Source organism: Alosa pseudoharengus, unplaced genomic scaffold (genome assembly GCF_046254945.1).
Source record: "Alosa pseudoharengus isolate Yale_2024_CS ecotype anadromous, Long Island Sound unplaced genomic scaffold, YU_APseudo_1.1 YU_APseudo_1.1_scf_2, whole genome shotgun sequence".
Lineage (NCBI taxonomy): Eukaryota > Metazoa > Chordata > Actinopteri > Clupeiformes > Clupeidae > Alosa > Alosa pseudoharengus.
Genome location: NW_027468663.1, coordinates 18,095,753 through 18,149,633, shown reverse-complemented (window position 1 = coordinate 18,149,633; position 53,881 = coordinate 18,095,753). Strand labels below are relative to the sequence as shown.

Here is a 53,881-nt window from a genome sequence, read left to right as displayed (position 1 = left end):
CCTAACACACAAAAATCTAACAGGAAGTAACTTGATTTCGTTCTTCAAACACAACCCATCAAAATGCCACACTAAATCACCAGTGCTTCACTCTTTCTCTTCACATGTGCAAACACTCTTTATTTTACTGAACACCATCCAATCATTGCCTTAGTATAGGTCTATGAATAGATATACTCTCTATATAGGTATAGACCCTTTCAATCTGCTCCTAGAGGATTTCCGGTTGAAATATTCAGAACCAATGCAGATACTTTGAAAATTACAGTAATCGGACTTTAGCTTACAGTAATGTTCTACAAAAAGTTGACTTTATGTAAAATTTGTCTTTTTACTCTATTTCTGTTTGTCCCAATGTTACAGTACCATTAGCTCAATACATTTTTCTGTGCCTCCAGAAATGCCTTAGGAACGCTTACTGTAGAATTGTTTGTTTCTGCAGTTGAAAGGGTCTATAGGCCTATGAATACATACTGTACACGACCCCCCCCCCCCCCCCCCCCCCCAACACACACACACACACACACACACTTGTCTTTAGAAAAAAACAAAATCAGTGTTTTCAAAACTCCATGTACATCTGGTGGTCACTGTATTCTTCTTTGCTTTTTTTCTTGTTTGCTGTAAAATACTGTATTCACAACAGCAAATTATTTGGGAAAAATCACTATTTTTGGTTTCAATATTGCTTGCATTTTTACTGTGTATTTCAACTTCTCTTTGTTGATACCGTAACTTTCACTCTTGTATGGAAATACATATAGAAAGCCTAAGACAGAAGAGCTTTAGGTTTTGAGCAACAGTGTGTACATGATGTATCCAAAATGTCATATTATGACAAAAGTGTTTGTAATGTGAGGCGAATGTTTGCTTTAAACATGTGTTTTTGACATTTTGAATGTTGTGTGTCATTTTGCTGGAGATTTGGGGCATTTTGCATTTTGTGTGAGCAGTTGTGGGTTTTGTGTGTGGAGTTTTGAAAAATAGACACAGAGTTTTGAAAACATGTGTAAACAATTGTAAAAAACTGTAAAAAGGAAAGAAGAAGAAGAAGAAGTTTGTTAAGCAGTCACATGAAATAAGGAGACTACAGACAATTCGGGTTTTCAATTCAACTGTTAAACTAATAAAGGTAATTTTCAAGGAATGTGACTGCTATGTGAAATTTCAAATGCCTCGCCTAAGCATTACATTAAGTCTGAGCACCACGAGAAAACACTAACATGCAGTAAGCTAATGTTTAAATAAGTTAACGTGTGCTTCTAACTTAGCCACAAAAGGCTGATAGGCTACATTGTGCACATAAATCATGACGGGGAAAGAAAAAACATTTTAATATGATAAATAAATGGTTTGGTTTGTTTTGACAAGCAGCGTGTCAGGTTGAGTGTCGTGGCTGAGTTGAGAGGTGGGGCTATGTCGTCATAAAATTGCCGGCTTCACACCTACAGGCGTCTACACGGCGAAAGTTAGCCGGCGGTTTCAAAAATTCCCACTTCGGAAGCCGGTTTCAAAAACTATCAGTTTCAGTCTCCTAAACTGCCGGCGTCGTGTACACGCAAGGCGTAACCGTTAACAAAGCCTCACCGGTTTCACAAAAAACGGCGTCGTGTAAACGGCCCCTCAGTCTAGTTGTCGTCAAGTAATTCACAAATAGTAGGCTGTAAGCATCATGCCAGTTTGATTTGTTGGAGTGGGCAATGTTGTGATTACTTGTGGGGGGGGAAAAAACAAATTCATCCTCTAACAAAACCTGGCAGCGTTGATTGGGCTAGCCTTGTGTAGGCTACAATAATATATGGGAGGCAGAAAAAAATGTGGTATAACAATTAAAATTCTTTTTCCAATGGCCCGTGGTTACCAAGAGAGAGGAAGAAACAGAAAAGTCCCTAGATAACTTATTTTATGTGGGACGAGATGGGATGGAGGGGGTGCCGTCATTAGGGGGGGAATGAGAAGCAGATCGAGGGCCAGGAAAAGGCAGCAGCAACAGCAGCTGAGAGTGGCACACACAGCTCACAGCTCACAACTCACAGCTTCCTCAGCCATTGGCCCTTACCTCTCTTAACTCTCTAAGCTCCCTCAACCTCTGGGTGCTTCACTGAGGTCCTACCCTCAGGCACGGAGATGCTGTCCAGATATGATGCCATTTTCTCACACACACACACACACACACACACACACTTTTCCCCATAAATAACACTGTGGTTCTGAGGAGAATGGGCTTCGGCATGAATACAAACTGCCTTGACTTGGTCACTTAACATCTTAAGGAAAAAGTCCAGATGCATGGGCTGGAAACTACATCTTACCAGAAAACAGGGTAGAGATGTGATGATGTCTATGTCCTATGACCTCATTGATGTGTGGCTTTGTATGATTGGGATTTAAATTAGTAAATGCAAAAGATATCAAACTGATTACAGTATTATGCCTTGTAAAATCCTCAGCATATGAACGTATTCCAAAAACGATCTACAAAATCAATCTAAGCTAAAGATGATGCTAGAGTGAATTTCTTGAATTTCCCCTTGGGGATCAATAACGTATCTATCTATCTATCTATCTATCTATCTATCTATCTATCTATCTACTGTATCTATCGAGTGATGTAAATCAACAGTTGACAACTTCAGCATGTCTCTACATCATGGGGAACTGCCACATCCACTCCTTCATGTCCTGATCGTCATGTACGAGGCCTACACACTGCACTGAGGGCTAATGCTACTCTGCAGCTAAGAACCTTCCCCTGATATTCCAGGATCTGTTTACCATACAGAGCCCATGTCACCCGGCTAATGTGCGCCGGCGGTGGTGCTGTGGTACCGCAGCAGATGCCCTCCCCGACCCCCACAGGCTCAGCCGCACCGCCATACACTTCTGCTGTTCATATGGCGCGGGAGGCTCAGCCGCCAGCCAGCAAAACAGCACGCCACGGAGAACTGGCGGAGTGAACAAACAGGCAAATATTACCCCTCATTTGCCCCAGCAGGGACCAAACCAGAGGAGGGGGATAAGGAGAGGGTGGGGGGGTTGCTTGGGAGGAAGATACACACAGAGAGAATGCATATAAAAGATTAAAGGCAGCAGCTCTTGTTTTACTATATGTATTTATGCCGTTTGGTAGGACTTCAGATGCCATATTGCCATAAAGCCAGTGTCCTGGTGCTTTCTGTCCAATTTGCTATATTGAAACTCACTGGGCCTCTGGGCAGGGAACATTTGTCATGCAATCTTTCCCTTAAAAGCCATCTGTGTAGTGGCTAATTCATTTCCTCTCTCTCTCTCTTCTCTTCTCTCTCTCTCTCTCTCTCTCTCTCTCTCGCTCTCTCTTTCTCTGGCTCACAAACCAAGCCATTGGCCTGTAAATGAGACTCATCAGAAATAAAGCCACCATAAAAGTCTTGAAGACTCCTTCCCACTGGCTTGACTGACTGCTGTGACCCACACTGAACCACTCTGCACCAGAACCTTGAATGCATGCGGTTTGGAGGAATGGAACCATCCTGTCTCCAGAGTCTCAGAGCTCCTATAGCGTCTGTCAGTCTCTAATAGCAGGCAATGCATGTGAGAGTGGGCGTGTCAGAGAGAGAGAGAGGTGGGGTGGGGGTGTTTTTAATGTAGCACCAACACACAACCTTTTTCTCTCTTTTTTTTGGGGGGGGGGGTCTCACAAAGATCCTCACACCCTCTCACTCCCTCTCTCTCTCACTTCCTCTCTCTCCCTCTATCTCTTTCTCTCTCCCTCTCTCACTCCCTCTCTCTCCCTCTATCTCTTTCTCTCTCCCTCTCTCACTCCCTCTCTCTGGCGTTCTTGTCGCTTCTCGTGTTGGATGACCTCCTGAGGACAGTGAGTGTGAGCAGTAAATCAATGCTGGGTCGGCTGTGGTTTTGGCCTCCCATAGCCATCTCTCATCCCCTCGTCCACACAACAGATGAGCCATGTCCTGCTGACTGGAAGTGAAGTTGCAAAATGTGCAACATGAGATCTGGCAGCTGAAGAAAGACCAGGCTTGGGGAAGAAAGGAAAAAAAGAAAATTTCTCTTGCTAGGACGAGACACTCTTGGGTCTCCCTCAGCCAAGAATGAGGGGAGCGCATGGGTATTCAAACACATATGTACACACACAAACGCATCGGGAATAGTGTGTGCCATGAGAATTATTGCCTGCAGTCCGACAACCCGCAACTGCTCATGCAAAACCCAATCTGATACTGCAACCAAACTTGGTTTCACGCTGACACAGACCATTACATACATAATCAGAAAATGTTCTGATAGCATTCGAACGCCCATGCCAGCAGTTCTACTTTGATGCAAAAGAGGAAAGCTAAACTCCTAAAGGAGGATCACTTATCAGTAGCCACAGGACAAGATCATTTGTCTGGAGGATAAAGAGGGACACTCCTTTCATGGGCCGGCCACGGTCCCATTATGGATGGGTTTTAGTCGCGGGCAGAGGAGAAAAGTTCACCGAGAGGAAGACTTAAGAGAGACAGAAAGAGAGAGAGAGAGGGAGGGAGGGAGAGAGGGAGGGAGGGGTGGAAAGAGAGAGATTGAGAGAGTGGGACAGCGAAAGGCAGGAGTATTCTCCCACTGACGGCATCCAGTGGTGATGGACAGTGTTGTTTACTGCTGGGAGCGACTATCAGCCCGTGCCAGAATCCAGTGCACTCATTTATCTGTGCAAGTTTCTCAAAATGGCCTCCTGGACTTCAATGCAAATGTAAACACTTAGACTGGGGGGGTTCAGAGGGGAGAGCACGATAATTGGCAGTGGACATCCTCAGTCTTCACAATCAGAGATAACAGGCTCCGAATTGCAAGAGAGAGGATGGGAAGATAGAGAGAGAAACAGTGTGTGTGTGTGTGTGTGTATGTGTATTTGTGTGTGTGTGTGTGTGTGTGTGTGTGTGTGTGTGTGTGTGTGTGTGTGTGTGTGTGTGTGAGAGAGAGAGTGAGAGAGAGATTTAAAAGAGGCTTTTTAACATGACCATGACATTAATTCATGTGCATCCTTCTACAGAGGAATGGCTACTTCAAAACAACAACAGATTGTACTATATAAGCTTGTTGGCAGAAAATAGGTAATATGTCTGGGGGATGAAATAGCAAACACATGTTAAGTGTCGAACTCCTGAAAAATCTGATTAGCCACAAAGAGAACCACATCCATTAAAAGAATCAAATGTTGCATATATCACAGAGACATCTATAGTTAAAACCTTTTATGGTTATCACCGCTCCAATAATATGTCCCACTTTTACTATTATAGTCTCTCTGTGACTTTGTCTTAACAAGCAGCTTCCTGGTGCCATTAATTAACGCATAACAACCAATGAATTATCCAACAAGAGCTGATCCATGCAGAGGACAGACGAGAATAACCAATTATCTGGTTCTGTATTTTAAAAAGACACTCTCCCAAATTGATTTAGCTGATTTAACTCTTAGAATTTCAGATCTTTGGATATGTGAGGCAGTTGATTACACACAAGCTCAGGATGTAAAATACAACATGTCATATGCAAACGTCAGCACAGAGGGGTCCTCGCCTTAATAAAACTTTACAGCATTCTTAAAGGGCAAGTCACGTTCTATGATTCTTTGAATGAGAGCGGGTCTTAAACTCCAGATGAGTGGAGGGGAATAAAAACAAAATTGTATTTGAGCACAAACACCTGACTATCTGGCCACAACATATGTCATCAATAAGTAGCCCCATGACTTGTGCGTTGGCTGCAATGGATTAATGAAGCAAAAATAAAGGCTGTGGATAAGGCTACCCACAGTTCACAAGGCTCATTGGCACCAGGAAAAGCACGAGAGTTGCTCTACCTGATAAACAACATGTGTTTCAATCCAACAGTGTGTAAATAGAAGAAAAGACGGGTTGCTTGGCTCCTCTCAGGGTCATCTTGGGCTAATGTGCCATGAATATGATTGGGTTTGCTCAACAAAACAAGACAATATTTGCAAGATGACTAAGCACCTAGTCTTGTTCATGTAAGCAATGAGGTGATGTGTGATATGTGTGATGTAACGGATCACTTTAAATTCTTCACAGAGTTCAGAGATGGCATGCTGAACCTCTATCTGCAGGCCATTGACACTGCTCTGCAGCTACAATAAGTGTGTTTTAATACACACCACACAAGGCCATCTAACACGTTGCTGTGTTTAAGCATTTGTGGAGAACTTGAAGGACTGTAATTGGCATGGGAGAATATATCAAAGGCTTGTTATTAAGCAAAGAAAATAGACATTAAAAGAAATCTTATGAGAAAATGTTTGGGTTCACAATAGGTTATAAATGAGGCTGTTAATTACTTTGGGGCACAATTAGAAACACTTAAAATGTTTATAAGAGATTGAGGCTCCTGTAATCCCATTCTATCCTATGTTTGGGTAATTGTGGCTCCCAATCATCACTTTCAGAGCTCCACGTCACTTTTGTTCAATTTCCTTAAGCCTTTCTCATCTGTAAACCCTGGATCTGTTCTCGTTTAATAGGACAATAAAAACATTCCATTTCAACTTCTTTCATTTTAAGTTTGTGTAAACCACTCATACAACCGTATGGAAATGGCTATGTCAGAGATCGAGTTTATTTTATTTAGAGTTTATTGAGAAGGGCGCGCGGCACAGTTCTTGATGCAGTGGTGACAACGCTAAAATAAACGGAGTCTGGAGCTTGTCTCAACAGTTCAACATCCTCTGGCCTTTAGTACTTTTAAGATGAGGAACAAAAACAAAAAATATATCTTTCCCCTCTACTACTGAAGCCCGAGCCGTTTAGACGTGGGGCTGGAGCGAATCCTGGAAAAAGAGGCTTGGATGTAAACACTTCAAGTGTGTAGGCCTTAAAGACATTCACGGGACGATTTGAAAGATAAGTGGGAATCATAAAAAAAGAAACATCAAAAGGGGTATTGTTATGGTTGCATGTTGCATGTGCCATTATTTTTTGCCATAACTCAGAGTAGGCCTTAGTGAGACATTGCAAACAAAGGCATTCTCGCCTGGTCACATATGGGTATGTCTGTCTAGACTATTTAAGAGGCGCTGGGCTATGCATTTGTATAATCATTACTAAGAAGAAATTGTGTGTACTATCTGAACTTCATATTGGAAAAGTAAAGTACAGCATGAACACGTACACACACACACACACACACACACACAAACACACACACACGCGCCATGATTTTCCTACCCCCTCCCTCTCTCTCTCTTTCTCTCTCTCTCTCTCCATAACACACACACACACACACACACACACACACACACACACACACACTTAAGAATAACATTTAACTTATAGCATGCCTTTTCTAGTCCTTACACCTTAAAGAAACAAATTCAATCATATGACAAACTTGGAGTTTAAACTCGAGAAGTTACAAATAGACAAATTATTCTCAAATAATGGCACTGCATAAGGCTCAGGTATACTTTACTGCCTGTTCTTGCCAAAACTACAGACACATCTAACATTCTTGCCTTTTGAAGGTCACACATAAACATAGACCTGCTCGGAAACACACACAGACATACAGCTGCACGAGCCGAGCTCCTGGATCACTCAGACACTTAAAGGAGCTCTATGTTATTCGTGAACTTCTTAGAGATTAATGATGTGTGTCTTTGTAACTCCCCATTTTTTGTATGCAATCTGACGTGGAAATGTTTTCCTTTTTATTGTCTGTTGTTGTCATTGTGATGACAGTCAATGTTCTTGTGTTCCTGTTTTATCTGTTTGTCACCAAAACTTTCAAGAAAATGTTAGATAGATAGATAGATAGATAGATAGATAGATAGATAGATAGATAGATAGATACTTTATTGATCCCCAGGGGAAATTCAAGACAAATTACAAAAAAATGACAAAGTTAATGACAAAAAATGACAAAATTAATGACAAAAAGGAGCAATGTGGATTTCTGTGTTATTCATGTTGTGTTGTATGTGTAAACTTGAAGTTTATTTGCCTTCAAACATAGGTAATCGAGCACTGTAATGGTTATGTCAATTTATCACCCGGAGAGAAGAAATACTCTTTTCTGATTGGCTGGCGGGGTGGCTTTTATTTCTGAATAACGAGATACCTATGAAGTAGATCTGGTAAAAAAAGTTGAATCGCCGTTCCATATCCATGCTTATGAATGGTAACTATAACAACCATAGTAGGATGACGGTTGAGCCTGGAAGCAGCCTTCGCAACAATGGAATCAACTGTAAACAAGCTAACTGTCCATGCTATCGCTGTTATAGGGCCAACGAAAGTTGTAGCCTACAATAAGCTGAACTAGTGGGTTTCTTTTTAAACGGAACCGCGTGTTTCCTTTGCGTGCTATGAAGGCATGGCTTTACAGTGGCAGCCGGGTGATAAGTGGCCCCTCGCCCCTCATCCATTAATTCCGTATAACAGAACACCTCGGCGGCCGTTATCCCTTACATAATGACTAGCGGTATGTAACTACATAGAAACGGTCCAAATAATGCCTAAGCTTGCATGTTACTGAAAGCTAGCTCATGCTGAAGTATCGTGGGAATTCAGTTGTTGCAGGAAAAGGCAAATAGAGTAGTGTGCAGATGTGACAGTAGAAACTGAATTTAGGCGGTTTCTTCACAGCTAATGAGTAGAAAATGCATCGTTTTGTCACATAAGGACTCTGTTCATATTGTACAGCCCTTTTAATGACATTTTAAGTCCGTTAAGAGGCAAAAAAGGACCGTTTAGATGATGCCCCCAGCATTGTAGCTCAATGAAAGTACTGGCCATTAGCTACAGCTACTCCAGTTCGGTAGCACCGATTTTGGTTGTTATTTTTCATATCAACAGTGGTGACGTGTAGCAATAAAGATCCATGTAAAAATCAGCCGGATTTCTCCTTTAACTTGAATTGAAATACAGCATCACATATGGTCAATGTGATATGACAAGAGAGCAGAGCCAACGATAGCTGGTTTGCATTTTAACGTTAGTTGATATCTGGGCAACACAGAGCATAGGTGTTTTTGACATTATGTCAAAACAATTGTTCCTTCACATTGTGTTTATATTTCTAGGTCATTTTTGAATGACAACAAAAAAAAACTCCACACAGCACTTTTAAGGGACTTGCTGTCCGTCTGACAGCCTCAGGCATCTCTGTCAACCTGCATTTGACAAGGGGTCCTGCTACAGGCAAATGCTGGTCCTGCCTGGTTGCTCTACCCTGTGTAGAGCAGTTAGCGTTCCCCATATGCTATATGTTCTGTCCACTCAGACATGGGGCTGCTCATTAAAGTGTTCAACGTCTCAACTCACACTTGGAACTCACAACTGTGGAAAGAGGAGGTACATTTTTCACAGGCTTTGAAAAAAATAAGTGCAGAAAAATCCAGGCGCAGCACTAAATGTAGCAATTTCATATGAAATAACCTTCCTTTGTTCAATGATGACTTGACACTTGTTTTGAATGTATTGTATTGTATGAACTTGTATTTATATTCAGTGGTTAGCAGTATACTGTCAAGTATAACAGAGGCAGATACAGTATGACACGCAGGTTTTGTGCTGACCTGCCAATGACCTCTGGAATCTCTGTATTACTCTCAGAAGCTTAATGATATTTTTTCCAGCTTGGCCATTCTGGTCAAGGGTCGTGCGGTACATCACTCTGTATGTGATTGAGTCATACCATTAAGCCTCAGGCCCGATGAGTCACCGCCACCGAAAGCAAAGCAAAGGACGTTCCTTCGCATAAACTCACACATCAAACGCTCCCTCTCTCTAAACTACCCCGCGCCGTGTAGCGCAGTAGTCGCCTGCGCTGCAGCTTGGCAGTCAGAGTGGCCTGAAGCGGAGAGTGAGCGTGAGCGTGGGTCGAGGCGGCCAGGCACTAGCTGCCTGAGCAGGCTGCTGCTTTTCCCACAGCCATTACTCGGCCCTTATCAGCCCGATGCAGAGCCTCTCCCTCTTCCATCCTGACACGTTAGCGCTGGGATCGGCGCATGATCTCACTGCTGCTCTCTGCTCGTTAAAGGCCGGCTTTTAGGGCCCATCTTCTGGGCTACGAGTTCAAAGGGCTGAAAAAGAATGTCTAACATGCCCCCCCGAGAGAGTAGCGTTTTTTTTTGTTTTTTTTAGGTGGACGGTCCAGGCTGGGCCCCCTCTTCTTTCTGATCTATGTGTTCCTGTTACTGGCCCCACGGTTCCGCGTCCTGAGAAAATATGATTTTGGTGGAACCCGGGGCGGATTATTTTCGGCCGGCGTATCTTGAGGGGATGTCAGCATAAATACACACGCTTCCCCACTGCCAGCGATTTTAGCACTTTGGTGTAAATTATGACCAAGCCTGGGCTACAGAGGAGTCATTTTGCGCTCTTGCAGCGCATGGGTTCCGCGCCATAAATTACTTAATCCTGATTATTTAAACAAATTAAGACACTCTTGGTTGTACGGGTGAGGAAAGAAGCATGGTTCCTCTATGTCATGCAGGGGTGCGTAGTGGAAAGTTGTCCAAAGCCATCCATTGCAAAGGCTGATGGTTCTGTAAGCCCTTGTTCCAGGCATTGGTTTTATGGATGTGTTTCAAGAACATTCCCTGAGTTCATTTGTCCAGCCTTTTTTTTCTCAGTTTCTCTTTAGGTATTCTTTGCCAAATTACCACAAGGCTGGTGTCATTATTTCAGCATTTTCAGTCTAATTTCAGTGCCATTGCATTAAAAGAGGAAAGAAACAGGGCGAATAGTTGTATTGTCTGCCGTGACAGTTGGGGTAGAAAGGTGGTTTGAGGTCGTCTCCAAAAGAACCCAGGAGCAGAGCTTAGTGTCTTTGGGACAACCTGGAGGGTTGCCATGACTCCCATTACCGAAGCTTCCGGGGAGCCACTTTTGAGCCAGTGCACTTGTCGTGTTTCTGGCAGTTTCGAGCCAATTAAAACACAGCGAATAAATGGCAGCGTGTCATTTATTTCTTCATATGGGATGCCAATAGGAGTTATGGCAAATTTATAGTGAGAACACTAAAACTGCCACAGGTCCTTAAACAAATGAAGACCATTCATCACAGGAGAGCTGAGGAAGGGCTCGTGGGCACCTAGCGCCAGCACCTCAGGCTTAAGCCCCTGGCCAAATATAGGAAAGCCACTCATTCCCACCAGACTTCAAATGGAAAGGACATCTCAGTTCACATTAAATATTGCCCTGAAAAATGGCCTGGCAGCCGTCCAGCGTTAAGAAGTGTTAGCGTTGGCACTTCCACTGTGTACATTTCCAGTAAATTGTTTTAGTGTTTATTTGACGGGATATGTGCCGCGGATTGATGGATGAGCAATCGGACTTCTCCCATATTCATCCCTCTCATCAGCGCACCCCCCCTCACCCCCTGCCCCCCCCCCTTCATTTTACCTTTTTCAGTCATATTGTGTATGAGTGTGTGAAGGCCTGTGAGATGAGGTGAGTGAGACACGTTGTTCTGTAGACACACCGCACTCTCGCACCGAGGTGCTCGTCCTCTTTGCCAAGTCCAGCTAAGGATACGACTGTGTGAAAACACGTCGAGTAGCAGCTGCTAATTGTGCGCCAGTCTCCAAATGGCATGTCCACTCTCCACTGGCCGATGCGTATCACTGTGAACGGTGCATGGCTGCGGCGGATCATTTTGTCACTATTCTCAGTTTATTTTCGGTAACCAATCTGACAACACCTCGCAAGTTTAAATAAGCATAGGCTGACAAACACTTAAGCCGTTATGAGGGACATTACACATCCCGAAATTCCCCTCTCGCTCCCAGTGGCGTGGCCACCAGGTGGTTAGCAATTCCCCAGTTTCAACACAGCAGATAACAAGCACTGGGGTAAATATGAGACATTGGCTCATCGGTGCAGATAGATAGAGCAGGCCCCATGAGAGTATGACTAAAAACAGTAACCCCCACACACATATACACACACACAGACACACACACAGACTCACACACACAACTAGCCTGATTCACTGCTCCGAGCCATTATGACCTGCCCTGACCTTTTGGCTTGACAAATGCCCCTGTTTGCTCCTGTGTTTTCACCTTGTGTCTCTCCAGTTATTTACTGATCTTAACTAATGGAAAATACCTCCTTTCAGAACGGCAAACAATCCAGGAAATACTGCCCTGCCCTGCCAGCCAAACACACCGCAGGCGGCACATGGCACGCTGGTCTGGGAGCAGCCGTGGAAGAGTTTGGACAAAAACAGACTGGTTTATTTAGATTTTTTTTTTTAAAAGGCAAACAAAGACAGGAGAAATCAAGCAAGGCACAATAGCAGCTTTGTTTAGTTCATGAGGTCATGAGGGTCGGGTCTTGGGGTTTGGGGAGGTATGAGTATGTTATACCAAGCCCAAGAATGCTTGGTGTGCCTGACAATTAACACCTATTAAGCTTGGTAAAGACCAAAACAAATTGTAGCTAATAGCTTTTCTTAATTCTTACAAATGTATTGTTCTAGTGTAACGTGTCAAACATTACAACAGCCTAAGCTTATGTTGCTGTCCTAATAGGTGTAGATCTGCTACAATACAGACCCCAGACCCCAAATTCTGCCTCCTTTAGCAATGGTTCTGTAATAGAAAGGGAAGATCGCCCCAAACAGCCCCCAGCCTCTACGTTCTGCCTCCTTCAGCAGTTGTTATAGGGTAGATTGCCCAAAACAGCCCTGAAATGCATCTTTGCCACTCAAGTGCTTTTGCATCCCCCTGCACAGGAACCATGTGACTGTACTCTCACCGACCCAGGTGTGTGTGTGTGTGTGTGTGTGTGTGTGTGTGTGTGTGTGTGTGAGGTGCTCCTCAGGGCTTTTCCTCCTATGCTGACCACATGATGGAGACGGCCCCTCCGTGTCATCGTCAGGATGTGGAGCCGTCTCGCCGCTCACAAGCCCAAATTTACGGCTTGTTATCCTTTCCCTAAATCTCCCTAACACCATTACATAACATGCCGAGGGTAATGTACACACTAATGGCAAGCGGGGTGTAAATCCATCAGGGAGCCGTAAATTAGTGCCCGGCACTTTTGTGTGCGCGGATTACATTGTTTGAGGGATAATGGCCGTCTGGGAGTGAGAATGCACGTGTGATATACAGTGTTTTGGTCTCGCGAGCTCTCACCAATAAATCGGCATTGACCACGGCTTTGGGGCTAAGGAGGAAAGGCAATGCCTAAACACTTTGAGCCAAGATGGCTCTGGGATGCTTGAGGTTTGAACAGTACGGGGGTGGAACTCGCGCTCTAGAACTAGTTCATATTCACACACGGAAAATACTCCATCCAGTTATTCACTCTTGATGCAGGAAATAACTCACACACACACACACACACACACACACACACACACACACACACACACACACACACACTTAGAATAGCAACTAATATGACTGTTGCACGTGAAAGGCCCTACTATGTTGTGATGTCTGTACTCTGCAATGAGCCAAAGACAGCCCCATGAGCCACGCAGTCTCCCCATTAGTGTCAGGGCCCCTGTGGGACGGAGATGGATTCTGGATGACCAGAGAGCAACTCTCCATCACAGGCCCAAAGACAGGGACTCCCAGCACTGGACTCCTAATGGCCTCTGTGTATGGTGCATGGCTTTGAGGCTGTCCACTCGGGTTAAGGTGATGAAGCACATTGTGAGTGACTCCACTCCGCCGCGTAATGGCTGTGCTCAGCAGGGACGATCCCGGCGATCCACCGCACACCTCGGTGAATCAGCGCGGTGCATGGGCAAGTCACAGCTGTAATATTGCATTAGAGTCATTTAAAACATGTGTCTATCAATGAGCTGTGAAAGTACATAATAACGAGCTAATGCCTGTTTGTTTTCAGCAGGGCCTCTCCAGAGATGCAGAAAAGAGAGAGCAAGAGGAGGAAGGGCGGAAAAGGAAGGAGGGAACGAACGAGGGGTGCACATTCACTGGCAGGGATACCACGCTGGCTCGACTTTCCAGCGCGGGAGAGAGGCTCGAAAAGTGGTCCGCTCCGAAGTGTGTTTTTAAAGAAGGAGGCTCAGACAGAAGGGGAATCTTGCACATCCAGAAAGAAAACAATAACTTATTAGTGCTGACCCCACATGTGCTGCTAGCCTCCGCCTCAGTCTGGATTCTCTCTGTAATATGTTCCATGCTTAAATAGGTTGCCTCCATTTTTTTCCCTTCTCTTTCTCCCCTATTTGAAATAACATAAGCACTGCCAGATGGGGCTCCATCCGACGGCACTGGAAATCCCAATAATCCTACGCAGGGTCGCACACCCGGATAAGCGCTCACTCGGTCGCTCGCCCAGCCAGACCCAAACCCAAGAGGAGCAGGGAAAACAAAAGAGAGGTGACATAACAAAAAAAGGAAAAACAACAGCGCAGACTCCAGTCTGTAGTGACCTCACTCCACCCTCCTCCCAGCCAATTCATATACCCCACAGCCTCGGGTGGCTGGATCTACAGGTGCGTGCGGGCGGCGGTGTCCAGTCGCAGGCACGAGGGAAAACACACAGAGGAGAGCTCCAGCCCGTCCTTGGCATTGTCAGCCGGTGGGTTTTGAGTGGGAAATTAGCTGGAGAGAGGTCACACTTCTGCACACTGCTTGCCATCAATCATCCGCCGGGCCGCTGGACTGAGTGGAGCTGTGCTGTTGGTTCTTGTGGGTCTGGCACGGGGCCGGAGGCGCTGCAGCAGGCAAAATGCAGCATTACGGCATGCGGCTTTAATGGCTGTGTGCATCCGTTTCAAAGGAATTATTTTAATGACAGTACATCACAGCTTTGGGCCATTTTTGCTCCATTTAGCATTGCGAAATAATACAAGCCCTGACTGATTTCATCACGTTATTATTGCAGGCTTGAGAACGTTTGCTGATATCATGAATATGTGTGCCAAGAATTAAAATGCATATAAATCACGAAAAGAGCTTTTCGTCTTTTTTTTTGTACTTTTAAACTGCTAAATCATCAGGAAAAAAAGACTGACCTGGTCATGTAGAGATATTCTCACACTCTAGAATGATAGCATAACTGACAAAAACAAAAAGAAAGAGAAGAGAATCTTCAAGTGAAGGCTCCATTCTTCTGATAAGAGAATGCTTTATTCTTCTGATTAGAGAATGAGACAAAAGTTCGGTAGGACAAAAAATAAAGTTCTACAAAAGCATAGGAAAGGGTCTTTAATTTTTTGCTCAGTACCTTTAATTAGCTATTATGAAATCACAGTACAAATCAAACAGTTACCAGAGCAAAGGTAAGTGGTGGGATGGTTCCCCAAAAACAAAACAAAAAGTTCTGACATCACTTGAGAGCACAACAATCACTCTGTTATTATGTGCTCCAAAAACCCAGAGATGTGGTGCCACAAGCCACTACCCCTGCCCCAGGTCCACTACAGAGCCCGACGAGCCTCCATGTCTTTGTGAGTACACAGTGACTGCCACACCAGCATCAACCCCATATGGTTCTGATTAGGAAACAGATTCCCTGCATTTTATTGGATTTGGAATGCACTGCATAAACTGGTTAGTAGTATTGTGTTAGCCCAGGATCATGAGTTATGATTCTCATTTGTATCTTAAATGATCCCCAGTTTGGTCAGAATGGAGGCCTCCAGACCCAGGGATAAGCACAAAGCACCCCGGCAAAGGGAGCTGCTGGAGGAGTGAAATTACTTTAGAGGGTGCAAGCGCAGCCTTGTCCCATCAGCCAAAGTCTGGACGATAGCTAATGACAGACTCTACAGTCATTCCCTGCCAGAGGAGATAGTTCAATTAGCGTAATGATTTTTTTTCTCTCGTTTCATTGTGTTTTGGTGGAGAGTGATTGCTGTTGTGGTATAATGAGACCATTAGAACTGGAGAGATGAAGGGGGAAGGGGTATGTGGTGGTGGTGGGAGGGGGGGCATGAGTTGGGTCTTGTGTTTGTTTACAAGTGTCTGTGTGTGTGTATGTGTGTGTGTGTGTGTGTGTTTGAACATGTATCATGTTTACAGGTGCATGTTGTGAATTACCTATCCATGTGTGTGTTAGTATGTGCGTGTGAGTGTGAGAGTGTGAGTGTGTGTGAGTGTGTGTGTGTGTATGTGTGTGTGTGTGTGTGTGTGTGTGTGTGTGTGTGTGTGTGTGTGTGTGTGTGTGTGTGTATGCATGTATGTGTATCATGTGTATACGTCTGTATCAGTTGCCATACCTGGTTGTCCAGTTGAGCCCTTCAGGATGGGGTGGATCACCGGATGGATTTCCCACACATGAGGATGAGGTGAGCTCTAACCTTACCATCTCTAGGGTTTCATCTGTGTCCTGGCCGCCACACAATACCAGGGCAGCCCGACACAGAGCGCCAGAGATTAACCTTGTATTTGGAGTTGCCTCTTTCTCACACTTCTACACCTTTGCGTAACGAGAGAGGAACTGTGGGGGGAAGAAACAAGCCATGTGTGAGAATATGTGAACGATTGTGTGTGTGTATGTGTGTGTGTGTGTGTGTGTGTTTGTGTGTGTGTGTGTGTGTGTGTGTGTGTGTGTGTGTGTGTGTGTGTGTGTGTGTGTGTGTGTGTGTGTGTGTGTGTGTGTGTGTGTGTGTGTGTGTGTGTGTGTGTGTGTGTGTGTGTGCATGAAAGAAAAAAAAGGTAAGTGGGAGACTTTTGACCAATCCCTTTAAAAAATGTGAAAGAATTGGAGGGATGAGAACACAAGTGGGTGGTGATGGAAGTAAGGAGAGAGGGAGCAAAAGAGAAACAGAAACATAAACAAAGAGTGGGAGTAAGGGAGAGAGAGAGAGAGAGAGAGAGAGAGAGAGGGAGAGAGAGAGAGAGAGAGAGAGAGCACGCTGTGGGTTCAGTGGGAAACTCTGAGCAAACATAAGAGCAGAGTTCAGATAAGAGGTAGCAGGGAGGAGATAGCGAGTAGGTCTTTATGATCAGAGACACAGCACATAGCCACAATTATCCACAGATGACACAGGCTAGCCCACATCAGACGCGAGAGAGAGAGAGAGAGAGAGAGAGAGAGAGAGAGAGAGAGAGAGAGAGAGAAAAGACTAGCTCTCACAAGCCACCAGAGATGGAGCCAAGCATCTCACCCTGCTTGTGAGGGTGAGAGATTAACTGACTGGGCCAAGAGCAGGTGCTAAGTGACAAGGCCCGAATAAGTGATGATTAGTGCAGATAACAGTTATGGATGGTGGAGATAGAAGTAAAGGAGTGATGGAGAAGAGAGAGGGAGAGAGACAGGGAGCACTGGGAGGGATGATGTGTGTGGAGGGGAGGCATATGTTACAAAACATAAAATGGCTGTGTGTGTGTGTGTGAGAGAGAGAGAAAGAGAGAGAGAGAGAGAAACTGAAGTCACACATGATATGCAGTGTGGGTAGTAGTGTGGGTTTTGGACAGCTAACAGCTTGAGAAACTGGTGTTTGGCACGCAGATGATGTTTGTCACAGCCATGACATCCACACAAGAGGGACTTCTGGAGGTTAACGCCTTCATCAGTCCACAGATGTAAATATAAGGAAAGTGGTATGAGGATGTATTTCTGTATCTCTCTCTCTTTCTTTCTCTCTCTCTCTATTCTGTCTTTATTTCTAACTCACACACACACAAACACACACTTTAAAGATTTTTTTTAACAATTCCCATAAATGCTAGCATAAAAGGTCAGTCATTGAAGCCAGGTTTGCCTTCAGCACATCAAGTATATGTTGCTTATTGCCTTCCCAAATATCTCACATCTTCATACATTAAGCCAGTGAAAGGCTGACAGATTGGGGGTAAGTCATGCTGACCTGGATAATGTCAATACTGTGTAGACGACATTTGCAGAAATCCGTGAGAGCACAAATAAACTAAATTTAGAAGTCAGACAATTCTCTGAGATTTTTAACTGGTAATTCACAAAGGCTGCATATGCCTGGAAAAGCTAATTCAAGTAATGCAGTCACGCAAAGTCAAAGATGAAGTTAGGCTATTCTACGACCTCTTCAATAATGGTGTAAAAATCCTTACAATTAATTTGATCGTTTCAATAAATGAAAATTCATTATGGCATGTTTTTGGCTAAGCAAAATTGTGCATGTGAAGAACCTAGTATAGCCTGGACAACAGTCTACAAACAAATAATGATGCCTATGCTACTTATTAAATATGCACTGAAATATTTCGTTTCAACAAAACATTTTAGAATGATGCTGTTTGATTTACTCAAATAAAAACATACGGTTAGGCTATATTTGGAAGCGTACAGGAACACATATTTTATTATTGAATTAATTTGCATTTGTTTTGTATGTTCCTTATTACAAACTACCAGAGGTAGGCTATGTATGGTGAAAACGATATTTTGTTAGGCTCTTGTTAAAGAAAATATGAATGTCCAACTCTAACCTTCTTGTAGCCTACACACCCGGCAACATAAAAAAAAGAGTTGATCAGCCGACGCAGCTCGAACACAGCTGAACTCATACTGTTACTTGAGTAGGCCTATTTCGCCAGTGTCGATATCAGGGCTTGAATAACATTATACAGAATATCTATCCAAAATCCAGGTAGGCCTGTGCTATTAAAGCATGGGACTATCAAACAATTACAGACATGCGTTAGCAGTATTATATATCTGGTATAGGTGGACGGTACACTTCACTATATGGGATGCTTATTTTTATTTTTTTTATTTCTTTTTAATGCTAAAATAAAACTCCGTAGCAGGAGCATATAAATTACGTTCTCTGCCGAACCTCCGGATACATCGGACCAGGACCCTCGTTTGATATATCGTCATTCCGCCCTTATTCATGTATATATCAGAAAAGTCAGGGTCTACCGATCGCTAGACTGGGCAATGCGAAGCACCTTTGGGAGAATTTAGCATATTTATATTGGCCGTAATTCAAAGAGGCAGATGAATTGTATTAAAATGTCGTAAAAGTCTTTTAAATCCAACCCCCTCGCCTGCTCCGTATCAGTTCACATATCAGACCGCCTTAATACAGGTATAAATTAGGCGCACTAACTCTTTACCTGCCTGCGCGTTCGGTCCACTGCTCCCGGTGCGAGTACAGAATATTATATATATAATCTAGCAGTTGTGACAAATATCTGTCAAAGTAGATAAACCATCATCAATTACGTTACAAGCTCTGTGCTTTTGCCATTGTCGTAAATGTACCGTTATATTGTAAGTCAAGATTGAGGAAATGTTAGGGGGAAAGCCATGGGTTTCCTTAATGAGACCTCTAGAGAAAAGCAGTAGCCGTCAAGACGCTGGGGGAAGGGACCTCGGTTGTTTCAGCCTTTGCTATAGTAATACAGCAATTATATAAAGCGAACATGCAGTTGAAAGAGTGCATAAAGCCTTATAACTGTTTTAAAACTGTTTTTTTTTAACAAAACAAAAAAAAACAACAGTAGTGGACAGATAGTGGATAGATGGTAGTGGACAGATCTAAATAAGCTATTTCATCACTATTATTGCAATCAAACATGATTGCACATACAATTTGTGAATTGGTTTGCAGATTAAATACTGTTAAAATGAGACCTCTATTTCATGATATTTACCTAGATTTGTCGAGATTTATCAGGTTTATCGAGTAGTTCCTTCATGCCAAGAGATTTGGTTCTGCATAGCTTTATTTATTTATATAAATCTAGTTTGAAAGGAGATCAGAGAATGAAGGCGTGGTTTGTAACAGAAGTCTGACCAAGTGACCTATGGTCTGATTATATGTCATTAACTGGAGCCTTCACGTATCTAAATTACTCAAAGAACTCCCATTCAGTCAGATGAATTCCACTCGCACCCCACATACAACACTTAAACAAGTATAAATCATGATCCGTCGTTTGGAAATTTGTGTACACACACACACACACACACACACACACTTTCTCCCTTATAGTCCCTCCCTCGTGCGGACAAGCACATGCACTGCCTCCATATCTCACGCACACACACACGCACACACACACACACACACACACACACACACACACACACACACGGTTTGACACAGGTTCAGTATTATATTATTATATAAAATTTAAAAAAATGTATAAAATAACTATCAGCATTTTAGGCTATATAGAATAACTCATGCCAGGAAAAGGAAAATTCTGAAATCTCAGAGTAGGCTAAACAAGAGACCATAGTTCACAATATGTCCAATGGCCCACTGCAATGCTGAAGTCATACGGTCAACTACCCTATACAGGCGGCTCCTTCGACGAATGGCAAAATTATATATTTTAATAAGACACTGTTGCCTGTGCAAAAACATGCGGAACATTCATTTTCATGTTTGGGCTACTTCTGCACGCTTTGTGTCGGCTAACAACATAGTGTGCAACCTATAGCCTAGTAGACTTGGTGGTAACGTATGGATTTTAATTACAATGACAATTAACGTTAGAGAATGCCAAGTGAATTTATTTGAAGCCAGCATAAAACTTGTCATAATTCCATTCCATATTGGCGCCATATTGGCGCCATATTTGATTTATGAAATGTAGATCCGTATCCTACAGGTGATTGATCATTCGAATGCCACTCACTACCATGATTCACTAGTAGATTAAGTGCTCTCTATCCGTGATGGTATATTCGTTTGTTTATATGTTGTTAATAAATGTTTAGTTTAAATTACAGAAAAAAATATCCTGTAGATCATCAGGCTATTTGCATTTACTACATCGAGCTAGGAAACCGTTTATAGGTCAGGTTACGTTGTGCGCAGTACTGGAAACAGGCCTAAACATTTAAACGAAACATTTCTATTAGCCTAAGAAAAAACACAATTAAAACGTTTTTAAGTATTTGAATTAGGAATAGTTGAGCGTTCACACTTATGCATTCATAACAACGTTCATTGATATGACCTGACAGATCACAATCTATGATTTCAAAATATTATTAAATATTCACCAGGACGTTTCTCACTCGACCAACAGATAGTTATCGAAAGACTCATGGCACTCAAAACATGCATACTGTGGCCAGAATCAATAGCATTGTACAATATTTTGTTATTTCATATAGTAATATAGGGTCAATTCTGGCTATGCGCAGAAAATAACTGTTACCGTTTTGCGCAAAATATTGTCATAGCTCACGTAATTAGGAAAAAGGCTTTACATGAAGTGACCACTCACTCCAAACAAATATTTCTCAATACATATGGTACGAAATGAAATATTAAAGCCTTAACAGATATTCTATTTCAATTGTTATTCAAGAAGAGTAAACATGTGCAGAACAAGAAACATGCGCACACATCAAAACAGCACAAAGTTGCAATATGTTTCCAATTGTTTTGTACATACAGATATTCATGCAATGCTTCTGCGTTTGGTATATATGTTCTAACGTCATTCCCCACGCGATGCAGTGCAGCACCCACAAAAGGAGAACACCAGCCATTAACCGAAAATACTCATTACTACACCAATCTGAGGATGTATGGTATGCTTTTCATATTCTAAATGACATTAATAAAAAAAAAAGTTAAGTCCGCCAATACTTGTGAGAGCCATTGACTTGTGGGAGCGTAAACACTCTGCAATGTGCTGCATGTCCCTCCTCTACAGCATTGTGATTGGTCTAGAGCAGCTTTGACGACATATATTAACCCAAGCAGTCCTAAAGATGAAGCTGTGACATGGAGATCAAACGAAGGAATTCGACCAGTGTGGAGCATTAAGCATGCACATTGCGTGCAACAACATCGACTGGGATTTGGGAACGTTTTGCAATTCAACATCTCACTTAATGAATTCCGCTACTACTTTAAAACTCGAAAAAGACGAAGATAGGCGCGCCTGACAACGCTGAAGCTCTGCTGCTTGGACTGTGAGACTCTATTATGGCAAATGGGCACTCTCATGGCGCGAGTGGACAACGAAGAATTTGTGCGTAAGTAGTTCACTTCTGTTAGGCTATCCTGTTCATACGTTCAGGTTCACTCCAACGTCGAGAGTTCTTGCACTGGCTTGTATGTAAGTGAAAGGAAACATTTAGGCCCACAATGGACAAACAAACGTCGCTGTTTATCGTGAAATAATACTGAAAATCCGCTACTTTATGAGTTGTATGGGGATCTTATCAGTGCTGAGAGCATCGGGAAGCAATCGGATTTTTAAAAAATAATACGCGTCGCCATTCTTGGGTTGCTGCTGAACCGTTAGGTGTGTGTTACAATGAGTTTAGTTGGTGGATTCCCTCACCATCCGGTGATGCATCACGATGGCTACTCTTTTGCTGCTGCGGCAGCTGCCAGCCGCTGTCATGAAGAAAACCCGTACTTTCACGGTTGGCTCATAAGCCACCCGGAGATGTCGCCACCTGACTACAGTATGGCACCCTCCTATAGCCCCGACTACTCCGCCGGGCCGCCCGGACTGGACCACTCTCATTACGGAAGTGTTCCTGGGGCTGGCTCCGTCGGAATGGGACCCAGGCCAGTGAAGCGGAGACCCACGGCGAACCGCAAGGAGAGGCGCAGGACGCAGAGCATCAACAGCGCTTTTGCAGAACTCAGGGAGTGCATTCCCAATGTACCCGCGGACACGAAGCTGTCTAAAATCAAAACTCTCCGCTTGGCTACGAGCTATATTGCCTACCTCATGGACATTCTGGATAAAGACGAGCAAAACGGGGAGGCAGAGGCCTTCAAAGCGGAATTCAAAAAGACAGATGCAAAGGAAGACAGGCGAAAGAAAGAAATGGTAAGCAATACATATATGCATACGTTTTATTCTCAGTGTCACCGACGAGAACATTGTTGCATAGGCTACTATTTTGCTTAGAGAAGTGAAGCTAACTATCCTCATCTGTGATGTTGCAGAATTTTTTGAAGATGGAGTTTCTTGGTAAATATTAATATTATGAACAATTCAGTGGTAGGCTACAACTTAAACATGATTTTGGCTATTGTGATCCAACCTGCTATTGTGATCCAACCTGTGTCATATGGCCAAAGAGCCCATGGCTGGCGGTAGGCTTTAGCAGGCATGTAGGCCCATGGGTACACTATAGGCATTGTTCTAAGTAGGCTACATGTTAATCAAAATACATAAATCTAAACTACGTTTTTTGTCTTCAACAGAGTGAAATTTTGAAAAGTTCAGGGAGCAGCAATGACAAGAAAACCAAAGGACGAACTGGCTGGCCGCAGCACGTCTGGGCTTTGGAACTGAAACAGTGAAAAAAAAAAAACTACCCATATCGCAGTCTTGAAGTGGCGTCCTTTAGACTTAATTTGTACTCTCACTTTATTTAACGGAATATTTATGTGCAATTTCCCGCAACGGAGAGTGGATATTTGAAGAAAACCATTCCATAATAAGAGAAGGCGACCCCCTTGGTAAGGGACTGTGTGTTGTCTAATTTGTGGTAAATGTTTCCTTGTCAATGTGTGATCCAAACAGAAGTGTTTACCACTAAGGTGTACGTGAAGTGTAGGTCTTTCTCTCCCTCTTTCTCTCTTTCTCTCTCTCTCTCTCTCTGGATATAAATAATATGATGTCTATTTGATATCCTGATGCATTTCAAGAAATGATTTAGTTGAAAATGTCATGAAGTGTTATGTTGTCATTTTGTGGTCGTATAGTATTTGCTGGTGTTTCAAACAGCTGTTGAGTCCACTGAAGTGCACTTCCGTCCAGAGACATGGAACTTAAATAATACTGCAGATGTAAACAATGTAATTAATTCAATAAACCACTGTGTTTTTAAACATCATAAAACCTTCGTGTTGCACATATTGTAAGCCACGCTAAATTGTAACATTACACACTGTAAGATCACCCAAAATAACAGCATAATATGGCTATTGTGTGTATGGATCTCACTAAAGAAGTTATTGTGGGTATTTCACGTGAAATCTGAAGATGAAGTGGCAGTTATAAATATTTTAACAATGCATGTTCAAGTGACAGTCAACTCAAACAGCACCCATGTCATACATCTAAAACATGTCTTTGTTGTTAGCTTCCCACGCATTCTGCTGTCTGGTGTGTATATTCACACTTGAACTGTAGCTAAGTAAAGTCAATATTAAGTATAGGCTATATGGTTATTGCAGCAAGTACATGTTTTTTACTTTTAAATGTTTCATGCTTGACTTCGCAAAATCGACTATCTTTTCAAAGAGGCAGGGATATATGTATGCATAGGCTACTGTACAGTCGCACAATGCCTTGTTTTTAAATCTTGTAAACACACGCATGTAGGAATCTTATATGGAACATTCAGTTCAGATCTAACACTGAAGGTTGAGTGAATAAATTAGCAGTAACGTTAACTGCTCTAGCAAATACTACTAATAATAACAATAATAATAATAATTGCATTTATGTTGCTCTATGGGCAAGTCACCACAAATGTAACAATTGGTAGACCTATAGCCTAAACACGATTACACGTGTCATCTAAGTTTTTACGCATGTGGAATGAAATCTTATTATTCCTTATTGTGGATATTGAAAAATGCTTTAATTAAAATCTGATGCACTCATGAGGTTTATACGTTTTAAAAAGCCTTTAAGCTCACATGGCTATTATTTTAGAGAAACACATGCCTAAACATAAACTATTTATTTCAAAAAGCTTATTACAGGGTTCCATTGTTTGAAAATGCAGGCCGAATGTTTGATCTGTAAAGCTAGGCCTGTTTTTATCGTATTGACAGCGTACTTTAATATAGAGAAAGGCACGTATTATAATTGCAAACCATTGAAAGCCAAAAGTGTAATCTATACCATCACTGAAGCGATAAATAAAATAAAGCAAAGACGAATAAATCAGTGGAAATCCAACGGTGAGTTGGGCTTCTCTGATACTCCGTTTTCGCTCCAATCGCAGAAGGCGCAGACATTTCGGAGCCTAAAGAAAATGCTCGTGACGTTAAGAGCAGGGGGCTGAGTAGGGTCAGGATAAGGTGGTCTCTGAAGAAGGGAAGGTCGGCTATCGGATGCGCATGTGATTGATAGCGTGTCGATCAAAATGTGGGGTTGATGTGTGCTCACCCCTGTCTCTGTGGACAGAGGAGGTATGGCTCGCGTTTTTCTGGCCTTTACGAATTTGTTACATTTCAGTGTGTATTGTTGAGACGTGAGTCACTTAGGCCTTCATTCCTCGTGAGTTTGTTATTGAATTGATAGATACCCTACGCCAAGTGGACAGTACGAACGCGTTTAAGCCTTGCATAGACTACATGAAAACAGAAATTAAAAACGCACTTTTTTATTTTCAATACAACACTTTTCTCATTAAACAGGGGAGTTTTTGTTTAAACAGGACTTAGACCTTGGTGTAGGCCTACAGACCTACTCATAAGTCCATAGAAATGTGGCATAGTCAGTCTGTACAATTGACGGATCGCTCTGTTGATAATCATAGATAATTTGTTGTCTCTGTCAAGATGGCGTCCAAGATAGCAGGCCTATTAACAGGTCGCAATGTTGATTAAAGGATAAGGTAATCCTGTGACCTCATCATGACCTGCTATTGTAGCACAAATCGTTCAACTGGAGAGCGGAATTGTTAAAAAAAAAAAACTTGTTTCTCTCAATGATTTTAGGCCCTTCTCACACATTTTCCCCACTGCTCTCAGAGTATGACCTAATTATTACTCGACTGTATGCAATGCATTTCTACACATGGCAAACTGTTTCATGGGCAAAGAACTACACTGCTGCGACACACGCACCATTAATTTATAATCTAACTCTGACTTTTTAAGCACCTACTATCAGAATAATTCGGTGTCCTTTATTTATTCTAACACTTGTATATAGACATACACCTTTGGAACTTTTAGGCCCACTTTTATGCCCAATGAGAAGTAAATGTTTTACACTAACCGGATTTTAAAGCATGTGGACCAAATAAGATTCTTTTCCTGGTATCTGTGACATCTGTGAACGATTAGTTCATAAGGCCCTCCTCCAGATCACCCCCCTCCCTGCTATAAGGCTGGTAGACATACTGACGTCAGATCAGACGGTGGAGACATCCTGCCCCTGCACGTAATGACGCCATACGTTCAAAACGCAAGGGCCTTCCTCAACCTTATCAGAATATAGTGAAAAATGTCTGTCCATTGAACAATTACTTTTGGATTTTCTGCCAGGTTGGCTTTGTGCAGTTCAAACATACAGCTCCGAAAAAACGGCAACATTTCTTATGGCTACATTTCCCATGTATCATGCTATCCTTAATATAATGTAGAAACAGAAATATTTTGTACAGTATCAGTACAGTGCCACTATTACTACTACTGATAATAATAATAATAATAATAATAATAATAATAATTCAAATTAAATCAGGAAACATTCATTGTAACCACGCGACTATCCATAAAGTCTGCGTTATGGAACTGTGTAACACATTTAATGTGTTCTTTCAGATGCGTGCGCTAAAAATATGCCCACAGAGCTCAAGGTTATCTTTACGTTAGGCGTTAGAGTATATTCAGGGGAGCGTACATCATAGCATAAGATACTGTAGTTTGTAGTTCATAAATGCTATACATCAGTAGCCTAACAGGTTCAATATTCTCGTTTTGGTTTATTGGTAGGCTTCCTAATTTTCAGGCTATTATGAATGAAGTGCAGTATGTAAAGACAAATGTCTTGGGCTATCCAAGAGCCTTGGACAGCCGAAATATGCAATGTTTCTGAATCACCATTAATGGGACGTTAAACTAAACAAGTGACCGCGTTAGGCCTGTTTATGTAATAGGCCTGTGTAATGCTGTAGCCTCTTGGTGCACACGCTTCCAATCTGTGGAAACGACCTGTCAAGCCGCAGTAGCAGATCTAGTATCAAATAAATTAGTATAATTGGCGAAAAAAGATAACCAAATATTACAATTTTATTTCAACAACCATTTTATATTTAGATGATGTTTAACTGATGCCATCCAGAATTTTTATGTTTGTTTTATTTTGTGAAGCTATCAACTGAGAGGGGCTTAATCTATAAATGCTGAACAAATGCAAACCAATTTCTGCGCACACTCGGGGTTGCTTACCTATAGGCTAACCTGTTTTTTGGGGAACTGGCTATTGCTGCATTGATGTGCGATGTCATTACGATGAGCGCAACTTCTCCAAAAATACAGCACCAGTCCAGCACCATCATGAATCTTTACACGACGTAGGTTACTCGCTGCTGATGACTTCGTAAATATAGCTGTAAAAGAAGACAAGCAGACAATCGAGCTCTTTTGCCGAACTGTACTTTTTGGAGAATGCTGTGCAGAGGATCAGGCCTGTGCCCTATGGTGCTGTCAGTTGTGACAGTTCCCAGATGGAGCCCGCTACTGTATGTGAGATTGAGTTTCTCACAAAAAACTCCCTCTCCACCCAAACCGTCTTCAAAAACCTTGTTCAGGCACTCCAGTACGCTGGCTCCCCAGACACTGACTCCTCTGCCGGAGAACCGGTGGCATACCGGACGAAATTCAAATAGCCGGGATGAACATCACAGTTGAATGGTGGACAAATCTACATAACTCCGTCGCCTTGGGTAAGTTCAACAATGTTATGCATATTTATATTTAAATATTGAGCACGCATATTGCCTGAAATGATGACGATGATACTACTACTAGTACTAATAATAATAATAATAATAGTAATAATAATAATAATAACAATAATAATAATGCATTTATGATGAATTTAAAGTTTTAAAGTTTAACTCACAATCGAGCCACAACTTCACCTGAAATTACGCTAATGTTAAATACACAAGTAAAACGTAGGCTAATTCATTTTACGGAGTCAAAAACTAGTTTTATCCTTTTTAGATTTTACATTATGTTGCTGTTACTTTTAATGTCCACTTTATGCATATGGCCGGTATACTGATCCATGCATTCGGTATCTACTCAGAGCAGGTTGAGTTGAATCCACTGGCAACAATTTCATAGGGATGCGGGTTGAGTTGACCTACTTTTGGTTGTGACTGCTTCGAATGCGTCCTTTCCTCCTGCGAATGACTTTTATTCCTTCGACTGGAATTAGAGGCCATATTTGTTTCCCATAGCTTAACGGGGGATTGGGAGATTTGACATAGGCCTACACCGCAGATCCATCAATCTGTGAATTATGCGTGACTTTATCATGATACAGCTTGGAATTGTTTGAAAATATACAGAATATCACCATTTGCCTGTTAGTTAGTGAGAGTGCAAGTATGAGTAGAGGTAGACCTCCCAAGTGGATGCGGCATGCGTGTCATTTCAAGGGACTCCGCTAACACTCCATTTCTCCGGCGAAGCAGGAGGCGACTGTTCTGTTTTGTCGGTGATAAACATTTAAAACCTTTAAACGGGAGCATAAATCTAGTCCTGACCGTGCGAAAAACACTCACCAGAAAATGGCCTCTTTCTTTAACCATTAGATCCAGGTGAGCCGTGGTATTTGGTGTTTAAACCATGTTTAACTGTTTTATTTCCAAGGGATTAAAATATGGCTTTGATAAATGTTGAATAAGCATGTGGAACTGAGGTGTGGCCTTAGTTTGTCGATTCAGTTATGCAGAATAATCGGGATCTTTTCTGCCACAAACACAATACTGAGGAGCACGAACACATGTTTGACTTTAAATGATCAATGCCCCAAAATATCCTTGAGTAAAGAGTATCTTAATGAATTTGATTTTACTGTAATTCTTGAAATATGGAGTTTATCCATTAGATGTTGTGAACCGATTATTCAAAGGCAAAATTAAATCTCCATGACAGGCCATGGCGAACTAGAGAGAAAGAGAGATACCTACTTCTCTCAATCGCCGGCAGGTCTCCCCTGCTCAATTGTTCTACTATCTGAATTACTCCAATAGGGAAACCGGGACCATAGTACTGAGCGGTGCAAATATAAATCCGCTTTCTTGACCACTGCTACTTTTCCAAATGGTTTAGTGACCAACTTTCATGTGAATAATTACGACCTACATCATTATAGGTGGACACTAGACCCATGCCATTAGATTTAATAGTTATGTTTTTTCAACTAAATACCGTAAATGGTCACCCAATGACCTCTAATGATCTTTTTAGCCGATGCAGAGCCCAATGTATAGGTATATGATTTGAAATGCGATTTTCCAAAAAAAAGGCTCTTATCTTCATTATGAAGTTCAGCGCTTCAGACTCAACGTCAACGCATTATAAGCTAATATAGGCCTAATTCAAAGCACTAATCGACTGCCTGAGTTTATTTATTTATTTATTTATTTATTTTGACAGATAAGGATGATGGCATCATGGCAACAAAACAAAAACAAACAAAAAACAATTAAATACATGTGGGAAAAGCAGAAATCCCTGTGCACAGCTTGGCTACTTCAGGTTATCAGGTGCTGATGGGTTGCAGGAACATAAGAGTCAAAATGTCAAAGTAGCCACCGCACAGTGAAATAGTCGAGTGGTTGTTTTATTAAGAGCGAACTCTTCGCTCTTAATAAATCAATCCATGAAATACATGTATTAATAAATAAAACAAACAGAATATAATAATAATGTAGCCTACTGCACTCAAAATGTAGGTCTATTCATCTGTGACTCATGCTGGCCAAGTGATTCTCTCGGATCTCCATGTTTTTCAGAAGGCCTGTATGGGGCTACTAGTTAGCTTAAACCCGCCCATGCATGTTTGCCGTAGCACCATGAAGGACGGCTGGCAAATGTGTAAACTTGCGTTATATTAAATAAAATAGCTTGGCATTGGAAAGGAATCACGTCGAGAAAGCGTCGAAGAAGGCATATGGTCCAGGTAGCCTATCTATAAATAGGCTTTTCGGCATATAAAATGTAAGTAGAATCCACGTCAGATTAACATAGGATAATACCAATAATAATAATAATAATAATAATAATACTATCAAATAATTGTATAATTAGGCTATACCTATTAAGTATGTAGGCCTAGATATATATGGCGAAAATTCGTGCATAATACTCGAGCATGACAATGCATCGCCTATTCGACTTTGTCAATTGTGTCTCGGTAACGAGTCAAAGCCGCAAATGCGTGCATGTGAGGGGTGTCATATTTGCCGTAAGGTCATCTTAATTCGTCACCGAAGACCACTTTAAATACTTGTAACATAAAGGTTACCAACTCAACCAGCGGCTTGAAGAGTTGAAGTGCATTATGCGCTCTGTTCGTCAGAAGATTTGTCTGTCAAGCCCGCAGTGCATTGTTTTAATTCTGTCAATTGTCTGCTGTTTATAGTGATGCAACACCTACATTCAATCATTTACCCCAAGAGAATAAACTATTTTATTCGAAAAATACAGCAACATGTATATATATATGTAATATGACTTTATCTAAATGCTTTGAATAATTAATCATATAATCACCAGATGTCACTCTCAAGTCACAGCAGGAAGTACTGCCATCTTGCTTACAGATGGGACTGGTTTTGGATAATCCATGGGCCAGACATCACCAACCTACCTTTCCCCGATGGCCCTGATGCTGCTTGGAATAAAGGGACACAAACCAGGTCATTGTTTATACAAATATATGTCTGTGTGTGTGTGTGCGTGCGTGTGTGTGCGCGTGCGTGCGCGTGTGTGTGTGTCCATCTAAGCATTTTTGTGTTTCTCCTTAAATGGACTTTCTGACTGTATGCCTTCACCTCTGCTTATGGGTAGCCTGCATTTGCATTTGAGTCCTCTGTCCTTTTGTCTTCCACAGCTAAATACACAGCCTCATGCCTTCATCGATATACTCCCAAGCTGATGGAAACATCTGTTAGTGTGCAGAGATTGTGTGACTGTACCTAGGGCCAGTATAAATGACTTCATATGGCATGCTGGAAAATATGAAAGAGATTAATTCATTTCAGACTAGGTTGCGGGTCCGGTAACAGTAGGTCAAGGGCAAAGCCAATAAGCAGAGCCAATGAGTCTCTCCAAGAATCCAGCCAACTGACTGTATTTAGCTTTGTTCTAAATCATCTACCCTATCCGATACCCTAAGATACAGTTTGTAGCTGAAGCTGCATTGTGTTAAAAACACTTTCAATAATAAAGCATCTAGGAAATATCAGTTAACACATGGTGAATCACATCCGCCTATAAATCCTGTCACTAGTAGGTTTTGATGATGGTGGCTTTAGTGCATACTATAGACTCTGTCAACTGCACGAACAATCATGTGCGTTTCTAAAGCCTTTCTGGTGGCACAGAAAACAACATTGACCTAATGATAATTTGGGAACAAAAAAATCAATAAATAAATAAATCGACATTTTGTAGGACAATACGCTAAAATCTGATTAATTTTCATTTCAGAGTATCTGAGTTGGTTTTGAAAGTTTCAACCGGAAATCCTCAAGGAGCAGATTGAAAGGGTCTATAAGGAGTATGCTGACAACGTTATTTTGTTGTTTGTGTCTACGTTAGTTTGGCAACATTAAATACAAAAGAACTCAATGTCGCACGTATTTGCCTATGTCAACAGGAGTGATACCTCAGGCTTGTGACCTCCATATATCTACTATCCTATAACATTTGAAAGGTGGAAAACAGTAGCTCCTCTTAAGGTTACGCCAGCGGTCTATCTTCAGATATAAACAACAGACTATCATAGATGAGTAAATGCTATCAGTTGTATGAAGTGATGCAGACACCTCAAACCTCTGTGTTCCTTTTCTTCTGGATGTATGGAGCGGCAGTTTGGACACATGGTAGGACAAGTGGCTCATTAGTGGCGTAGGATGGCGGAGAGGGGTGACTGTGTGCTCCCCCGGCTAGCTCCTGCTGTCAGTCAGTCCAGGCTTCTCTGGATGGAGCATCCGGGGCCAGGTTCCCCTCTCATTCATCATGGGCAGTAATGGAGAGTTTCTGGAGCGCCCTGTGGCTGCCTGTGTTAAACCACAGCGATGACAGCCATCCCCTTTCTCCCTCTCTTTCTTTCTGTGTCTCTGAGTTTATCCCTGTTCCCCCATTTCTCTCTCTCTCTCTCTTACTCACTTTCTCTCTCTGCCTCTTCTTACCAAGTTCCACCCTGTTGCACTTCTTAGGAGCTGAAAGAATTACTTACAAAATCCCATGTATAGAACTTCTCCTCCCTCACTTTCACACACCCTTCACACAAACACACACACACACACACACACACACACATTCACATATATGATTGCTTTCATTTCACGCTCCAAAACCCTGGTTCCTCCGGAAAGCAATTCCTTTGCACACAGCACATAAGTGTCTTATGAACTGAACTGTCACCAGAGATGATTTATGAGCACACATACATATTTTTTTGTCTGGCATACTTCCTGGTTTTAATTAACTAGATGAACACGTTATTTTCATGCTCTTTTAAATATTACAATCGTGAATAACTCACCTTGAGCTCATAGGAGATGAAAGCATGCTTCTTACAGTCTACTCAGCTGCATCCCAGGCTGACCTTTGACCCCCGTGATACCCACTTATGTCCATGACCCAAAGTGCAGATCTGAGCTACCAGACATTTGTCTCAAGCCTTTTCAATGAGTCAGCCTTAACAGGTTAAGCCCACATAATACCACATGGTATATTTTTTGTTCTTGCTTATTGAAATCAAAAGGGGCTGCCTGCTGCACCAAAGACTGCCCAATCATTTGTCTCACGAGTGTCACGTTCCTTCTACCGAAAATAGCATTCCAGCGTCACACATGTTCCATGGCCTGTTTCCTAGTCCGTCCATCCAACCCCAACCCCACCGCCACCACCACCACCCAATTTACCCCTCTTTGGTGATGCTGGAAAATCTGAAACATACTTTCTTAATTGTGAAACGTGATGTAAGAGTAAAACAATATGTTGTGTCAGGGCCTCGTTTACCAATGACGATTAATAGCAGTTAGGCCTATGTCAAAACATACGTGAACGAATACGCCATGCTCAAGTGCTAGCTTAACGGAGCTGTCCATGTAAACGGTGCTGAAATATAACCTAATTTGGCGTTATCAAGATGACGCAACATCTGCCTTTGATGTGACCTATAGGCTACATACTAATTGAGTTAAAGGCGAAATCTGCATGTTGACGAATAGTTTAAATGTTTCCAGAGTTGGCATCTCTCTCTCTTTCTCTCTCTCAAGGTTGAATTGTTCGAAAGCGTTGAAAGCATAACATAGCCTACTCTTGCAGAATTTATTCACCAATCTCGTCCACTTTCTGCGTCAACTTGTGAGCTAGATGCAGGCTCTGAGTGTTGGCTATAGTATCTGCCTTATTCACCATATTTGCCAGTGTCGTCATATTTCAGTGAACTAATAAATATATTTTTTAAAGATAAAAGATTATCGACTGGTCTACAACAAAACATAATAGCTAAGACCTAGGAGGAGAATGTCGGCTACTGTTATGTAGTTAATGTTACTGTTAATGTCGGCTGCATTATTGTGAGGTGTAATTACCTTCTATGTCCTGTTGGTGACCCCGGTGAAAACATCCTGTGTTATGAAGCTCTAGCCATCTACTTCCGAACACGCGTAGGCTAAATATCTAGTTTTGAAGTTAGCTATTAAGTTGTTCGGGAAACGTTTCGAAATTGTTAGATGGTTCATAAGAGATTCCTCTTTTAATTAACGCTTTAATTGGTGCTTTTTGGGGAAACCCGATCAGAAGTCCTTGTTTTTATAAAATAGGCTATGGACTTCGAGTTACCGTCCAAGCCTCACGTTTTACAAAGTGTCAAGTTTTACAAACGTGACAATTTGAACTGTGAAAATTAGGGTAGCCTATAGCTGTCAACTTCATATTTTACAGAGACTGAAATAATGCTCTTAGTTTTGCTACAGGCTTCTATCACTATTAGATTAAGGTTATTTTCATCCTCACTGGGAATAAAAACATTTGTCTTTGGAATCGAATTGGTAGTTTTTGATAAGCTTTACCTAAAGTGCAGGGCGTAGATAATCTAGAAAAAAAAAGCACTGACTGCCTGAAAAAAAAAGTAGGCCTATACACCGGTAGTGATGAGATAATGCTGGTATAGCATAGTAGGCTACACTACGCTTAAAAGCGGCCTGTGCAATCCGTGCATTCGTAGCTCGAAATTTCATATTTTCAGGAAAAAAAGTTTTCTAAGGCAATACAAGCACATGGAGCAACACTGTCTTTTGATAACACATTGGTTAATTTCTCAAACATTAATTTTACTATGTAGAAAAAGACAACGAAATCGTCAAACTGCGTCAAACTGCAATACGGCCTATAAAAAGAATATTGAGACTACAGGCAACAATGCGAATTTCTTACTCTGTAAGGCGCCTTGAGAAATATGAATATTTTTCTCAAACTATAGGCCTATGAAATATCTACATCTATCTAGCCTATTCAATATCTACACGAATCTATATATTCAAATCGTTGTGTATCCATGAACAATAAAATGAATTGAACTGCTTGCCTTTATATCAGCATCATCATAGATATAGTGCCGTGTAATTTGATAATTCCCATGCATTAATCTATGAAATAAAAATAATTGTTAAAAGAAGAAAATATTCTTTCCTTCAGTCAGGTACAGGTTTCGTTGCGCATTTTGTGAATTCAATCGGATTGCGGGTGTGTTAACAGGGTAGGCCGACGATTTAATGTTTGACTGCTCCACTCTCATGAACCATGCCTTTCAAGACCATGTGGCCTATTGATTTAATAGGTAGGTGGCAGATTGATTTCTGACCGCTTGGCCCCGAGTTTATTGGTCACACAAGTCCGCTGGTCTGGTAGGCACTTGATGGTCTCTCACGGGTGGCCCGAGACCCGGGCAACCGTGCGGTCCACCACACCCCACTGCTTTGTTGACGTGCTAGAATGTTTCCTGTAGAATTACTCGTATTAATGTTTGTTTGCCAATCAATTTGTTTGTTTGTTCACTTGCTTTCACGTTTGAAGGAAATTATGATTTAATTTTATTTATTTGATATTACCAGATCTTATCGGAGGATGTCTGCAAGTTGTTGGGGCATCTTTGTCTATTCGCCTTAAGAATGTTGTCAATGCACAGACCCTAGTCTACAAAATAACTTTAGTAAAAGCCTAATATTTTTTTAAAATAATAATAATAGTAAAATATTATTTACACTTTAAGACCAGGTAATTATTCAATAGCCTATGAGCAAGAAAATGCACCAAGCAAATACCATAGTACATTCCATCGTAAGCATGGACTGGACGCATACAATGTAGCCTGCGTGCTGTGAATTATCACTCCTCCCTTTCTGTCAAATGCTAAGCATGAACATTCAGACATATAGCTGCTTTATGTTACACTTAAATCGGTGAAGCTATATAGTCATATGTTCTCAGCTGGAAATAAATATCTGTCAGTTTCTTCAATTGCTTTTCAACCTATATACATACAAAAAATGCATTCTATGCAGAGATTCATGCTCCCTTGACCCACACTATGATACCCTGACCACACCACTTTAGAATTGGCAGAGCCATCCGCTCTCCTCACATCATTTGATGATTTCTGGGCAGGCTGGGAAGGCGTACAACTGCCCATACACCTTTGAATCTGGCTGATGGGGAAGGTGGGTGGGGCCCAGGGAGCACAAAAGCCCATTTATTGTGAGTGTGTAGTGGATGGTGGTGGTGGCACAGACTTGTTTTGGTGCAATGACAGGGAATCATAAACAGAGGCCTCCCCCTGGTCTGCATCACGAGCAGGCTGACACACATACACACACACGCAGACACATGCATGGACGCACACATACACACAGACATACACCAACCCCCACCTTCCATACCCCCAGACACTGGTGATAACCAGTGTTTTAAGATTCCTGAGCCGTGAGAATTTATCAGACTAGACGGCTGGCTGAAAAATGCCCCCCACCCCACCTCCCTCTCTCTCTCTCTCATTCTCTTTCTTGCCCTTGCACTCTCACTCACTCCTTCATTCCTGCTATTCTCTCCTGGTGAGATACTTCAACTGTTAAGGAGAAAGTGCATTTGGGGAAACTGAAGACAGCTCTCAGACCCCACCTATGCATTTTCATTCACAGACATTCCCTCAAGTAATCAGGCAGTGCTTTGAAAATTCCTTTCCCGTTAAGTCACTGCCATTACAGAATACCAAGAGGAGCACACAGAGCCGAACGATGGAGAAGCCAGAGCGCTGGCTTTCCCCGTGCCTGACGGACACGAGGCTTACAATATGGGGGCCGTGCTGAGTCCAGCCCCGGCTTGTAAAAGGAATCTTCCAGGGGCGCTCTCCACAGGCCTCTGACGGAGAAGCGGCAGCGGCACCTTCTTGGGTTACACACACAGAGAGATTACGCTATCATCTCAGGGTGCACTCTCTCAGAAGCTCTCACAGCCGTGCGTGGCACTCACCGCCACTCCACTACCGGAGAGGCCCCTGCATGCATGCGTGCTCTGGTGTGAAAACAGACCAGCCCGTACAGCGTAGGTCCTAGGACGCTGGTACCAAGCTGTGGTGGCATGACCACATCTGTGTTTGAAGTTGTCATGGGAACCCTGGGAGAACTCTGCTAATATGCTGAATTGATCCAAATAGTGATTCACTGTGGAGATAAAATAACCACCTATGTGTGCCAAAAAGGTATTTTGTTGTTGTTATTGTTATGATTTAGCTTTTTTTAAAAATAGATTTCACTTGTGAATAATACAGTACTGTGGCACTGTTTAGTATGGACATCCCAATAAATTCAAATATGAATTCAAGCTGACTGAGAGGAGGAAAGCGGTAATTATCCCCAGTTGTTTTCATGTTGTGCTTCTAGAGGGGAGGGAGGCCAAGGAAAAGGTAAAATACATGCCCAGAAGGAAAGTGTCAAGGAACTGACGTCAGCTAAAGGCACCGTGCAAACCCAGCAGCCCCCTGCCTCCAAACACACACACACGCACACACACTTACAGAGCAAGAACAATAACCAAAATCATACATTTCAGACAGCCCCTGCCAGAGATTTCAGGAAACCTGAGAATGCAGCCAACGACATGTCTCCTACAGTGACCAGCTGATGGTTTTGGGCAACTTCTATACATAAACCATATGCTACGACTGGGAAGTGGAGAGGAACAATCAGTTGTTCCTGATGAACAGACAAATAAAAGCATGATATGTTACAGTTCTGTCTGTCTGAAGGATGACGATTATGACAAGAGGAAAACTATTTTCTTTCACTGGACTGAGTCAAAAGAGATGTCTAGTATCTCTGAGAATAAACATATCACCACCACTATTCAATACATGTAGCACTATGTCTTTAGAGGTTCCATGCAGCAGCTTGTGGAAGTAAATGGATTTGGCTTATGATGCTCAAACAGTAGAGGTTTATGGTGCTTGTGTGGTAATAGGTCCCTCTAGTGGTACAAAGGTATTACTCCCTCTGCCTCTAGTAGACAGAGAAATAGGGCCCTTTGACAACATAGAGATGAATAATATAATAATAATACTATAGTACTGCTAGTAGGAGTATTGATAATAATAATAATATGTAATGTTTTACATAGCTTACAAAAGCTATTTATATTCAGTGTTGAATGTACTGGATGGAATTCAGAGGTCTTATAACAAATGTGAAAGTTTGAAAATATTACTCGTCAGAAAACATATAATATTGATACAAGCTGGACTGTACAATTGTTGAGTTCACTGGAGAGCTTTTCATTGAAGCTGAAGCATTTGACTCAGGTGTGAATTATGCCTATAGTGAAATCAATTTTTATGTTTGAACTTTTTAGCAGCGTGTTTTATATGCTACAGGTTATAGAAGGAATCAGTGCACTGCAAGGCATTCATATTTTGCATGTACAGTACACAAATGGCACAATCTTCAAACTAGCATTAGTTTCAATGAGTTAGAGTTAGTTCAATAAATAAAAAATAAGAAAAATTGCTGTCTTATAGGCAATATAGATTTGTTCACAAGACAAACCCAGTGCTGTTCTACATCCCCACAAATGTGTCTTCATAGGGAACCCTTCTCCATTTGAGTATAGTCACATGTGCTTTATTTGGTAACATGAAGAACAGATAAATACACATCACCATTACTGCTCAGACTGTGCTCTAGTTTGTGGTGCAGGACAGACCACCTGGTGAAAATGTTAGAACAGTCTGAACAGCATGACTTCTCCAAATACATACTGGCAAACACTCCAAAATCTAAGTGAGATAAATAAGCTTAAATCAAGTGAATATGTACTTATTTTTCTAATATTTGCTCATTACAAGACATTTTTGCACTTGATTTAAGTTTTTTTTGCCGTGTACTAAGTGAAAATCTTCTTGTTCTATTGGCAAATCTTGCCAAATAATTACATTTATTTTAAGTAGTATTTCCTCAAAACAAGAAACTTTCACTTGCAAGATTTGCCAACAGAACAAGAAGATTTTCACTTATAACAAGGTCAAAACTGTGCAAAAAAAGTGTCTTGTTATAAGCAAATATTAGAAAAATAAGTACATATTCACTTGATTTAAGCTTATTTATCTCACTTAGATTTTGAATTCTAGGATTTTTTGCAGTGAACGTGTCTCTGTACAACTGAACGTGTCTCTGTAAAACTGAAATTCTTCTTCCTCCAGCTGCTCATCTAAGGATTAATTCTGATGCTTTGTTCTCATTTCAACCATTTGACCATTACAAACTTCAAGAGTATAGTGAATCATGAAAAAAACACATGAATAAAAGGGATGTTTGCTCCACAGCCAGATCAGACGTTTTAGAATGGATAACATATGAGCATGAGATGGATGATACATCCACCAGTCACACCTGTTCCCAAGTGTCTTGGCTGACTGAATATGTTGCAAAATGAAATCTGCTAAATTAATGATGAAGCATCTTGGGGGGGGGGGGGGGTTACATTGTATCTCACTAACAACTAGTGCACATATACATTTAATCAGATCTTAAACATTTCTGTTGTTAGCACCTTGTACCAAGTTGAGGGGGTACAAAAACAAAGAAACCATCTACAACATGAAATTCCAACCTCATCCATCATTTCAAAAAACAGTTTTGTTGGGTTGATGTTAAACATTTCATGCACAAAACAATGAATAGTCTTCTTTCTCTGTGCATCCATCTCTTTATCTATTTAAAGTGAGTATCTAGAAATGCACACTTTCACCAAAATCAAATATTGACTGTGCTTTTTTTAAGCCTTCTCTATCATTCAAATAGATCTTAAAATACCAGCTGCAAAGCTAGTTTTCATAGGTGTATGCACTAGGCAGGCATCTCAGCCGCAACTTTGGCATATCAGAATGGCTTTTTCCAGCTGAAATACCAGTTCCAGTTTGAATAGCACTATACAGTGATCGTGAACTTGTAGGTTTTGGAGCCTTAACTTTCATTTTTCCCCCGGAGTGACTAAATCTGGAAGTGTGTGTGTGCACTACTGGTCTGGCCACTCTGTGCATGAACATGCAGCTTATGTGTGTGAGCATGTTTGTATTTTATTGCGTCTGTATGTGACAGAGGGTATGTGTGCATGTTTGTTTTACTGCATGTATGTGTGTTTACATACTTGGGTTCACATTTGTATACAGTTGTAGGGAAGAGAGCATGTGTGTGTGTGTGTGTGGGTGTGTGTGTGTGTGTGTGTACACTGGATTCCCATGGGTTGGTTTATAAATGCTGCCAGTTATTTCTCCTATCATGGCACATGAGAGGCTAGTGTGAGGGACTGGCCATCACCCTTTCAGTTCGGGGCCTGCCAGGCACAAAGAGTGCACTGTGTGGGTGCCTACCACCAGCTCTGGCTCTCCAGATATCTTCTCAGAGTGTTCAGCCATTGCCTTGGATACAGCCCCAAAGGTAAGGTCCTCTCAGCTCTCACATCAGCAGACAGTGGATGGTTCGGGAGGCTCGTGGCTTTTTTTGTCGTAAGTTAAGAGCAAAGTTACTTTTGTAATTTTATGTTCAGATGAGGGACATGTCTTTTTGTGGCTCTTTTGCCCAATTAATTCTGTAATTATGAAGCCTAAAACAATTGGTACCAACAGTGAAATGGGAATGGCATGTTTTAAGCAAGTGTAAAGGAAACAGTAGTTGCTTAGTATTTTCTAATAAGCTGAGTAGCCTAAGTATAGAGATGAACAAGAAAAATAAATAAATCTTTGTTTTTTTCCAGATTGTCACAATGAAAGCAGTGCTTATTGCTGCACTGCTTTTACTTGGACTGTACAACAGTCATGCAGTATCCTTGAATCGCTGGTCTTGCAACAAAAAAGTCCTTAAGGACAAAAATTGTCATGACATTGCCAGCGGCATGGGGCAGATGAGACCAATTGATTCCCTTCAGAACCATTTTTGGGAGGGAAAGAAATGTGATGTGGTCTGCTACTGCAACTTCAGGGAGCTTCTCTGTTGTCCCAGGTAATATCACTTTTTGACCACCAGGTGGAGCCCTTAGCAATATAGTGACTGCAGATAACTTGCATTGCTTTAGTTCAAGAGACTAGGGAGAGCTTTCCGCTATCAAACACTACTGGCTTTGTTGTTATCATAAGTCACCAGTAAAATAAATCACATGTGCTAAACAGTGTGGTGACTTCTGTTCCATTGATCTGTTTTAATTTGAACTATTATGTGCCTCAAACCTGGAGTTCTCCACAATAGAACAACTTGATTCCTGTGTTAATTTATGACCTCTAAGCCTACAAATGTAAAACATAATAGCATTTTGCTTATATTCACATGCAGACACAAATGTGTTACGACCAAACAGAGAAATGCATGTTTGATTTGTTTTCTTTTATTAATATTTCCAGGGACATGTTCTTTGGGCCAAAAATCTCGTTTGTGATTCCATGCAAAGACGCCTGAGGCCTATCAACTAATGGACAGTAACTTCCAGAATGATATGCATCACAGAACCTATGGTGGCTATTATTGTAATATCACATCTCTATTCAAGCCAACACACCTAACTTGTCTGACAGTGTACTAGAATATTTTTGCACATAACAATGGTTGGTATGTATAAAATAGCGGTATGTTAGGTGCATGTTTGTTAGAACACATCAGCTCATTCAACCACATACTATAAACAGCAAGTGATATGTGCCTAATGAAAGTCTTCCTTACAATTCTGCCAGTTCAGCATTTCCACATACCATGCTCCTTCTCAAATATTTGTATCCCTTAAAATGTGAACAGCCATGATATATTAGGATGATGGCAGGAACTCTGTCCAGTTACTGTGGGTTCCCTTGTTAATAAATATACTCTATAGCATTCTGACTCCTCAGTAGTCTTGTTTTCACATCCCAGACTGTTAAGTGTTGTGAGTGCCGGAGCGTTGGGCCCAGGGGTGGAAATAAAAATGTAAAAATGTGTACATCTACCAGCAACTAGCAGATTTCTGGTCAAATTCACCAGCCACTTAATATTAAAATATTACTTTATGTCTGAAATCTACCAGCCACTCTCATTTTACCAGCATTTGGCTGGTGCTAATTTCCATCCCTGGTTGGGCCACTACTCAACAATTACCGGCCATTCACAAACAAAGGGTGCGAAACAGCACAGCATACAAAACCATCAGGCACACCATTGTTTATACAAAGAGCTTAGAAGTGATGCAAAACAAAGCAGTATGACTCCACAGGGAGCTTAAGCTGAAGCTGTGGTAGATCTGTTTATGCCCCACTAGTAGGCAGAGAGGGCCATTAGATTTCCTGTAGCTGACAATTGCACATAATGGACTTCATTCTTAGCATCATGTAGATACAATGTTTTTTGTAAATGATTTTCAAATTGATGCTTAGCGCACTGGGATCATTATTGTTTGCAAATAAAATACTTTATTAATGTTGAGCCAATACCCTGAGGTCTCTACAACAAATGCACATGAGGATATTATGGATAAAACAAGGTGTGATTGCATTTTTTGGTAATGTTTATAGGACCAAAATGGTATGTGGGGTAGCTTGTAACACGGAAATCAATGTGGAAATAGCTTATAGTCGTTTCATGTATAAAGTGCCAATGATTAATGTTTCATTTATACATAAATACACTTACTTGGTTAAATTGTATTCCTATGGGTTTTCATTCTTGGCCCTGAAGCAAAACAATGTACCCTAAATGCCCATACACTGAGCTACTTTCACATAGATTTTCAATTGCCTAGCTACCCCTATACCATTTTAATAATCCTGTGAAAATTACCAAAAAACACAACCTCCCCTTGTTTAATCTTTAACATATTCAAGCCCATTATATGTGGAAAGCTCAAATATTGGAACACATATTAAAACATTAATAAAATATAGCATTTAAAGAAGAAAACAATGATTGATACCAAATGCATACAAAGTCATGTTTTTCTTTCACCCTACAAAATGTGGGCTGCCTATGAATAATACTTTCCATTATATTAATGCCCAACTATTGATTACCAGACTGATTTTCAGTGATTTTCAGGCTGTAAAACTGATGTAACTTCAAGGGCTGAAAATAATAGGATAGACATAGACATAGGATTTGAACAGAAATATTTCACAGGCCTTGGTTTTGGGACCCATTCTTGATATAGACAAGGTTTGAACAAAACCTGAGACGGTGTAGCAACAACCTTATCTGATTTGACACAGAATGTGCTAAAAACATTTAAGTATAGCCTACAGAATATCTGGCCAGTAGCCTAAACAGTTTTTTTTTTAGTTTCATCAGGATTCATGTTTTCTCACCTCACTCTGTTCTCATAACTATATTCTTGACTTCTTCACTGAAATGGTGGAACATAAACAACCCCCTCAAAGCCCAACCACATCCACTGGAATGACACAAACTCCCTGCTATATCTGCACTCAAATGGACACTGTGAGGATATAAGCAGATAAAAATAGAGTGCAGCAGACATCTGCTGACATCACCTGTACCAAGGCTGAGGAGAGGCTATCGAACGAGAAGGGTCATCAGTGGTTGACCCAATCTTAGAGAACTATCCTCAGGCTGTTACATCAACATCCACTCCCCTGGTTTCTTGTCACCATCCCCAACCAATCACCTGAAGTCCCCTGCAAGTAGTCAGAAGCTGCTGTTGAATGCCAGGCTGCCTTTTCCTAGCCTGAGACATTCAGCAGTGTACTCAGTGACATGCAGGCTGCCTTTTTCTAGTTTAAAGAATATGAACTTTTTTCCCAGCTATTACAGCGGTCAAAAGTGCAGGGCAACCCCACCCCCTTCCCATTATGAAGGACCTCAGAAGCCAACGGTCAGCAACAACCTTGTACTTCATATCTGTGTGTGCAGCATGGAATTCAGTGATATAGCCTATAATGCAGAAGCAGGGAACAAATCACTGACTTTAATTGCAGTATAATTGTATGTGTTCTGGGTCCCTGAAGTAGAAATGGTATAACAGAAGTTCCTGGAACAGACTTGGACCTTGGCATTCTATATCCCTGTATTGATAAACATAGAAGGGTTCAATATTGGGAAACCCAGTCTAAACTCCTACCTTTACCACTACTTCAGAATGCTCCAGTGGGCCATATTATCAGTAAAACCAGCTCTTCTGAATATCAGATCCCTCCAAAACAAGTCTTTTTTTTATGAATTATCTTATTTGCACACACAAGCTAGATTTTTTGTTTTATACTGACACATGGATGGATCAAGCAAGTAGTGTTACTACCCTAATTGAATCAGCTCCCCCAAAATGTCAGCTTTATGATTGGAGGGTGCTCAAGGCGTGTGCGTACCAGCTATCAGGGATCTTTACCACCATTTTCAACCTCTCCCTGACACAAGCCGCAGTCCCAGCCTGCCTAAAATCAGCCATAATAATCCCCGTACCCAAGGAAACCCACCACAGGCTGCCTCAATGACTTCCATCCGATTGCACCAACGCCCTAAAACATCAAGGGAGCTATGTAAGAATGCTTATAGCCCAGCCTTCAGCAACATCATCCCAGACATTCTAATCAGTAAACTGACTAGGCTAGGACTCCCTCAACTAGGCCTCCCTCAACTCACATGCACCTGGATAAAAAAAAATCTGATAAACCGCCCCCCACACTGTAACACTTCTCCACACACACCCTTAGCACAGGCTAACATTATTGTTCAGGCTAACCACTATTGTGTATAATCTATACACATGACAGCAGTCCAGACCACCACTAGAACACCATCGTCAAATTCGACACCACAGCGGTGGGGCAAATATCAGAGGGAGACAAGTCTGCTTACCGGGATGAGATTTCTGAAACTAACAGTGTGGTGCTCAACCAACAACCTGACGCTCAACCAGGGGCGGAGCTACGTGGTGGCCAGGGGGGGCCACGGCCACCACTGGTCAAAGCTTGGCCACCCTGCTGGCCCCCCCAGCTCCGTTCAGTGAAAAGTAAAAAAAAAAAAAATGCTGCCGTTTTCGACGGCACTTTGCCAACACTTTGCAAAGCAGCGACTGAACCAATTACTGCACTCTATCTACTACCATTGGCCCAGTCAGGAAGTGTAGCCCACGGTTGTGATCAAATCGTGAGTAGGCTAGTGCAGCAGCAGCGGGACAATTCAAGTCATCTGAACACTTAGTAGACTAGCCTATTACTTAACCTCAGTAACAACTGATGAGTTGGAACATTAATGCTAATAAGATGTTAGAATGTGTCACGAATCATAGCCAAGTGAGCTGCGTTGGGCTGTCCTTAGGCTCTGACATTGACGTGTGGGGCTGATCAGAAATAATCGGATGCCCGCGGTAACGCTTTACAAAAATATTTCGATAAAATTCGGGTGAAATGCAAGCATATTAGGCACATATCTCCGGATGGCTCCAATAGGCTAATAGGGCCTAGGCTAGGCTACTTTATAAAAAACATAATTTGCTGACTGCGTGTGGTTCTTGCCATAGCAGCTGGTCAGGCAGAGGCAGGCTGCTTTGCCTGAGTTCTTTGTTACATTACTCCAGAACTGTTCATCGATCGCAGCGAGATGAAACCTTAATTGCGTGACAGGGCAGAAGTGGGGCTTTCCAACGAGACTAAACTCTTGCCTGTGCGATCAAGTATGAAAATTAAAAAAAATCATGAAATTAAATCAAATTGATTCATATTTATAGTTTACCTGCGCCCATTACTACTCTCGTTTGAATTACTTGCGAACCCGTGATCGCATAGATATGGCAAGCATATCAGAAGAAAGAGGAGACACAGGGCTATCTATTGGTACATCGATTGGTATATCGATGCTTCTGCGCTATAAAAACAGACAACGTGACTGCAAAATAACATCATGTACAAAAACCAACTCGTTTTTAGGCTACTCACGAACCCGTGATCGGATAGATAGGCTATGCCACGCATGTCAGATGAAAGAGGAGATAGAGAGCTACCATTTGATACCAAGTACATCCTTCTGGGTTATAAAACTGAGAAATGACATCAAAATAATAACTTCATATAGCTCGACTTACCCCACGTTTTTGTGTGTTTTGTGGTGGCAAGGCATGTAGCCTACATAATCCAACGCTATCATGTGTTTCTCTATGGCAAAGTTCATAATGCGGTTTTGAGATCCCAGCAAATTCCTGCATGGCATCCAATTTGAGACACACATTGCATCTTAATTTATTCGACAAAGAAACACCTTTTTGCCTTCATATGTTCATGACAGTAAAGTTGTTTTAGAATCATCATGAGTGTACACACATAATAAGACTGATTAAGTAAGGTGCATTATCATAATGTACTTTTTTTTATAGCATTGGCCTATTTATGGAAACGATTTGGAGTGGACAACAAACTGACCTGTGTATCAGTGTTGGCTTTACAGAATTTATTGCCATTATTAAAATAGGCTATCCTAATCTTCAAAACTTTTTGAGTAGTTTTCAAATAGTAGTTTTGATTCCCAAGTACCACCCCAATAAAAAGTCTGGACCCAGCTGGCCCCCCCTATAAAATAATCCTGGCTACGCCCCTGCGCTCAACACCTCAAGAACCAAATCATGCTGGACTTTAGGAAACACAAGTCAGACCCCCGTTCCCTTATCATCAATGGAGACTGTGTAGAGAGTCAAAACATTCCCAGCACCATCATCTCTGCTGACCTCACCGACACTGCAAACACTACAACCATCATCAAACAAGCTCAGCAGCGTTTTCACCTCCTAAGGGTAGGAATCTCAGGGGGAAGTTGATGACAATCTTTTACCGTTCTGCTGTGGAAAGTCTGCTCACCTACTGCATCACAGTGTGCTACTCCAGCTGCATCAATGCAGAAAAGAAGAAGCTCCAGATTGGCTGGCTGGCAGACTGGCTGCCCATTCTCCTGTTTTCGTGAAAATGCATGGATTCCAGTTGCTGCTACGGAAGCAACTGAATCCATGCATTTCCACTGAATTATTTTTGGAATCTGATCCCTTATCATACCTGTTCGTTCGTACTCGTCGCTCGACTTATCGTGACTAAATTCAAGATGGCGTCGAACGGTAAAATTCCTTAAGGTACTGTCTTTCGTCTTGTAAATAAACTACCAGTGCTTTTTCAAAGTTCTCTATGTCTCGTTTTAAATGGCAAGGCCCTCGGAAGTCTACCAATGAAGTATGGAGCTACTTTGAGCCTCGTAAATGGTGTAAAACAGTGATTTATTTGCATGGCTAGGCCGATGCCCGAGGCACCACAACGAAACACTGTGTTGGTAGCATTGGCTAACTAGCGCCAGATTTCTGAGTGCAGGGGACAAGCCGAGGTGAGCTATGAGACATACGTTCACACTCGGTATCATGTTTCAACACACTTTAGGTCAATATCACACCGGAATTCTCCTTTAAGAATGATATCAGAGTGGGCCTTTTTCTACTAGTTTTTGCTACATAAAAATAATAAAGATTGCTTAAACTCACATACGTATGCCTGGTGACTTGCAATCTTGCAAAAGTACAAATAAGCATACAGTCTCATATTAAGATATAAATGCTATTTTTTCCATCACCGAATATCCACAAAGATGCTGCCAATTTGTTTACTACGTTCCCAAACTTTATTGCAGCTCATGTGACTTCATCAAGGGCTACGATTCGCCAGTAAAGTGAAACAAGCGTAACCTCTGAGCTGAGCTATTCCAGTGTATCTGCAGTGTATCTGCAGCATTAAGGGACTGTAATGATATTCGTAATCTGGGGTGAACCATACAAGCTGCCCAGACATTGCTTCGTCTTTGCAGAAAGTCACCACGTTTGCGCCTCGTTGCTTCACTAGATGCCATGTTTAAAAACCTGCAAGCTTACGAGGGGGGTTGTGGGAGATTCAGGTAGGGTTGCGACTTTTTGGACTCGCCCACTCTGTCAAAGAGACGTGAATCATGTTTTGGCCTACAAACCTTTTAAAATATTGAAAACGGATCATTGATCAGTGGAAAAAAATATCATGGATCAGGAAAAAAATATTTTCCTCGACCCTCCCCCCAGGCCAAAACATTTCTCCTGGGCCTTCCCCTAAGGCTTAAAATATTCTCTTAGGCCCTCCCCCCCGGTAAATATCGTACAGTCCCTTAGCAGAGCTAGAAATATTGCAAAGGACCATTCTCACGTCGGTTTTTACCTGTTCGACCTGTTGCCCTCTGGAAGGTGCTTCAGGTGTATCAGGGCCCAGATAAACAGACTCAGGGGCAGCTTCTTCCCAGAGCCATAACCACCTTGAACTCTTTCTATCCTCTTGATGAGGAAGCAGTCATCCAACAACATGTCCTTTAGATCCTATCCCGTCTACTCTTCTACAGTCTATCGCACCTTCTGTTCTACCAGCAGTCATACATGTGTTTAATACTTCACTCAGTTCTGGAATAGTTACACACCTTTGCTAAAGAAAAGTACATTTAATCCAACGGATGTGAAGAACTACAGCCCTGTCTCCCTTCCTTGTCAAAGGTTTTGGAGAAAGTGGTCTTCAAGCAAGTATGTGACTTCCTTTATCAGAATAATAGACCTATGCAGTCTGGTTTCAAGAGTGGTCATTCTTTACTGAAACGGCTCTTCTCTCTGTGACTGAAGCATTGAGAGTAGCTAAGTCCTCTATATTAATTCTACTATCTGCAGCCTTTGATACTGTTAACCATGGCATTCTCCTTTCTACATCTGAACTGAATTTCTGGGAACGCTCTTGATTTGAATCTTACCTTAAAGGGTGTCTTGGCAGGGACAGGTATCAAAGTCTCATGACCTCACCACAGGTGTGCCTCAGGGATCAGTATTAGGGCCCCTGCTTTTCTCTATTTACACCACCTCCTTAGGTGAGACCATTCGCTCCAATGGATTTGACTATCACTGCTATGCGGACGAAACTCAACTCAACCAGCCATGGTTGCCATGGTTATATCCAAGCTGGGCTATTGTAATTGACTGTTAGCTGGCCTACCTGCTTGTGTAGTAAGATTGTTACAACTGCTGCAGCACACATGGTTTTCAATCAGCCATGAAAACACATGTAACTCCTCTCCACTGGCTCCCTAGTGGCCAGAATGACAGACAGACAGATAGATAGATAGTCTTTATTGTCAGCGCCACTTTTTTACAAAGGTACAACGAGATTGAAAGTGCTGTCACCTCATAAGGTATACATAAGAACAATAAATAGTTTACAAATACACATATAAGAATATAAAAAGAATATAAACACATTCAGTGTTGTGCCTGAACGCGTTCATTGAACGAAAGTTCATGAACTCGTTCATATTTTGACCGAACGTGAACTGAACGTACTGCATTACTGCCTGATGAACGTTACTGTGAACTCGTTCATTCTGGTGTCTGTGAACGGCACGCTCTTTCAGTTTAACTTCGTTCAATAGCCTAGGGTGCCAGATTTCTACACAGCCTTCCACGCGAAAACCCGGCTAAAACACATCGTAAACAGGCCTTAATATGGCAGCATGCAGGTCACCATTTCTCAAACTATGGGCCGCGGTCAGCAACGTGGACAATGCTGGTCTGCAGAGTGAAATTATTCCCGGGGCATCGTCTGATAATTTGCTGCGCAATTGATCAAGGAACCGCGGACAGAAAAAGAAAACAAACATTTCTGCAATTAGTAGGAAATACTTTAATTTGGTGTCATCAAACATAGAGGCATAGAATTAAGTCGTGGTATGAGCGTTTATTCAATGCATGCGTGTGCACGTTGGTAGCAAAGCTAATATAAGCTCAACCTATTGGAAGGCTATTTATGAAACGACATTTAATAGAACGACGTGGATTTACGCAACTTCCATAAAAAACAGAGCACTGACTATATAAAACACTGTCTAGCATTAAGTATTAAAGTCAGCCAAAAGCTATTAAAGTCTTAGTTAAAGATAGTTAAAGATCTCCAGATCAGTGATTTACGCATGATCTGATCCGCCATTTAACATTCACAAAAGCTGGTTGTGTTTCCTGAATCCTTACATTCAGGCATTCAAATGAAATGTAATTAAATAGCATATAAATATTCTATCAGTATGATGCTTGTATGAAGGAAACATCCCAAAACAACGGCACCCATATAATTGCTTTTGTTTTGAGAAGTATTTCTCATGCAAGCATCATGCAACAATGCAAAAACAATGAAACTATTGTAGGCCTAATTATATTTTACATTAGTAAAGCAGTACTCTGATGTGCATGTTTTCACACACTTTTGTGAACAATCTTAGCACTTTAAACATTGGCTGTTTTGAAGTGCATGTATAGCAATAGTATAAAAATAATAATAATTGTGATATCATTACGATAATTTGATGGGGGGTGGGAGGAGGGGGTGGATTCATGTAGGTGGGCCCTATGACCCCAAAGTATGCCTGGACTGGGCCTCAGGTCAAAGAAGTTTGAGAAAGGCTGATGTATGATCGTATGATCATTTAAACAAGTTTTATGACAAGGTCGGTGAGGATGGGAAAAATCGTACATTTCTGTGCAAACTTTGCCCGCACTTCAGTCACATCCACAGCAAACCTGAAACGGCACATTGAACTGAAGCACCTGGCTAGCCTTTTAAGGTATGTGCAAGCCAATACAAAATCAAAAGCTGTCAAGACAGATCCTCAACCCAAATTAACAGCATTCTATATGTGCTGTGGCAATAATTTATAAAAAATAATAGCTCGCAGCAAAAAAAAAAAGAACTATGAACTAGTTCATTTTTGGAAAGTGTGAACTTAGTTCAAAATTTTGAATTATGAACTATGAACTGAACTAGTTCATTTTAAAATTTGTGAACTGAACTTTGAACTAGTTCACATAGAAAGTGAACTTTCCCAACACTGAACACATTGCACTGGTTATGAACAGGAATGGTTTTGTACAGATTTCACAAGGTAAAGACTATACATCATTATACTGGTGATACAAATTTGTAAAGATTACACTGGTAAAGAACATACTCCACAATAGAATTTGCACAATGGGTTAGGGGCCAAGAACAGACTATTTCAAATTTGAAGAGTTAAGGGCCATGATTGCCTTCATATAGAAACTATTTTTTAAATGGTTTGTCCTGGTTTTCATTGTTCGGTATCTCCTGCCTGATGGCAAGAGCTGAAAGTGACAATGACCTGGGTGTGAAGGGTCCTTTGAAATGTCTATTGCCTTCTTGCAGCATCTGGAGGTGTAGATCTCTTCTAGCTTGGGGAGGGGGCAGCCTATTGTCTTCTCTGCTGCCCTGACGACCATGTGAAGTGCCTTCCTCTCTGAGGATGTGCAGCTACTGTACCAAACACACAGTCCATACGTGAGCACTCTATGGAGCAGTGATAGAAGGCGAGAAGCAAATTCTGGGATAGACTGCTCTTCCTGAGAGTTCTCAGTACAGTCTCTGCTGCGTCTTCTTCAGCAGCTCCTTGGTGTTGGTGCACCATGTCAGGTCGTCCTCCAGCTCAATGCCCAGAAACCTGAACCCTCTCCACACAGACCCCACCAATGAAGAGGGGTTGAATGTCAGACTTATTCTTTCTAAAGTCAATGAACAGGGGCCTATTGCACAAAAGCAGAATTAAGACATCCGGGATAAGTTACTGAGCTGCACTCAATGAATCCAAAACACGATCGTACAGGCTTAATTGGTTGCACAAAGAGCAAGCCAGGATGAGCAGACACGGATTCATCAAGCCAGGTGAAACCTATCCTGGATAAGTGCGCGCTCACGGCTCCCTCAAATAGACCCCGCCACCGATCACAGATTCACCATGGCAACTAGAGCGGCTTCATTGCTTCTTCTACGTTGTGAAGTAGGTAGATAGCCTTCTCACAACAGCAACAAACAGCAAGACCTCTGTTAAGGAGAATATTGCAACTAGTTCCGCGACCACCACGCGTGAAATGGTTAGGCACTCCCGTGACGTCACATTGTCGCATATGCAGGTCGGGAATGGAGAGTATGTAAAAGTTATTTAATGATCACAAACGTTTAAATAATGACAGTGGGTAGGTATATGTGATGACAATGTGTAGTGGGCAGTGGAAAAATTATTGGTTTCCGTTTGTGGTGACTGCTGACTGAGATAAGGGATGAGATTAAATATATCCTGGAACTTAGCCTGGTCTGGAGCAGGCTAGCTCCACAGAATAAATCGCCATGGTAACTTATACCATAACATATCCTGCTGCCCCCTATCCCGTGTTTGTGCAACTGGATCACGGATAAATTGAGCCAGGATAAACCAAGATATCCCGGCTTAATCCCTTATCCTAGTTTTGTGCAACGGGCCCCTGCTCCTTTGTTTTTGTGGTGTTGAGGAGCAGGTTGTTGACTGAGCACCACTCTGCCAGCCGCTCCACCTCGTCCCTGTATGCTAGCTCACCAACCTTGGCTGAGATGAGATGCGATTAATTCAATGATTAAGATGTACAACCCCAAAACAGAAAAGGTGGGATGTTGTAAAATGCGAATAAAAACAAAATGTAATAAACTGCAAATCTCTTATTTAGCTGCAAAAAGGACAGGGATATATCAAATGTTGAAAATGACATTAGACAGCACTCACTGATGCACTTATTCTTACTGTACTCTACCATTTTTAAATTGTCCTAAAATTGTTGAGAGAATTGCTTTAAAACTTAACTGTTACCATGTTGTTAGTCGCTTTGGTTAAAAATGCGTCAGCCAAATGTAATGTAATTTCATGGAAAATATGCGTTCATTTTTAATTTGATACCAGCAACACGTTTCAAAAGAACCTGGGAAGGTGTCAGGGTTGTGCAGGAGGACCCAAGTGCAAGACTCCAATAGGCAGAATTACAGACAAAACACAATTTATTTTAACACGAACTTAACAATTAGACTTACTTACAACAAAGAGGACTTGGGCTAGACAAGAAGGAAACAGAGAGACGATCCGACAAGGAACAGAGAAACAGGAGGGTAGAAATACACAGAGCAATTAACAGAGAGACAGAGGACTGGACGAAACCAACGAGACAACAGGGAACAGGTGAGGAGGCAGAAATAGAGGGAAAACAAACAAGACAGGAAGCACAGACCAAATAAGGAGATGGGGCGGAGACAAAGACAGATGACAGGCAGGTAACACAAAACACATTGGGAAACGGCAAAAACAAACACAGGACAATACACAAAATGGCCACCAGGGTGGCACAAACTCCAACAGTCCGGGCCAGATCCTGACAGTACCCCCCCCCCCCTCTACGGAGGCCTCCTGGCGTCCCCTGAAAAGTCCAACCAGGGTGGGCGGAGGGGGCCTGGACGGAGGGACTGGTCATACAGACTGTGACCACGGGGCAGACTTCAGACGGGGCAGACTCAGAGGGGTTGGGCAGGGAACAAACAGACAAAGACTGGACTGACTCGGGCAGGACTCAGACTCAGACACGACAGACTCAGACACGACATGTGACAGGAACAAAGACAGTGACAGGAACAGTGACTGGGATGGTGACGGGGACAGTAACAGGGACGGTGACTGGAATGGTGACTAGGACAGAGACACAGACAGAGACGGGCACGGTGACGGGATCAGAGACGGGAACAGAGACGGGCACAGTGACTGGAACGGTGACTGGCACAGTGACGGGGATGGTGACTGGCACAAAGACGGGGACAGGGACAGACCACTCAGGAGAGACAGGAACAGAGAAGGGCTTGGGCAGAGGCGGGGTCAGCTCGGGCCGAGGCGGGGCCGGAGAGTCAGAGGTAGGCGGGGCCGGCTTGGGCAGAGGCGGGGCCGGAGAGTCAGAGGGAGGCGGAACCGACTCGGGCAGGGGCGGGGCCGGAGAGTCAGAGGGAGGCGGAACCGACTCGAGCAGAGGCGGGGCCAGAAAGTCAGAGGGAGGCGGATCCGGCTCAGGCAGAAGTGGGGCTGGACAGACAGGCAGAGACTGGGCTGCAGGCGTGGCGTCGGGCGACTGGGCTGCTCTCTGGGCTGGGCACAGGAGCGGGCGTCTCTGGGCTGGGCACAGGAGCGGGCGTCTCTGGGCTGGGCACAGGAGCGGGCGCCTCTGGGCTGGGCACAGGAGGCATGGTGTCGGGTGACTGGGTTGGCCGACGCTTGGCACGTCTCCTCCTGGAGGGAGCCTGAGGGACCTGGATGAGTTCTGAGGGGAACTGGAACTCTTCAGGCTGGGGTTCTGGACCTGAAGCGGTGGTTGAAGGCGCAGCACACCCACCCTAAGCCCCTGGCAATGAGCTGGAGGGGCAGGGTCAGGCGGGAGACTAGCAGCCTCAAAAACTGGGTTACTGGAGGGACCAAGGAGGGACTGAAGGCTCTTACCCAGACCTGACAGCTGGTCGGCCAGGGTAGCCATTCCTGGAACCTTCAGCAGCCAGGGCCTTGAGGAAATAGTCCTCTCCATCAAGGTAACGATAGCATGCCGGCGCTCCAAGTCAGTGGACTTCACTAGCTCAGAGTTGAGCCTGCTGAGA

The 53,881-nt window shown here is 42.3% G+C and overlaps 2 protein-coding genes and 1 long non-coding RNA gene across 4 annotated transcripts; all 3 read left to right on the top strand.

Annotated features, from left to right (window-relative positions):
- The first annotated feature begins 21,655 nt into the window (after positions 1 to 21,655).
- On the top strand, positions 21,656 to 23,749 carry hand2 (heart and neural crest derivatives expressed 2). The gene is made up of 2 exons (XM_076294006.1): positions 21,656 to 22,729; positions 23,110 to 23,749. The coding sequence occupies exons 1-2, from the start codon at positions 22,202 to 22,204 to the stop codon at positions 23,206 to 23,208; spliced, it is 627 nt and encodes a 208-aa protein (XP_076150121.1). The 5' UTR covers positions 21,656 to 22,201; the 3' UTR covers positions 23,209 to 23,749.
- Positions 23,750 to 25,076: 1,327 nt separating this feature from the next.
- LOC143133991 (uncharacterized) lies at positions 25,077 to 31,277 on the top strand. Its single transcript, XR_012988581.1, has 3 exons — positions 25,077 to 27,539; positions 30,388 to 30,530; positions 30,725 to 31,277. It is a non-coding gene; the product is annotated as an uncharacterized LOC143133991 (long non-coding RNA).
- An 8,399-nt stretch (positions 31,278 to 39,676) lies between these two features.
- LOC143133990 (scrapie-responsive protein 1-like) lies at positions 39,677 to 41,255 on the top strand. 2 transcript variants are annotated; one of them, XM_076294005.1, is made up of 3 exons: positions 39,677 to 39,833; positions 40,150 to 40,394; positions 40,790 to 41,255. In XM_076294005.1, the coding sequence occupies exons 2-3, from the start codon at positions 40,159 to 40,161 to the stop codon at positions 40,842 to 40,844; spliced, it is 291 nt and encodes a 96-aa protein (XP_076150120.1). In that variant the 5' UTR covers positions 39,677 to 39,833; positions 40,150 to 40,158; the 3' UTR covers positions 40,845 to 41,255. The 2 variants fall into 2 exon arrangements, with proteins under 2 accessions (XP_076150120.1, XP_076150119.1); XM_076294004.1 differs by having other exon boundaries at positions 39,677 to 39,901.
- Positions 41,256 to 53,881: the final 12,626 nt, after the last annotated feature.

Coding starts and splice junctions, on each gene's coding strand:
- LOC143133990 (XM_076294005.1), top strand. CDS start 40,159: ATGAAAGCAGTGCTTATTGCTGCACTGCTTTTACTTGGACTGTACAAC. Junction 40,395..40,789: donor GAGCTTCTCTGTTGTCCCAG/GTAATATCACTT, acceptor TAATATTTCCAG/GGACATGTTCTTTGGGCCAA.
- hand2 (XM_076294006.1), top strand. CDS start 22,202: ATGAGTTTAGTTGGTGGATTCCCTCACCATCCGGTGATGCATCACGAT. Junction 22,730..23,109: donor ACAGGCGAAAGAAAGAAATG/GTAAGCAATACA, acceptor TGTCTTCAACAG/AGTGAAATTTTGAAAAGTTC.